This window comes from Notolepis coatsorum, assembly GCF_963971535.1.
Source record: "Notolepis coatsorum genome assembly, chromosome: 8".
Lineage (NCBI taxonomy): Eukaryota > Metazoa > Chordata > Actinopteri > Aulopiformes > Paralepididae > Notolepis > Notolepis coatsorum.
In genome coordinates, this window is record NC_140172.1 from 53,010,177 (window position 1) to 53,082,265 (window position 72,089).

At 43.8% G+C, this 72,089-nt stretch overlaps 1 protein-coding gene across 2 annotated transcripts; it reads left to right on the forward strand.

The window, feature by feature from the left end:
• The first annotated feature begins 3,399 nt into the window (after positions 1–3,399).
• Positions 3,400–40,925, forward strand: LOC311233724 (RAC-beta serine/threonine-protein kinase-like). Of its 2 annotated transcripts, none has more exons than XM_084320720.1 (14): positions 3,400–3,524; positions 4,989–5,145; positions 5,770–5,898; positions 9,183–9,294; positions 20,243–20,399; positions 20,984–21,115; positions 24,867–24,932; positions 25,839–25,907; positions 26,064–26,186; positions 27,559–27,687; positions 31,467–31,681; positions 33,297–33,384; positions 38,206–38,308; positions 38,485–40,925. In XM_084320720.1, the coding sequence occupies exons 2-14, from the start codon at positions 5,100–5,102 to the stop codon at positions 38,562–38,564; spliced, it is 1,449 nt and encodes a 482-aa protein (XP_084176846.1). In that variant the 5' UTR covers positions 3,400–3,524; positions 4,989–5,099; the 3' UTR covers positions 38,565–40,925. The 2 variants fall into 2 exon arrangements, with proteins under 2 accessions (XP_084176846.1, XP_084176847.1); XM_084320721.1 differs by lacking the exon at positions 3,400–3,524 and adding an exon at positions 3,787–3,804.
• Positions 40,926–72,089: the final 31,164 nt, after the last annotated feature.

Sequence of the window (72,089 nt, forward strand, 5' to 3'; positions counted from 1 at the left end):
CGAGAGGTAATTGATAATCGAACTAAAAGTGTGAGTTCGGCACCAGACCAATCAAACACATAATGACAGGTAGTACAAGGGTGTGGCCGCTGAGAGCAAACGAGAGTAACGAACAAGAGGGTGGGGGCTAGTGAGAGTGAGTGAGAAGGGAATTCCCTAACAGTAGGCCTAAAGGAACAGAGAGAGTAGGTGAGCAGCGGACAAAACCTCACAGTTTGTCCTTAAAACAAAGATGTATACAGTATTGTGCATTACAATGTTGAGGTTATACATGCATTATTACACAATTACTGTACACCAGGCAAACCAGAAATGGGGAATACATCTAAAATATTCAACCCAGAGGGATGAATGGACAATGTAGGTGTTATTTGCTTATGTGAATACATTGTCTCAACACTAATAATTGAAAATGTCCCAGATTTGTTCTTACAGTAAAAAAAATTAAACGTATATCATTATCACGTTATAGATGGCCGAAGGGGATATGAGATTGTAAAGGAATCATGCTTGTTGCAATGTTTGTAATGTAGAATTAAAAGAAACTCTGTATTTTGCACTTTAATTGTGAGAGCGTGAGTTAAGTGAATGATTGCCGTTTTTGGAATTCCACCCTCTGTATGAAATAAAGGCTCTCACCAAGTATGACTCGTCCCCCTAGGTTTTATTTGAACACAAGTACCAACTTACTGCTTATCTCTTACAGAATGACCTCCTAGACCCCAATCAGTCTGGCTTCCGGACTGGCCACTCCACAGAAATGGCCCTCATTGCGGTCACAGAGGCACTTCACTTAGCAAAAGCGAAAGGCCTCTCCTCTGTCCTGATTCTCCTAGATCTATCTGCAGCCTTCGACACAGTCAACCATCAGATCCTCCTCGCGGCCCTCGCAGGAATGGGAGTGGCTGGATCTGCGCTGACATGGCTGACATCATACCTCAATGACCGCTCCTACCAAGTGTCATGGAGAGGGACTCTGTCGGCCACCCGCCCCCTCCGGACGGGTGTCCCCCAGGGCTCGGTCCTAGGACCCCTTCTCTTCTCCCTCTACACTAAATCACTGGGTAACATTATCACATCTCATGGCTTCTCATATCATTGTTATGCCGATGATACTCAACTCTTCCTCTCCTTCCCTCCCTCAGATATCCACGTCTCTGAGCGGATCTCGGCCTGTCTGTCCGACATCTCCGCCTGGATGACGACCAACCACCTCAAACTGAACCTAAGCAAAACAGAATTGCTCCACCTGCCGGCCAAATCCTCCCCCCTGACCGACCTCTCCATCACAGTCGAGAATGCAGCTGTGACCGCGTCGCCGACCGCCAAGAACCTTGGTGTTGTCCTCGACGACCAGTTGAACTTCTCTGCTCACATCGCAGCGACAACCAGAACCTGCAGATTCCTCCTGAGCAACGTCAGAAGGATACGCCCCTTCCTGACAAAAGAAGCCACCCAACTCCTCGTCCAATCAACAGTCATCTCCCGCCTCGACTACTGCAACGCACTGCTAGCTGGCCTCCCGGCCACTGCCACCAAGCCTCTTCAACTCATTCAAAATGCAGCGGCCCGCCTGATCTCAAACCTACCGAAGTCAGCCCATGTCACCCCACTTCTTAGGGACCTGCACTGGCTCCCCATTGCTGCACGTATCCGCTTCAAGGCCCTCGACCTAGCATACCGTGCGGCAAAGGGAACCGCTCCCGCCTACCTCCGGTCAATGGTCTCTAACTACACACCCTCAAGACCCCTACGCTCTGCGTCTTCTGGCCGCCTCAGATCTACTCCTATCCAAGCTCCCGGAGGGTCATCAAAGAGAAGCCGCCTATTCTCAGTCCTTGCCCCACAATGGTGGAATGAACTACCCATCCCAGTTAGGACAGCCGAATCCCGTCCAATCTTTCGCCGTCGACTAAAGACTCACTTCTTCAACCATTATCTGAAATGATAAAAAAAATAAAAATAAAAAAAAATCTAACCCCGACTAACCTTAATGTCATGCACTTGTCCTAATAAACTAACCTACACTGTAACACGCAACACTTTGATGAACATTGTTACTCAGCTGATAGAGTTATACCCTTCTTGCTGTCTTGTCGCACAGAACTTGTAAGTCGCTTTGGATAAAAGCGTCAGCTAAATGACTAAATGTAAATGTAAATGTAAGTAGGGGTTGTCTGGGGCACTCTGGTGGACGGGCGGCAGTAAAACCCTATCCTGCCCTGGTGCTAAGCTAAATAGGTTACCGCTGGGTTAGTAAGCACTCTGGTAGTAGTGTAACGTTTAGTGTCAGCAACAAAAAAAATAAGGAGGTAGAACACACTGTGACACAGGAGAAGGCTAAATTATACTGTAATTTACTTATACCATAAAACCAACAAAGGTGATGGGGAAGGAAAGGCACAAACAATTAAGGCAACAAACTAAAGTGGGAAGGGAGAATTAACGGCAGTTCACACAACATCATGCTTTATTTTCATTTAGGGGTACCAGTACCAGGGTCCTCGTATTGTGCTGGCTGGGTGGCTCACATATGGCTCTGGCATCTTGAACAAACATGTTACACAGATTCAAGGAACATTTTTAATTGTTGAGAAAATGCAAACTATTGGACCTTTCATGGCTTATTCATGGGGAAGTTATATCAACAGCCTGTGACAATGCATAATCCAGGTAATTATTACACCGTTTATGTTCAGAGAGATTGATTGATTGATTGATTGAAAACTTTATTAACAGATTGCAGAATGGGTACAGTACAGTACAATACACACAATTGTTAAGGGGATGCAGACCAGAGAAAGACTTTCGTCTTGTTTACATCAGGGTCCACCATTTTCAATTCATCAGGACATATATGACATACATGACATACAGATAGTCAGTACTGCTACATCTATACATTTATGACATACCAGATTTGCAAATACAGTACTGTTTGTGATACAGAAGGAGTCAGGAAAAGGGAGTATATACATTTGACGTAGAAACTGAGAATAATGGCATATTGTCACCAGAACTATTTATTACAATTGATAATATACATGCATTACCAATTGAGCCCCTATAATAACTAGATTTAGTCCCACATTCCTATGCAGAGGAATAATTATTATTAATAATCCTGATGAATTGAAAATGGGGGACCCTGATGTAAACAAGACGAAAGTCTTTCTCTGGTCTGCATCCCCTTAACAATTGTGTGTATTGAGCTGTACTGTATTGTACCCATTCTGCAATATGTTAATAAAGTTTTCAATCAATCAATCAATCAATCAATCAATCAATCAATCAATCAATCAATCAGAAGTTGAACGAGTTCATGTTGCTCTGCGTAGGGAGTGTGGTTTAGCGCTGCCGCCTGCAGATGGCAGTGTTTCTCGTAAGGAGCAGTAGTGTGCTTGTCGCTGGAGTCCCCAGAAGAAGAAGTTCCGTGGTGTTTTCCTTCTCGGGTGGAGGAGGATGGCCTGCTCTGGATCTAGCCGCCTGTCAAACCTACTGCCCTAAGACAACAACAGCTTGTGGTAAAGACAAAGTGTGCCGTGTATTCAACTGTAAAGTTCGCATTATTTAATTGAACGTAATTACAAGTAACGTTATTAACGTATCATTGCAGAGAGAGAGAGTGTGTGTTTACTAAACGTTCACGTTAACTCGGACGAGTGTTTTCAGTAGCATGGTTCTCCACTAGCGACGAGCCACCAGCTCAACAAGCCATTTTGATCTGGAATGTAAAGCCAACATTTTCTAACGTGACGTTAACAGGTTAACTTTAGCTACAACAAACAGACTGGACCCCCAGAAGTACGTTCATGGATTTATCGCTACATTATTACTTTATTAACTAACGTTTTAATCTAACGTTACCTTGCAACCAGAATGGAAAGAAAGTGTGCAGCACGACGAACTGTGTTGTTGGCTTTAAAAGTGTGATGATCTGCAACACTTGTACCGATATTTGGTTTCGAATCAAAGCAGGTTTGCTTTAGGTAATGACGTGTAAGTTATACGTTGTTATTATTAACTGGGGCAGTACTTGTTGGCTAGATAACGTACTTTAGCTAAACAACATGACTTGATGTCAGTTAGAAGTGCAGCAGTATAGCATGTTAGGTAACGCTAGCTTAGCTAAGTTGGACAGATACCGTGCTTTATGTTCACTAGCTGTTGTTATTGAACGTTTAACCAGTTAGCTAGATCTAGCCCCCAGGCAGTTATTTATTTTTGGCCTTGTTCATTTGGCTTCATTGCATCGCAGTTCGCCCCTTTGTCAAAACATGCAGATCCAGACTTAAAATATTCAGTACAATGAAATACGTGTTTTTCAATTGCATTGCATTTTTTTTAGAGAAGGTGTGTTTATGTGAAATTACCCGGAATGTAATTGTTGTTGTAATAATTGTGACTAAAGCCCGGCTTTGGTGGATATCAACAGAATCAAACCATTTCAGATATCCAATCTGCTTCCCTGAAAACATCTACCTGGGTCAGTTGTCAGTAGTAGTTGTAAGGGAATATCAGCTAGCGACTCCACAACCCATCATTAATGAATCTAGTTGGCTACAATTGAGTCAATTGTAATGGTTAAGAAACATTCAAAGCAACTTTGCCAATTTATTTATAACTTGCTAGCACAGGTTAGTCATTGTTAATCTCCCATAGCACCCGATCACACTGGCCCCAGAATTCGTTTACATTGTTTACAAGCTGCATGTATTATGATATTAACTTTTCATCTCCTACAATGAATAGAGGGCCACTCCCCCTCAATATACTGCGAGTTGGCTGTGCTCAGAGAGGGTGGGTTGCCTAAAAACAGAACAACTAAATACTTGCTACGCGTAATGAATCCGGCTACACAATGATACTTTTCCAAATCCAACCTAATGCAACTTACATGAAGTGTGAAGTCCAGTCAATTCCACTTTTAATGAAAAGCACTTGATGACTAAATGTATCTTCTTTATGCCACATGTGCCATTCTGCAGGTGCTGCTTCACTGACTGAGACCTGAAAAGGCAAAGAAAGAAGCCCAGGGTCCCGCCCTGCCCCGAACCCTGACCTATTCCTGACCCTCTCTGAGACCAACCTCTTTCACCATGAACGAAGTCAGTGTAGTCAGAGAGGGCTGGCTCCACAAGAGAGGTAAGATCATCATCAGCAAGTGGTGCTCTGGATGTGGGTCCCATATGACCCACAGACATACTTACACATGATCTTGAGGAGCAGAACTAGCCCCGTCACACATGATCTTGAGGAACAGAACTAGCCCAGTCACACATGATCTTGAACAGAACTATCCCTGTCACACATGATCTTGAACAGAACTAGCCCCGTCACACACGATCTTGAACATAACTATCCCCGTCACACATGATCTTGAACAGAACTGGCCCGTCACACATTATCTTGAGGATCAGAACTAGCCCCGTCACACATGATCTTGAACAGAACTAGCCCCGTCTCACATGATCTTGAACAGAACTTTCCCTGTCACACATTATCTTGAGGAACAGAACTTGCCCCGTCACACATTCTCTTGAGGAACAGAACTTGCCCCGTCACACATTATCTTGAGGAGCAGAACTTGCCCCGTCACACATTACCTTGTTATCTTACCTTGAAGAGCTTCACTAGTAGCAACTGTTGAGTTTGAAATCTTGTCACTTTTTAGCCCAGTTTGACCACAATCTGTAGTTTATTAGCGAACATGTTAAGAATGTGCATAATTAAAATCAGTGGACTCAACAGATTAATCTTATTGTCCAGGTGAGTACATCAAGACTTGGAGGCCCAGGTATTTCGTACTGAAGAGTGATGGCTCCTTCGTCGGCTACAAGGAGAAGCCTGACCTCACGGACCAGAGCTTGCCTCCACTCAACAACTTCTCTGTGGCAGGTCAGTCACCCTCAATAAAGCTGAACCAATTGCAACCCCCCCCCCCCTCCCCCGCCCATATTTACTCTGATAATTTTGTTTGACTTCATCATCCATTCATCACTTAAATGTTTCCTACTATTCAATTAGAGATTCAGGCATTTATTCTCTGTGGCCTACACTGTATAAACCCAAGTCTAATGTTCAGACCCATGCAGTGATTCCTTTCTGAGCAAATGGTCATAGGGCTGGAATATGGGCCAAACTTCATGAGGGCAGGGTTCAATTGATTTTTTGCTTTGTAAATGCTGGTCGTCCTCTATGAGTGTAAGACAGGCCTCTGTGAAATCTAAACTCCTTGGAAAATATTTTTGGAATCGTCTGGAATGTGTCGCTTCATTGATTTTCTCAGAATTCTCTGCTGCCGTCTCTGGCACCTAACCGCTTAAACTCAACTGTTTAGCTGTTGACGTGGCAGGAAAGAAAAGACGGGCAGATAGACTCACGTTGGTGAGGGCGCCATGTCTTCTCTTTCCACTTCCAAGTTCAGTTATTTGGCTCTGAGGTATATTGAGTTCAGAACGCTGTCCTCTTGCCTCATCAAACTGCACAAAGGGGTTTCTCTCACCATGGCTTTTACATAGAGAAGACTACAGGGAAAAGTCCAAACTTCCAATAACAATGCATTTCATTTTCCAGAAAAACAGAATGGCATTGATCAAATACAAACTATATTTATAACCCCTCGAACAGGAAGGAGGGCTGCAGCGTCTTTGTGGTGTGAATCCAGTGTTTGTTTGAAGGTGCTCTTAGATAAGGGTAGCGAGTTGAAAAAAATAAGGAAGTTCCAGGCACTCTTCATGTGTATAAAAAGCTTTAATAAAACGCTTAGTTCATTATAGAACCATTAAAAAAACACCTAGGTGTTTTTTAAAACATTGAGTGCCACGGACACTTTTTGTCGTTAGTTCATGCCAACCTTTGAGTGCCCCCGACGCTATATAGCGTTTGTTTGTCGTTTTTTTTATTGGCGATTTGAATTCATATTTCATCAATCGAGCCTCGGGTTAGTGCTGCAGAGTCTCTCTGAGCTCAATTGGGAAGATACCGCCCCCTATCGTCTCTCTCTGTGGTACTGCACCCCATTACTTTACACTGATGCAGGGGGGGTGGCCAGTTTCCTCATTTAACTTTTCCGTCAAGGCCAACTGAAGGACCGATTGTGCTCACCAGCCCGGAAAACGCGTGGATTATGTATTTACAGTACTCAACACTGTAATCAATAAGCGTGATCGATATTTGGAATGGCGATCAGGAATTGGAATAATCTTTTTGGATAACATCTGATCTCGGGTAAGGAATTAATTTTACCAGTCTTAGGATAATCAGAGCTGTTTTCACAGAGATATAAGCGTTTGCCCTGTGCGTGTGTGTGCGCGGTGATCGCTGATGAGGAAATGAGAGAATCGATTTTTCAGCCCGCCTCTATAGCGTGCATAAGTACACATATACTATTGATAATCTAGCGTTTATTTGAAAGCGATTCATAAATAGGCCGAAAAATGACACAGTTTTTGTGTATGCTAGAATAAATGCCTTTTATCGCGGAATCTACCGTACTTTTCGCACTATAAGCCGCACCTGACTATAAGCCGCAGCAGCTAAATTGAATGATGTGTACATATATAAGCCGCACTGAACTATAAGCTGCAGGTGTTTTTAATGTTTAATTACCATATGTAATTAGTAGGGCTGTCAGTTTATCGCGTTAATTAGATTAATTAATTACACAGCAAATTATCGCGTTATGAAAATTAACTCAAAATTAATTACAAAAAAAAGGTTTTTTTTTTTTTTTTTTTTATATAATATTTTTTTTGTATCTCATTCATTCCATAAGAATGTAGAATACACATTTACAGATGTTTTTTAATATGGTCCATTTGCATGTTCTTGGTATCTGATTCTAGGGACATCTATGAATCTCAGGGAATGTATTCCCAGTGTCAGAAATACTGTGGGCTAGATCCACAAAGAATGAATTGCACAGTGCAAGTTGCACCCTTACTTACAATTCATTATGAATTGAAAATGGGGGACCCTGATGTAAACAAGACGAAAGTCTTTCTCTGATCTGCATCCCCTTAACAATTGTGTGTATTGAGCCGTACTGTATTGTACCCATTCTGCAATCTGTTAATAACATTTTCATTCAATCACTCAATCTGCGCTGTGACTGATTGAATGAAAATTTTATTTTGAGTAAATTGTAATGAACCAAATGAGAATATCAATATTTTTTTGTTATCTTTGACTGTGAATAACACCATGCTCAAATTGACCAGACCTGAAAAATCTAAGCAAATTAATAGATGGAAGATGATCAAACAGAAGGTTTTGTAGATACAGTACTGAATTCTGCCATCCGGACACATGCAATTTGAAATATGATTATAGAATATAGAATATCAGGCATAAAATGGTTATGCGATTAAAATGCGATTAATTAGATTAATTAATTACAAATCCTGTAATTAATTAGATTAATTTTTTTAATCGCCTGACAGCACTAGTAATTAGCATTGGGACACAATACTGTCGGACAAATAACAAGAATTAACTCATTTACAAGTTGTATTAAGTTTAGCAAATAAGGGAACAGATAAATAACATTTCAATGCAGTCAAAAAAGCTATATTTTGATTTTTACATTTTCGGGTTTGGTCATGTCGAGTCACATATAAGGCGCACCGTTATATAAGCCGCAGGGTCGAAAAATGGGGGGAAAAGCCGCGGCTTATAGTCCGAAAAGTACGGTATATACTTTCCTGAAAAACAAGGGATTTTCAAAATGCTATAAAACGAAAATTAACCGATTATTAAAAAAAAAAAAAAATAATAATAATAATAATAATAAATCCGTTTAGACAATGTTGACTGCAAACAAGTCATTGATAAGCGACAGGCAGATTAGACACATAGCCATAATGTAAAACAGAGATTATGCGTTCACAACGCTATCATTGAAGTGGGTGGTGGCATTTAACCATGTTTCCAATGTTAATGGCTGGCACTCAAACTGTTGATGGTTCTATAATGAACTAAGCGTTTTATTAAAGCTTTTTTATACACATGAAGAGTGCCTGGAACTTCCTTATTTTTTTAAATATTTATAACCCCATTGGTATATCAGTTGAATGTTTGGTTTTGTGCAAACCATTGTACGCCTCGGGACATTGGTAGGTATAGACACTGAATTGCTCTGTATTGTATTTGTGACACTGATGGCCCCTGCCTTTGCTCAGAATGCCAGCTGATGAAGACCGAAAGACCCAAACCAAACACATTTGTCATCCGATGCCTGCAGTGGACCACTGTTATTGAACGCACCTTCCATGTGGACAGCAATGACGATAGGTGAGAAAGGGGTGAAAGTTAGACCTGCGATTATAATGCTACATTTCATGCTACAACCCGGGAGGTTGGAAATTCCGACTTCCTACTAGGGAAAATCCAATAAAATGGCCTGTCAACTCGGGAGTTCCTAGTCACAAACTCTGGTATGATTTCTCAAGCCTCGGCATCATTTGTCGTCATTTCAAAATGGCCACTCACATCTTATACACGTTAATGTTATTAAGTATAGTACATTTGTAAGTATATTAGCTATATGATTGTAAACTGTCAAAAAGGTTTAGTGTGAGCATCCATGATTTTCAGACTTTGTAGCTGGAACGCATGTAGGTCAGAGACGACACGTTTCCAACTTCCCACCTCCGACCATAAACAAATGCAGCATAAGCAGGACGGTTGTCTGACCTCGCTAGACTTGTTTTGCCATTACCTATATGATCTTAAAGATGCTTGGTGCTGCAAGTGACTTTCCTCCTGGAAAGTATCAGACTCATTCTGCACAAAATAAAATATAAACTGATTCCAATAAATTATGATAATCAATTTGAAATCAATCCCTCTTCCCACCTCTGATCAAGCAAAGCTTTCCTCCCAAAGGCTGTTATCGGTCTTACTCTCTATTTATATTTCAATAAATAAGTCCCTCCCGGTAGGGCTACGATTAATCGGAGACCTATGCAATCTCATTTCTAAATGATGATGATTATGATGTATTTGCATTTGCATCAAAATGGAGATCAGTTGCATTAAAACACTTGCTTCTATTCCCCTATTTGTTCACGTCACGCTGCATTCACGTGTTGACTTATTTGCTTTGGAACAATCCCAGTTGCGATATCAATCACACTTACACGATGTAAAGCAAAACACGCTATTAATTCAACATTCAATATATTTTCTTACTTTTGTTTTGACTTGTCGCCAGATTCTTGTTTTTGGGTTCCAGATGAGAGGTAGGAGCTGGAAAACACAACGGTTCCATAGCCTGAAGTCTATAGTCATACAGTCCAAAGTTTATAAAAATCTCACGGAAAATGTGTTTTGTAGAAAGGTTTTTGTAATGTGTGTACCGGTAAAAACAGCGTGATTATCCAAAATGGCTGTCCACCACATAACATTCTGACGCTAGACTACAGTTGGGACAAAGGTCTTCTTCGTCAACCTTCCCCCACTCTCACCCGCCCAGGTGGGATCTCTTTCGGAATGGACGCTCGTTTGCTACAATGGTGATCAATAATTTTCGCCATCAGCAATGATTGGTCAGTTCAGGTCCGGTCAGAACCAGAAGTGGTCATTTGATGGAGCGCTTGTCAAATTAAGCTCTCGTCTTGTAACTCGAGACCCAAAGCATGCAATTGACCACTGCACCTCCGCGTTACATTGAGCTCATGGAGGGGAGAGCTGGGGGAGAAAATGAATGAATGAGGATGCAATTGGTTGAGTGTGCTGGCGATTGAAAGGCGGCAAATTCAACTTTCAAACGGTGTATTGGGTGATCAGCGAAAAATGCAGCCCTGAGCTGAGAGACGAGTGAAAAGTGCTGCTGCTCTCCCCCCCCGAGCCGGCAACCTCCACCCTCCTCTCGGCCATCTCAACTTCCTTTGACAAGCTCTGTCCCCTCGCTGAGAAACCTGCCCGCCGTTCCCCAGTATAGAAGTATAGAAAGTCACGCCTCACTGCTGACATCGCCACATATCACAACCTCTTGTTAGCCTTCTCCAAAACCTTTACTACTCTCAAAGCTTCTTTCACCATAGGATCGAGGCCTCTTTCAAGAACCTTCGCAAACTGCATTCTACCACCCGCTCCCTCCTCACTCCACCCCCACCCCCTCCGTTATCTCTCTCTGCCGAAGACTTTGCGATCTTCTTTGAGGAAAAAGTGGAGAACATCTGCACCTCCTCCCAACCCCCACCCATTCCAAATACTTAATTGAGAACCTCATCCTTCACTCTGTCATATTTCTCTCCCATTACAGACGCAGAGACCCTCACGCTGGTAACGTCGAACTGTCCCACTACATGCCAGCTGGACCAGATACCCTCCCCACTCCTCCAGACCATAGAACCAGACATTCTCCCATTCCTAACTGCAACCATCAACTCCTCCCTCAACTCGGGGGTGGTCTCTACCTCCCTAAAACAAGCCAGAGTCACACCGCCCATAAAATAAAAAAAAAAAAAAAAACATGAACCCCACCGTCATAGTCAACTATCGTCCTGTCTCTCTTCTTTCCTTCCTGTCTAAAACACTGAACGTGCTGTATCCAACCAACTTACTGATTATCTCTTACAGAATGACCTCCTAGACCCTAATCAGTCAGACTTCAGGACTGGTCACTCCACAGAGACGGCCCTCATTGTGGTCACAGAGGCACTTCACTTAGCAAAAGCAAGAGGCCTCTCCTCTCCTGATTTTCCTAGACCTGTCTGCAGCCTTCGACACAGTCAACCATCAGATTCTCCTCGCGTCCCTCGCAGGAATGGGAGTGACTGGCTCTGTGCTGACATGGCTGACATCATACCTCGAGGACCGCTCCTACCAAGTGTCATGGAGAGGGACCCTGTCGGCCTCCCGCCCCCTGCAGACGGGTGTCCCCCAGGGCTCAGTCCTTGGACCCCTACTCCTCTCCCTCTACACTAAATCTCTGGGTAACATTATCACGTCTCATGCCTTCTCGTACCATTGCTATGCCGATGATACTCGACTCTTCCTCTCCTCCCTCGGATATCCACGTCTCTGAGCGGATCTCGGCCTGTGTCCGACATCTCCGCCTGGATGACGACCAACCTCAAACTGAACCTAAGCAAAACAGAATTGCTTCACCTGCCGGCCAAATCCTCACCCTGGCCCTGACTGACCTTTCCATCACAGACGAGAATGCAGCCGTGACCACGTCCCCGACCGCCAAGAACCTTGGTGTTGTCCTTGACGACCAGTTGAACTTCTCCGCTCACATCGCCGCGACAACCGGAACCTGCAGATTCCTCCTGAGAAACGTCTGAAGGATCCGCCCCTTCCTGACAAAAGAAGCCACCCAACTCTTCGTCCAATCAACAGTCATCTCCCGCCTTGACTACTGCAACGCACTGCTTGCTGGCCTTCCCACCACTGCCACCAAGCCTCTTCAACTCATTCAGAACGCAGCAGCCCGCCTGATCTCAAACTAACCGAAATCAGCCCATGTCATCCCACTTCTTAGGGAGCTGCACTGGCTCCCCATTGTCGCACAAATCTGCTTCCAAGGCCCTCGACCTGGCATACCATGCGGCGAAGGGAACGGCTCCCGCCTACCTCAGATCAATGGTTTCTAACTACTCACACTCAAGACCCCTACGCTCTGCATCTTCCGGCCGCTTCAGACCTACTCCTATCCGAGCTCCGGGAGGGTCATCAAAGAGAAGCCGCCTATTCTCAGTCATTGCCCCACAATGGTGGAACGATTAGCACAGTTAGGACAGCCGAAACCCGTCCAATCTTTCGCCGTCGACTAAAGACACTTCTTCAATCAATATCTGAAATTAAATTAAAAAAAAAAGAATCCTAAATAACCTTACTGTCATGTACCTAATATACTAGGGCTGGGCGATATGGCCAAAAACGTTATCGCGATAAAATTATAAAATTATTTTCATATAACTCGATATCGATAATTATCGTCGATATAATGTCTGTCAAGTTTAATTAACTTCTTATGCCCGGCGCCGATGGACGGGCTATTAATAGACTTGTTTTGCTGCTGCGAATGTCTCGAGAGTCGAGTTGATGTCGTCATCAGTCCGCGCACGTTAGCAGTTAGCCAGAGCAAGCGGAGTATCTCATGACAATGTACTAAATATGACCCTAAAATACTCTGTTCCGCCCCAATACATTGCAACGACGTCCACCGTATACCCCACACTACTATAACAGTTACCCTCAGAATTCAAAACACACACCAACTCGGCAGGTAAACTGTAAAATAGCGCCGTGCAAGCTAATTATCCTAGCCAGCCTCGTTTCCAAGCGGTGTATTCCATGACGATGTACTAAATATGACTATAAAATACTCTGTTCCGCCCCAATACATTGCAACGACGTCCACCGTATACCCCACACTACTATAACAGTTACCCTCAGAATTAAAAACACACACCAACTCGGCAGGTAAACTGTAAAATAGCGCCGTGCAAGCTAATTATCCTAGCCAGCCTCGTTTCCAAGCGGTGTATTCCATGACAATGTACTAAATATGACCATAAAATACTCTGTTCCGCCCCAATACATTACAACGACGTCCACCGTATACCCCACACTACTATAACAGTTACCCTCAGAATTCAAAACACACACCAACTCGGCAGGTAAACTATAAAATAGCGCCGTGCAAGCTAATTATCCTAGCCAGCCTCGTTTACTACTCGAGTCATACCTCTCTACGTCTCCTTCCGCTGTCGGCCATCTCATTCACTGATTGGTTGTTAGTGCGTGTGCTCATATCCAAGCTTGGAAAATCGATATATCGAAACTTTGCGACCACGTTTCATGTTTATTTCGAGGAAATAATTTATCGCGATAGTTATCGTTATCGTTTTATCGCCCAGCCCTATAATATACTAACCTACACTGTAGCACTCAACACTTTGAGGAACATTGTTAACCAGCTTGTAAGTCGCTTTGGATAAAAGCGTCAGCTAAATGACAAAATGTAAATGTAAAATGATCGAAAGGTGGCAAATTCAACTTTCGAACAGTGTATTAGATGATCTGCGAAAAATGCAGCCCTGAGCTGACGGACGAGAGCCAAGTGCCGTGACGCACGCACACGGGCATAAGAGGAAAATAGACTTGAGTTATTTTGTATGTTACAAGAGACTTTTAAGTTTAAGTCAAACACTTTTATATACGTTATGTTGTCTGTTTAAGAAAAAATGCAATAAATGTTTTTATTGAAAAAATAAGAATCGTGTGAGAGAATCGTGATCTCAATTCTCAAATTGTGTTCACATTTTAGCAAGAATCGTGCAGCCCTACCTCCCAGTGTGAAGTCCTGCCCGAACTCAGTTTTTCATTCAGAACATGTCATGTCATGGAAGTGAAACAAAATCTTGAGGGACATGTCACCCATTAAAAAAAAATTATATGTTCTTCCTGTGCCAATCGGTGATGTAAAATCTGAGGCTAAACAATGAATGGGACTCAGAATTTATGAGGCCATAATATGTCTGAGTTCTTGTGAGTTCAAATGAGGTTTTAATTCTACCATAGTCCTCATCTGTTTTCATTTTAATCTCTCTACAAAATGATCTTGTCACTAATGTATAACGCAACACTATCACCTTGTCCATGATGGGGACAGGAAGGCAGGCAGACAGACAGGAAAATAAACTTTGGACCTTTGGCGTTCTCTCTTCCAAATAATCCACCCACGCAACCATCCATTCATGAAATGGAATCGCACACTTTAGGATCCTTCTTACCCCGGGAACATGCAGCAACTTTAATGGTTCATAAGAGTGGTATTTAACAATGTAACGGGATGTGTGACAGAAGTAGGTCTAGTATTCTTATCCTGGCCTGTTCAGCCAAGTGTCGCATTTTAAATAGAACATATTCTAAGGATGTAATCCTCTAAATCACACATTTCCAGATATTGTGTCTTGATACCAGGCAGACGGCTACTGCTAGCTTTTCAACTCAAATGAAAGACCGTAGGACGCACATCTTTAAACTTACTTTATTAACGTTACAACTAACACCAAGTTACTTATCGCCACCGGCTTGAGTTATTTTTATCTCTGTGGGCTTGAGAGCAGAGGTGTGAGGGACTAGTGGGGGAATGAGAGGGAGAGAGAGAATCTTTTAAAGCTGCAGTATCATTCCCCCATAAGTGCAACTTAAATCATTTAGATGTTAATAATATATTAAATATGGTAATATATAATGAACTATATTGTACCAATTTCACCAATAAAAAAACAATTGTCAAAAATGAATCGCCTGATTAATCGCCTATCGGCATTTTCCTGCTCCAAATTAGCTATATTATCGGTCAAACTCTTACTATAAACCAATACAAAGTTAAAAGGGCGTTTCCTGGCTCAATCTGGCAGTGCGCCTCAGTTTAACCCTTTAATGTTCACTCCAAGAAAACAACTATGTACAAATTATTCTTTTGTATTTTTTATGTTATTGGGGCACTAATAAGAATACATTTTTTTTATAGACCCCCCAGTTTTTTTAAATATAGGCCACTACCAAATTGTTGAGATGCTCCTTGATGGTAAATGTACCTAATACATAATGATGCATGTATACGGTAATAACACTTATATGATAATTTAATACCTACACATACAAGAAAAGTAAGCAAGTAAGTAGAAAAAGTTAAATGACTGGAAAACAAGTCATGTCAAGTACATTTTATTTTATTAAAAGAACTTCCAACACTTGAAATGACACAGTTGTATTGTCAAAAACTTACAGGGACTTTACTGTATGTATTTCCCCCTCTCAAAATCACAAAAACGTACCCATGGGAACTAGTACCTACAGTACTTCTCAACTGGTCTGTGTAAATTATCAAAAGAACTTCACTTCACTTGTACAATTCAATCACTTTGAATGATACATGTGTTTTCAAAAAGGTATGGGGCCTCTTATTTGTTTTCCCCCTCTCAAATTCACAGGGACATGTCCCAAACTATGGTTTTGCATAACGTCGTCACCACTTTGCTCCCTAGAGGTAGCTCCTGCTCTTCCTCACTTAGATCAACATTGAAGAATGTGGACAGCCCTTGATAGAGCAGTAGGTCATGGATGATGCCAGATGAACTGGCACGGCAGAACGCCTTGAAGCCCCACTTGTCAGGTTTATTGGCAATGTACTGGCGGAGAGTGCCAGCCCTTGTGCCTTCATATGACACCATGACTTCATCCACACTGTTTGTAAGTGGATAGGATGAGGAGACGCTGCTTACGAAGCATCTAAAAAAGGGGCCAGATTTAGTCAAATCGGTCAGGGCTGCCATTGATTGATTGATTGATTGAAAAGTTTATTAACAGATTGCAGAATGCGTACAGTACAGCTCAATACATACAATTGTTAAGGGGATGCAGACCAGAGAAAGACTTTCGTCTTGTTTACATCAGGGTAGGGCTGGGCGATATAGCCAAAAACGTTATCGCGATAAAATTATAAAATTATTTTCATATAACTCGATATCGATAATTATCATCGATATAATGTCTGTCAAGTTTAATTAACTTATTATGCCCGGCGCCGATGGACTTGTTTTTCTGCGAATGTCTCGAGTTGATGTCGTCATCAGTCCGCGCACGTTAGCAGTTAGCCAGAGCGAGACAATCCCATGACAATGTACTAGTAAATATCCCTAAAATACTCTGTTCCGCCCCAATAAATTGCAACGACGTCCACCGTATACCACACACTACTATAACCGTGGCATCAGAATTCACGCCACATACATACTCTGCACGTAAATATATAAAATCGCGCCGTGCAAGCTAATTATTCTAGCCACGCATGTATCCAAATGTCCTAAATATCCCTAAAATACTCTGTTCCGCCAGAATACATTGCAACGACGTCCACCGTATACCACACACTACTATAACCCTGGCATCAGAATTCACGTCACACGCATACACGGCACGTAAATATATAACATAGAGCTGTGCAAGCTAATTATCCTAGCGCCAGCCTTGAGTCCTAAACCAAAACAGTGGCGCATCTGGAGCTGTGGTGCGTAAGCACGTCACGTCATCACGTAACGTTGGTTGTTGTTAGTGAGTGTGTTGAGCCGAGGCTGAACTGAGCCAAATTTGGAAAATCGATATATCGAAACTTTGCGACCACGTTTCATGTTTATTTCGAGGAAATAATTTATCGCGATATTTATCGTTATCGTTTTATCGCCCAGCCCTACATCAGGGTCCCCCATTTTCAATTCATCATAACATATATGACATACATGACATACAGATAGACAGTACTGCTACATCTATACATTTATGACATATCAGATTTGCAAATACAGTACTGTTTGTGATACAAAAGTGTCCAGAAAAAGAGTGTATATACATTTGACGTAGAAACTGTACATTGGAGGAGGTTGGGTGGGGTAGGGTGGGTGGGGGCTGTACATTGGAGGTGGGGGGGGGGGGGTTGGGTAGGGGTGACACACACATTTTACACTGTACATTGGAATACTGACAAAGCCTTACTTGGTCATTTACTGTACAACTACGTTAGGACATTTGTAGGGGCCAGTTTCGAATTGCTGTCTCACGTAGGTGTTTTTTGAGAGTGTTTTTGAAAGTGGGTAGTGATTCACATTCCTTTACAGCTTTGGGTAGGGCGTTCCACATTGATGTGGCATAATTGCGAAACGTGTTTAGTCCCTTGTTTGAGCCGAATCTGGGTTTAACATGATTTGTGGAGCTCCCTCTGGTGTTGTGATCGTGGTATTCACTGACCTTTGGGAAGTATTTTGACATGTACATGGGTACCTTGGTCGCGTAGTGTATCTTGTAGACCAGGCCCATTGCAAGTTGCTGTACTCTGTCGTCTACTCTAAGCCATCCTAGGTTGTCAAAGTGGGCAGGGGTGAGGTGGGTTCTAGGAGTCAGGTCAAGCAGTAGTCTGACTAGCTTGTTTTGAGATGTTTGTAATTTGTTTTTTAGTGCCTTTGAGGTGCTTTGGTACCATGAGGTGCAAGCATAGTCGTAGTACCCTTGAATGAGTGCTCCTGCTAGAGTCTTCAGGGTATTCTTGTTTACCAGAGAGGAGATCCGGTACAAGAATCAAGTTCGTTGGTTGACTTTTTTTATTACATTGGATGTCATTTTGTCACAGGAAAGATTAGCCTCTAGGATGGAACCCAGGTAGGTAATTTCATCTTTCCTTGTGACAATATTGTCACCCACTGTAACCGAGAAGCCGTCGGTCTTGCTGAGTCTGTTATTTGAACCGAAGAGAATGGACTTTTTTTTTTTTCCCATGTGTAATGATAGTTTGTTGTCGGCGAGCCATATGCAGATTTTGCCTAGTTCCGAGCTGAGGGCTTTTTCAACCTGTAACTTGTTCTTGTCAGAGACCAGCAGGGCTGAGTCGTCCGCAAACAGGAACAAGTTGCAGTCACAAGCTGACGACATGTCATTTGCATAAATTAGGAATAGTAGCGGTCCTAGTATGCTTCCTTGTGGAACACCGCAGCTCACTGTGAGGGGGGGGGATAGGGTACCGTTTACCATCATACTGCTGATTATCATTGAAGTGAATGCAGCGGCGTAACGGCGTGAATCTGCTCTTTGGCATGATATCAGCCATCACGTTGATACGTGATTCGGCATGCCAGTAGTCCTCGATGGCCAAGAAGTGGAAAACGCCCATCAAAAGTAGCATAGCCAGGAAATCACCAGGGTTAGTCTTGACTGGATCCCCCAACTCCTGGGCAGAGTACAGATTGGTGTGGTGAGCAATATGATAAATAATCTCATCAGTGAAGAGTGTTTTTAAGTACTGGAAGGGTGTCTTGAGTCTTGACAGCATCTGGGGTGACAACTTGAGTCAGGAACCCGGAATTCCTCAATATCTACATGCTTCCAGATTCTCCTGGCCTCTTTCTTTCTTTTCTGTCATTTTCTTCTTCTTTGTGCCTGGGGGTGACCTTTTGTCAGGGGTGTCATTAGGCTCTTCCATGTTGACTGTGTTTAGGGTGTTTTTCCCTTTTTTCTTCTTCTTAGCAGATGTGCTTGTTGAGGGCATCTCCTCCTCCATAGATTCAAAGGAAAGATCCCCAATCACCTCTGCTTGTTTGGGCAAATAATCAGGATCCCTATTATGTCATCATAATCACTCAGATCAGCCTCAGAGTCTTGAGGATCCTCTGGTACAAGGGCCAGAAAACCCAGTGGCCTTGAACCATAAAATAATTTAACATCCATCTATTATTTGTAAAACACAGAAACAGAAGGGGGGAGAGAATGCACTATTATATATAAATGTTTGTTACAAAACTCATACATAATCAGTATAATAACACTATGAATGTAACATATTAACAATAATCCATCAACAGAAGTGTTTTTATTCAATAGATAATAGTCAATGAATGAGATTAGCATAACTTCACCAAACTGTTACCAAACGGTTGAGTTTTTTTCTCCATGCAAAATATTACCATAAATTGTCCACTAAATATTTGACCCTTATAAAACATTTTTGTGTTGCATCAAGTTACATAATTATGTTAAGTAATGTGTTAGATGATATAATATGTTGAAAAAACTAAGCTTACCTTTGAAAATCCAGCCAAAAATAGTTCACATGTCAGGAGACATTTTTCAGTTTCAAAAAGCAGAGTGCCATCTAGTGGATTCTTTTGACATAGCATACGTGAACCGAATGGTAGAGTTGGCTCAATAAGGATCAGTTAAGTTTAACACATTTTTCAATGAGAGATAGTGACTAAAAATGTGCTATTCCAAATGGTTGAGCAGACTATTAAAGGGCACCTTCAGTGGTCAACCACCACAGAATGGCGAAAGTATCACACTGGTGCCCCCAATAAGAACAGTGACAGCAGGCTGGGCTGTGATGGCGTTCTAAAAAAAATAAGCCACTTGCTAGCAGCTTGTAACGTAGCATTGTCTGAGCCTCGGCCATAACCTTACATTGAAAGATGGTATGGTGGATGCAAAGAAGAAACGGAGGCGAACTGTCCTAAATGAAGGCAACCACACAGTGAATGTCGGAGCTTCAGGCCAAGCTGCCAATAGCCTAACTTTTTGACATGCTAGCTAACAGCCTATCAGCCTTAATTTAGGAAGCATGCCGCCTCTTTTGACTCTGCTGATAATATTGATAATAATAATATGATAATATTTCAGATTTAGGTATATCTTATGCCACGGTCTCATGTTGGATTGTGGTATTTTGTCTTTATAGAGAGGAGTGGATGCGGGCGATCCAAGCAGTGGCCAACGGCTTAAAGATGCGTGACCCGGAGGACGAGGATTCGGAACCCATGGACGTGTTTGGCTCACCCACTGAGTGTAGTCTAGAGGAGATGGAGGTGGCCATGTCCAAGAGCCGCACCAAAGTGGTAAGATAATCTACTGTGCTGTGACCGTGCATGAGATCAGTAGCGCAAATGTCACCTAATGGAGAGAATAATGTTGTGCTATTTAAAATGTAATTACACTGCTAATTATGCTTCTTTTTGTCTATAGAAGTTCTGAGGAACTTTCATATTCTTAGCACAAAGTCCACCTTTACAAAAGGAATTGGTGCTGTGAATAGTTATATTTGGATTGAACTTTACTCTTATCGTGAATTAATGGTAAATGTACAGTGTTTATATTATTTATTTATTGAAATTGGTGTAAATTTGGAAGGCTGCTTCAAACGGATGGCAAACGTCACTTAGGCGTTAATGATTGAGGGCTCGGCATGAAGACTGGGTTTAAAATGTCAAGTCGTGCAACAGCGGCTATCCACATCAAAACACAAACATCAGATATATGTATTCAGATATTTCACCAAAGTCGATGCCAATTATTTATCTATTCTAAACATGTCAAGAAATGACGTGAAAATAAATGACTAATAGAATTAAATGTTCTGCTTTGTGTTGAAAACCCCTCAAAACTTAAAAAAAATACTAAAATAAAATGTTCTACCTTTCAGACAATGAATGACTTTGAGTACTTAAAGCTGCTGGGCAAGGGGACGTTTGGCAAGGTGATTCTGGTGAAGGAGAAGGCCACTGGTGTACATTATGCCATGAAGATACTGCGGAAGGAGGTCATCATAGCCAAGGTAAATGAGGTGTGGCTTCACGGCACACAGGTATATACATGTACGCACAATTAATGATATCCATAGCATATGGGTCCATGTGCATAAAGATGGAGGCTTCTTTTTTAAAGAACCAGTACAATTATGTTAATTCAAACAGAAAACTCTTATTGTGGAATTTCTTTCAGCGTCCGATTTGTTAACTGTTTTAGTGCACCCTCTCTGAGCACAGCCAACTCAGTATTTTCAGTGGGTGTGGCCCTCCCCTTTATAGATGCACGATCTGATACTCTCTATCTAGTAGGGGTGTAACGGTACACGTATCCGTACCTAACCGTTTCAGTACTGGACCACCGGTTCAGTATGCGCTGTCTACCGAACGAATGCAACGGTACGTAAACACACAGGCGGAACTCTTTTTTGTGTGCAGAATTTTATTCACGTGAAGTTAAATCTACTCTAGAAGTGAAACTGAAAAGCATACACCGGTGGGGGCTGGGGCGGTAAGGCAATTCATTTACTCAGTGGATGCCTGAACACAGAATGACACCGGTATCACTGACCACAGAGGCAAGTATAACTTAATAAAAGATAATTATATTTAATAATAGTTATTATTATAAATATTTGTTCCTGTTGTACCGATCTCGTACTGAACCGTGACCCCAAAACCGAGGTACGTACCGAACCGTGGCTTCTGTGTACGTGAATTGGGTATAGGCTACAGATTGTCCAATCCATTCTTCACTAACAGTACAGCAGTGCATGGTTGAGAAGAGGAAAATGTGAAATCTAGTCTGTCATTGGGGAGTGACTCATCTCTGGCCAGGCTTAAAGGCACCACAGATGTTATAAACCTGGTTACACAATAAGTATTGACTGTTACATTTATGTATAAATAGAAAATGTATGCATGTAGCATGCAGCTGTTTGATTAGTTAACACATTGTCTGCCACACAGTCTGCCACACAGTTTGCCTATCTTATACCACTCTGCCAGTGCTGTAACCCTATGGAGTCGCTCACCTTCTTTGCAGGGCTATAACATTTTAAATATTATAGCTATATCGACATTACTATGGCCCATTCAACATCGGGTATCTATCGTTCCGGATGTGGGAACGTTATATTTTTCCATCCATACATTGTCGTGTTAGTACCGTCGTGAATATAAGTATGTTTTTATAGTGTAGAGTAGAGCTGCCGCGGTATTGATATTTTCCTTACCGCACGAATTTGCGCAATATTTCCTACCGCCGCGGTAATTACCGCACAGTGCGCACAAAAAAAAAAATAAAGTTTGAATGCATTTTTTTTTTTTTTAGTAGTCTACTCTTATAGCCTGCCTCTAGTCTAATGGCGCTTTTCCACTGCATATTACCTACTCGACTCGACCCGCTTTAGGCACCTGGTACTTCGTTCCTTTTCCACTGCAGCCAGGTACTACTCCGTTTGGGGAATGGGGATGCAGGCGGGGCCGCTCGCTTGTGTACACTGAAAGCTCCGTGGGCATAGATGTCCGAGGGCTTGCAGCAAGCCAGAGTTTAACACAGTTTCAATCAATCAATCAATAACAACATTAACCAGACTCTCGTTGCGTCTATTCTGCCAAAGCTAACGTTACCTCTCATTGTGTATTCTACCAAGCAAACCCGGGTTTAACGTTGTTACCTCTCGTGTATATCGGCTGACTGTAGTATTAGGCTAATCACAACAACAAACTTAACACATCAGCGATCTTGTTGTGACACTAAACTCTCCGCTCGGTGGTAAATTGGGTTGATGTCGGTTTTGTTTCATCAATAAATAAGGCAGAATACACAGTGAATCCATTCTTTTTTGTTTATTGCACTTGGTTCTGTCGCAAACAAATCCTGAATGAAATGCATCCTTAGCGAGGCAGTAAAGATGGCGGCGCGGCGTTCTGTTTTCGTTCAGAGGCTACAAAGTGTGACGCGTCGAGTAGGGGGTATCTGCAGAGCCGCAGAGCCAGGCTGGACCAATAGGGTCGCTTGGAACCGAGTAGGGTATATCTGCAGAGCCGCAAGCCGCAAGCCAACTTTATTATTATGATAAAAAACAGTGGTGACGCGGTATTCAGCCTAACTCTGCGGTGAGCGTGATGCAACAGCGATACCGCGGTAATGCGGTTATCGCGGCAGCTCTAGTGTAGAGCAGTAATTCCTAGAACGCGAGTTATAGGCCCCGACGCATATTTTTTATAATCGATTTGCGTTTAGTTCCTATACACATTATATTAAAAAATTCAAATGCATATGATCGCTATACATTATGCTCCATCATGCGTGAAGGAAAGGGGGGGGGGTCGTTTATGATTCCTTGATTGTCAGTAACGGCTTTCTTTAGTACGACATCATACGTTGATCAGATAGATTGCAATGAACAATCGAGCTGGAATTAACGTTAGATTCCTCTTACCTGTGGCCGATGAGTCTGGAGAAAAGAAATTCCAATTATTTGATTTCGATCTGCTAGATCCATTTTCCGTTTGTACGACGCAATAAACGCCGAAAGCATATTGATTCTTGCGTCTCGAAAGCGATCCAATGCACTCGAGGTGTTTGTCTTGATCAACGTAACAAGATAGCTCTGCCGGAACTTTTTCCCCGATGCACAGAGCGCCACATCTGGTTTAGAGTGGAGTGCAACTCGCCTGAAATCCACCAGGCGGCGGTATTGAGGCGTTGCAATATCAGACAAGAGTCCAGCTGGCTCCCGGAGCCTTCCTGGATGAATTATGAATGCCAATAGCGAATAAAGGAAATAAGTAAACTCGTTGTTGGCGTTATTAGATTGGCGGGAAATAACGAGTAAACTCGTTTTTGGCGCAGGATGTGTTAAATGTCCTGTGTCTTATAAATGGCCTTTTCCAGTGTTTAGCATTGTTTCCTAGCAATGGGGGTTTGTATCAATGGGGTCTGTGGCGGATTGCTCCAATTCAGTTGAGACAATATCCTCCCCCAGTGAACTAAGCTATTCTGATTTGACTCGCTATCCTACGTAGCAAGGAGCTGATCTGCAGTAACGCCCCCTCTATGGTTGTAGCGCAACCACTCGCTCAACAACAGAGCGAGTGGAAATACCGACACTTCCTCAAGCGGGTGCCGACAGCAGAGAACGAGAGAGAGAGATAAGAGACTCTCTCGGGGAAAACACACATGCATTTACACACAACCATGCGCAGGGCTGGAGCTTCTCCACTCGCATATCACTGTCAAAATATCTTTGACTCCCACGCGCGCGCCCGTATTCCGATCCGTGCAATAATATTCACAGGGGTATATATTGTCATTTGAAACAAGTTACCAATGCATTGTCCCGTGGGATTATGCCCCCCCCCGCGGCGAAATTAATTAGTATCCCCCTCAATCTCTCTATATCTCTCTCTGTCTGCCTGTCTGACTGTGGGTGACTGTCACTCAAAGCGCTTATGGGTGGAGCCCAGCCCAAAACAACTTGAAATCTTGAAGTGGAAAAATGCTGCTTTAGAGTACTTTATTAGAAATACAAAACAATGAATTATTTTGAAAAAAACTTTACAGATGTGTTCCATAGACTCTCAGGAATTGTGTAAAGTTGCCCAAATAGTGAAAGGAATAGCGAGACATGTCCCCTTTAAAAAAAAATACAAATTTACGTGGCAGATACTCAAGGTTGTGGTATTGGTATTGGAACTGAACAAGTCAGATCAGTGCATCCATAGTAACTTTAAGTTGTCTAGTTTTGCTGACAGAATTTGTGTGTGTGTCAGGATGAGGTGGCCCACACGGTTACAGAAAGTCGAGTGCTACAGAACACACGGCACCCTTTCCTCACGGTGAGTACACCATCCTTTATTTACACCTTAAAGATCAAGTACAATGATGTTAATTGAGTTTGAGATAGCTTATTGTAGATTGTTAATATCAGGAGTGTGTAATTTATTCAGCTTCAGATGTATCATTTGATTCGTTATAACTGTTTTGAGTTTTTAGTGCACACACCCTCTCTCGCACAGCCACCTCTCATTATGCTGGGGGGGGGGGGGGGGGGCTCTGTTCATTGAAAGGATGTGAAGTTAGCATCATAATAAATTAAGCTTAAACAAATTAATGGGACCAGTGTGATTGGTTGCTATGGGAGAACATTGACTGCTAGCAGGTGATCATTAAATTGTCACAGTTGCTGTGGATGTTTTTGAACCACTAAAATTTGAAACTAGTTGAGCTTAAGTTTCTGACTCCTGATTCTGATCGTAGAAAACTAGTAGTTTCATTACTTGTTTGTTGACTGGCTAGCTGATATCCTTTACAACTACTGAGGGGAGGGGTTTCCATCAAATGAAGGTGTGTCTCAAGGTCATTTTCAGATTTGCAATTTAAATAAATTTAGGCTGCGATACAGGCTCCTGAGAAAAGATGGAATAGCCTCTGTCCGTCATTTCAAATTAACAGTCCTTTAGAGTTTCATACACGGTACATCCATATACTGACCTCATTTTGACAAGGCATAGCTCCCGAATGGAGTATTTTTATAAAAAAAAATCTTGCAACCAAATGACTAATGAAAACCAACATTTGTTAGACTATTTGTGGGCAGCCCAAGAAATATGATTGTGTATTATCAAAACTGTTATAATTTTTGTTCACGTCGACTTGATCAAGTGGTCAGTATTCAGTTTGTGTTAGGACCATATTTATTTTTATTTTTATTTATTTTTACCATTTGTACTTCTGTCTTCTAGACACTGAAATATGCCTTCCAAACCCACGATCGGCTGTGCTTTGTAATGGAATATGCCAATGGAGGCGAGGTGGGTACGCATACACATCACATGCACAAACACCAGTCACATTGCACATAATACAGATCTCACATGGCGTTATTTACCGCTATGCATGCACACCACTCCACTTCCAACCTGCTTCCTCTCAAGTTCCCTTTCCTCTGTCCTCTCTACTTAATTAAGCTCTTCTTCCACTTGTCTCGGGAGCGTGTGTTCACGGAAGACCGGGCGCGGTTCTACGGTGCTGAGATTGTGTCTGCACTGGAGTATCTCCATTCGCGTGATGTAGTTTACAGGGATCTGAAGGTAAGCAGAACAGCCGGTTTCCACCAAGGGTTTACAGTAAACCAGTATAATTTTTATTTTATTTATTATTATATATATTTTTTTACATGACTTTTGTCAATTTACACAAGGTAATTGAAATGTGTGTTGCCGCATATTCTACCTACAGTAGATACCGGTACACATAACACATAATCCTCTACACATGCATGTTTCAGGGAGGGCAGAGCACAAGCACATGTACAACTCTTGGTCTGTAGATGATTGAACTGTTTTTTCTTTTCAGGAGTTAATCTAAATGTTAGGGTTAGATAAGTTACTGTATAAGGTTAAATGTCTAAACCATTTTCTTGTTTTTGTTGTTGTGAAAGTGCGCTTGGCACCTGAAGATCAGTTATAAAATATGACTTTGCCATTTAGCTTGAAGAATATGGCTTTTATTGTGGTAGAATGTAATTATACCCCCGAACGAGTGTCTGGGTTATTATGGAATCAAATTGTGGTTTACATTCATGACCCCTAGAAGAAACCTTTGTGACCTCATGACTTTTCCTATAGCGCCACCATCAGGCTAAACTTTCAATTTTGAAATGAGTGTATCTCCTGATCTAACACATTTGCCACAGGATCTATGAAGTCCACTATATTGGAAGATAATTGATAGGCCAAATCATATGACTGCCAGAGCCAGTAAAATTCCAGAAAAACACATAGTAAACGGGAAGTAAACAAAGAGGCCTGTGAAGTTCTCAGTCTGGTCAAAACATGAACTACTCCTCAGCGGCTCGGATTAGTGGCATCATGGTCGAAAGGTGGATTGAGGATTCGGGCTATTCGGAGATGTACCCGCTGTCAGCCATTGTCGGAATATGTTGACAATGTTTTTTTTTATCCACTTTTTCTCCCCATTTTAAATTTTTCTCCCATCCCAATTTCGTGTATCCAATTCTTCCCTCCCCTGTCTTGATCGTTGCTAGACTATGCCTCCCACAGGTCGGTTGTAGTGAGGACAGAAGCCTTGCATCACGTGTCCCCTCCGGTACACGAGGAGGCAGCCTGTCTCATCTTTTCACCGCAGCAGCTCGAACTCTCAATGGCGAGGAGGAGGAGTAACGCGTGGGAGGCTCACGTTGCCCCCGCTATTTCCTGCTTCCGTCGCACCGGTGTCACCAAACCGACCTGTAGGAGTCGCTGTCCACAACGTCAAATCCCCACCCACCGGCTTTCCCACCCTCTAACACTTGCCAATTGTGTTAGTATGAACGACCGGCCAGCCGGTAGCAACGCCGAGAGCTGGGCTCGAACCCAGCGTCTCCTGCGTTAGAGGCGAGCGCCTTGCCCACTGCGCCAATCAGCCGCCCATATGTTGACAATGTTGTTTGTGTTCTTGCAGCTGGAGAATCTGATGCTGGACAAGGATGGCCACATCAAAATCACTGATTTTGGTCTCTGTAAAGAGGGCATCACTCCTGACGCGACCATGAAGACTTTCTGTGGAACCCCTGAATACCTGGCACCCGAGGTAAGGCATTGACTCGGGTAAAGTCTTCAGTGCCACAGATTGAAGAGTCTTACTTTCTTCTCACCAACCTTCCCGGTATTACGTTTCACACCAGTGGCTAATAATAAACGTTGAAAGTGAATACATCCCCCCGCATATTTATCAATAATTGTATTTTGTTATCACATTGGAGCAGTGTGCAAATGTAGGGTATTTCTCTGGCAGCAATCTTGTTCCCAGAGGTCAGCCAGCTCCACTTTACAAGAACTCTGAAAACACAGATGCGTAACACATTCAGAGCCGGCTGGATATGACCAAATTAGGGCTTGTAGGCCAGCGCTTTAATCAATGGGAGGACGGGGATATTTGCGTAGGCTTAAACTGTATCTTAAATTATGGATGTGGGTATAATACACCTGTCGCTTATCAATGACTTGCTTGCAGTCAACATGTACGAAACGGATTGTTTTTTCATCGGTACATTCCTGTTTTATACCGTTTTGAATACGAGTATAGTTTTGGAGATTTCTAGTAATTCCAGAGAAAGACACGATAATAGCCCTTTAGTGGAATACACAAAACACGTTGTCATTTTTCAGCTGATTTATTAATCGTTTTCAAATAAACGCTAGATTATCGATAGTATGTGTCCTTATGCACGATACAAAAGCGGGCTGAAAAATCACTTATCCGTGCCTTGCTCAGCGCCAACGGCACACACACAGACACGTTGTGATTGCTATGAAAAAAACATCTGATTAACCCTTTCTCCGCCGATGACGTGTTTACACGTCATTCCTCGCCATGCGTAATCTGCCAATGACGGGTTACGGCGTCTTTGAGATCAATATTTCATATTTTCGTCATGGTATTCACATTTCACCCACGGAGTCTTTGCTGGTGTTGTAGGACTCCGCTCAACTCTGCAACGCTTCAATACCGCCACCTGGTGGCCGATCGGCGAGTTGCCAAAACCGGAAGTGGCCGGAAGTGCTTAGTCCGTCCCCTATTCCGTCCGGCCACTCGCTATCGCTCGCGGGACTCTATCCAGACACCGTGCATATCGATCCGTTGCCATAACTCAATAAACAACATGATTGGACGTATATTATTATTATTCAAACCGGAACTGGATCACCTAGATCAACATCACATAACTGGGATCTGTTTGCGCCAGTGTGATCGCCCAATGGTAAGAGGAAGCTGCCGTGAGTGTCAGCGTTTTTGATTATTATTATCCATACAAACTGCTCTGATCTATATATCACCCATACTACATGAATCATTTAACGTCGGTCATTGCATTATAAACGACCCCCCCCCCCCCCCCCGGTCACCAGCAGATGACCAGTCATGACGTTTAGGATCATGTACAGTTGACATTTTTAGTATAACGTTGATCGGTATCAAACTGCATTTGATCATCTAATATATACATTTATGGCTATATCTCACGTTCTATGAAATACAGCCGAAAACGATAAAAACATATTTATACTCTGGACGGTATTTTAGTATGAATGTGTGAATGAAAAAGTAAAACGTTCCTACATCCTGAACGATAGATAATTGATGTTGAATGGGCCATAGTAATGTCAATTTAGCAATACAATTTAAAAAGTTATAGCCCTGCAAAGAAGGTGAACATCTCCATAGACAAATAGTGCTGGCAGAGAGGTTACAAGGATGGATATAAGCTCCGGCAGAGAATGGGTTAACCCAAAACTGGTAACAGAGTCCTTACCTCACATCAGATGTTCTGCAAAAAGATTAATGCAATTCCTGATCGCCATTCCAAATATCGATCGCGTCCATTGATCCAACGTTATAGTCCAAAACACATAATCCATTCCACGCTGCTCCCAGTCCCCCCAGTCAATGTGGTACAACGATACTGCATGCCTGAGAAGCAAAACCCGGACAGACTTTTTTTCTTGATGCACATCCCCAGCCAATCCAATCCAATGATGTACAATACCATCCGGGAGACGATAGGCGGCGGTATTTGCCCTTTTGCGAGCTCAGACCCATTCCCAACGATAACATCAGGTTGGATGGATGAAAATGAATGGATATCGCTAATAAAAGAAATAACGATTAAAACCTGACTATCGTCGTGATTAGACTACATTTTCAAATAAATGTGCATGTTAATTAGAAATTTTGTGAAATCTGGGTTGGGGGGATGTCATTACATGATATTAAAATGTAATTTTTCCCAATTTATTTTCTGTTTACATTTATTTCAGTTTTTCATATTCATCCATTTCCCTATTTATTCATTCTCCTATTTATTTATTTATTTGTTTTTATTTATTCCTGTATTTCTTCACCCATATGTTAACACTTTCTGTGCCCAAAACGTAAAAAGTCGTTATTGGGCGACAACCGTTGAGTGCCAAAAAAACGTAACATCGATTATTTTTTGCAATTTTCTTTTTATTCATTATTCATCCAGGGACCTTGGTGTTACCATAGGGAATGAGTCTGAGATCGCCAAAGTGCAATACCGGCCGCATCCAGCTAGACGGCGGTATCGAGCACCCTTTGAAACCTTGTATCTTGGCCTGTGTAACGGCCAAATGTCTCCGGGCACAATTTTCTTTTTTGGGCGAGTGGAGTGGTTATAACGATCGGATTGAGAAGCATCAAATGCTCCCGATGCATGATGTGTGGTGGATTATGTTGGCGACACGATGGACACCAATACTTCGAATCGCGATCAGATAATCATTTATTTTTAAAAGAATATTCTTTTTGGGGTACATCCTAGTGAAGGTAAGGACTATATGATATCAATCCTGCGTTGTCCAACCATGTCTTCACCTCGATCGTGTGTGTGTTACTCCACAATGTATGCCGTTGGTGACGATCAAAGCATCAAAGTATACCAAATAAAAGAGTGACGTCTATAGCAGCGGAATACGTTTATTTTGTGCATTATCTAACGTTAACATGAACCTAAACTAACGTTACAACTAACCTAAAGTTAGTTTAGGTTCGTGTTAACGTTAGATAATGTACAAAATAAACATATTCCGCTGCTATAGACGTCGCTCTTTTATTTTGAAACCCCCCAGAAAGGAAGTCATTACTCTCGTTATTTTCTTTAGTGTCCGCCCGGTTCTGTGTTTGTTGGTTAGCTCCGTTAGCTAGCAGCCTATCAAGACCAGCCATTGGAATACTGTTTTCTAAATTGGGGAGGCTTTTAATCGTCAAGGTAAGAGGATTTTAAGTCATGGTATCCATAAACTTCAATCGGTTCGGATCCTTTGAATGAATGAGAATGTCAACAAACACAGCTTCACGTTGAAATCACTGACTGCGCCCAGAGAGGAGTGGTTAGGCAAAAAATTGTTCAGAGTATATTTGCTTAGAAAACGTAATTGTCGAATTCAATTATTTTTAATTTCTCCACGTAGTAAATACACGGGTCACAACATGTTTACAGGAACGTTTTGGAGTTGTATTTGGAGTGTATTTCATGACTGTAGGGCACTGTAGGGAACGTCAGGGTACAAATCTGCTACGCTAACGGAGCGGCTGTTCCCTAAGCCTAATGCATGCACAGAGACAAAAAAGGTATGCATCTTCTTGTCTAACTCCAGGGAAGATGTTAAATAAGCTCATTTCACAAAATGTTGGAGTTTTCCTTTAAGAGTATGTGAGAAAGTGCTATACAAATAAAATGTTTTATTATTGTTGTCTGTAGAAAAGTAGAGTTTCTGTTCATGACTGTGGCCCTTTACCGAAATATGTCCATAAAGATAACATGTAAATGTCCTCCCATCATCTTCCAGGTCCTAGAAGACAATGACTACGGCCGGGCGGTGGACTGGTGGGGGCTGGGCGTGGTGATGTATGAGATGATGTGTGGACGGCTGCCCTTCTACAACCAGGACCACGAGCGCCTGTTTGAGCTCATTCTCATGGGGGAGATACGCTTCCCCAGGAACCTTGCCCCTGATGCCAAGGCCCTACTGGCAGGCCTACTCAAGAAGGACCCCAAACAGAGGTACTTTTGGACAATTGACCGATCCCAAGCTCCACCTACGCTTGGCTTGGTCACTGTTGCTACATCAGTCAATCTTCACTGGATTTTAAAATAAATAGATAATAATAATTATCAAATAGATTTTCAAGAATCTTCATATTGTGCGGGTAAATTCATACATATGTAGAACTAAATTGATCCTGGCTATGTTGCACGTTGTCGTCAATTTCTGGTACAAACTGTTTCTTACTGGAGTCTCTCCAAAAATGGTCTAGCAACCTCTTTGGTTTCTCCTAACGGTATAATATTTTGGTTGGGGACTAGCCATATAGGCTACATGGTTAGAGACTAGCCATATACAGTAACAGGAATGGTCTAATGGCTACTGGCTTACTAGGTCCGAGTGGGCCTTGCTTTTTGATTGATTGATTGAAAATGTTATTAACAGATTGCAGAATGGGTACAATACAGTACGGCTCAATACACACAATTGTTTGGGGATATAGACCAGAGAAAGACTTTCGTCTTGTTTACATCAGGGTCCCCCATTTTCAATTCATGCTACCTAGTTAATGTTACCTAAGATACTGCAAGCTACCCACATGGGAAAAATAGCATATGTTAACGTTAACATTAAGCTTTGCTGAACATCGGTTTTGCAGTGTTATTTTGGATAGCAAAAATGGTCTGTGGGTATTTCAGCAAAAGCAAATTTTCTAAAGCTAGCATTTCCATGCCAGTTGGTAGTAACTAGCAGTTATTAGAACCCTGGGTAGCCAGCAAGTAGTGTTAGCCAAGTAGCTAAACGTACAGTTGTGTTATTGTCTGCTGCACATTGCCAATAGTATTCTAGCTAATAGGGGTGTAACGGTATACAAAAACCACGGTTCGGTACGTACCTCGGTTTTGAAGTCTCTGTTCAGTGCAGGTTTTCGGTACAGTGGGGGAAAGTTTGGCTTTCCATGTTCCACTCAGGGGTGATGTAGTGTGCAGTAACTAATTGTACTTGTAGGGCTGTCAACGAATATTCGATATTGAAATTAATAATCGACTTGTACATTTATTTTTATTATTATTATATTAGATTGTGAAAAAAACAGCCCCCAGTGGGCGGTCTTTAGTGGTTAACATACCGTTGTATTCGTTCGGTGCACAGACTTTCGGTACGGATACGTGTACCTTTACACCCCTACTAGCTAATATTAATGCTAACAGTCAATTAAAAGACAGTCACTGACCTTTGAGCAGTCATAACATTTGGTCCCTTGGTGATGATGTTAGTGTCAACATTACATGACCTTATGTTTAGGTCTTCTGATAGACCAGTCTTCCACATAAATCCAATACTAACATTTGAGCAAATTCGTTTTTGGGTTTAGGGAAAAGATAAAAACAACCCACTCTTCGTGGTGTCACTTACATACTTTCCTCAGGCACATCTTTTAAACATCCCCTGCAGCAGAAATAATGGCTTGATGTTCGAGACATATCCGACCGCAGCCAAGCTAAGCTGGATAACAATGGTTCCCATGGTGTTATTGAAAGGTCAAGAAGAGAAGGTGGCACTTGGAATCGGTCAATCTATTTTGTATCTTTTACACCTTACTAGTTCTGACAGATATTTCCTGATTGACAGGTTAGGGGGAGGTCTTAATGATGCCAAAGATGTAATGACCCACAAATTCTTCGGCTCCATCAACTGGCAGGATGTAATAGAAAGGAAGGTAAGAAATAGTGAGGTTGAAATTAAGAATGCAATGGTTTTGATGGTATGAATATCATGATTTCACAGTATTTAGATTATTAACCATGAATTTATGTTTATAGAGGGGAAAAAGACACATTTTATAATTAAATGTTTTTTTGTATTTTATATTTTTTATATTTCTTTTGGTCCTGCAAAGAAAGTAGTCTCAACCTAAAAGTAAATACATAAAAAATGCAATAGTTCCCTAAAACAGGTTAAAAGAATCACATAAACATAGATACTGTAGCTTATAAAATGCTTAATGGTTAAGAAACTAACATTTTTAACCACAGTTAATTACATTACATCGCTGCATCCCTAGAATGGTTTTACGCATCTGTATCGGCTATGTTAAGCCCGATCAAATTCAGATCTTTTTTTGTAAAAAAATAAATAAAAAAAAAACTATTCACTGCTATTATCCTCATCCTGTAGAAAATGCGCCATGCTTTAAAATATAGGCATTTTCACTGTGCGTTGCAGTGTTTGCAGGGCTATATCTATATTCTATATTATAGCTATGGAGACAATACTATGGCTCATTTGACGGTAACTATCCCTCGTTCAACATGTAAAAAAGAATGAATTTGTTCATGTATACGTTCGCGTGTTATCCCATGGTGAATATTGTATAGTTTCATAGTGATCCTGGCTAATTCCTGGAAACTGCCTCATGGAGCGATATGTGAATTTAGCTAAAGGCGTTCGCGTTGCTCGCCTGTACACGTTACTATTTCCAAATCAAAGGTATATACCGGTAATAGGTATTATGTTTCATCATGAATGCATCAAAGGGGGGGGGGGGGTCGTTTTTTTGATGCTCTGATCATCAGCAATGGCATTTTTTTTTAATACCACACGTTGATCGTTGCGATCGATGTGAAATCATTGTTGGATCAATGTAGGGTTGATGTCGTATAGTCCTTACCTTTACTACCTTTACATGGAGTGTGCTGAACGCGTTTCTAAGAGCTCAGATGAAGCGATTTACTTGGCTTGGTCTAAATTCTCCGCCCGGACCATATACGATGTAACACACAGTGTGAAATAAGGTTTCAAAGGGTAGGCCATACTGCCACCTAGCAGGATTCGGCCGGTATTGCACTCTCGGCGTCTCTGAATGAGTCCCAATGATACACCGAGGTCCGTGAGACAGCATAGAATATTAAAATAGAAAAAAATAAAAAATTATGTTCTGGCGCTCAACCGCTGGCAAGATAACCCGAGAAATATATGGGTTGGCGCAGAAAGTGTAAGGGAAAGCTGTGATGCAGGCTAGACATATTATGCCTGCATCCTCTATTTAGTCAGTGTGAGGAGAGGTTACACTATGCACATACACACACAGTCGAAGGGGAGAAACAGAGTAGAGAAGCACTGAATCACAGAGCGAGATGCATATTGCTTCGCTCTAGGCAGCAGGAACAGGCCCAGGCGTGTTGACGTAGTTGTAGCTGCTATCCTCAGATTCAGATTACTTTATTCACCATATTGCAGTACAAATGGAACGTGATTTGACGATTACAGTGCATGCGTTTCACAATTTAGAACAATACAACAGTAAATAAATAATTATAAGTAAAGTGCAAGACAGGACAGAACAGTGAGACAACAATAAGACTGTAAAAACTGCAGTGGTTAGGAACGGTTATTCCATCAGCAAATAGCATGACTGGACTCAGAGATTCAGGCTATGTCTACCTACAGTGAACACATTAACTCATTGACCGCCACGCCTATATGACCAAATTAGGGCTAGCACGCCACCACTTTAATCAATGGGAGGACGGGAACATTTCCGAGTGCTTAAAATATATCTTAAATTATGGCTATGGGTCTAATACACCTATCGCTTATCAATGACTTGCTTGCAGTCAACATGTATGAAACGGATTGTTTTTTCATCTGTACATTTCCGCTTTATACCATTTTGAATATGAGCATAGTTTTGGAGATTTCTAGTAATTCCAGAGAAAGACGCGATAATAGCCCTTTAGTGGAATACACAAAACACGGTGTAATTTTTCGGCTGATTTATGAATCTGTTTCAAATAAATGCTAGATTATCTATAGTATATGTGTCCTTATGCACGATACAAAAGCGGGCTGAAAAATCGCTTATCCGTGCGTTGCTCAGCGCCAACGGCACGCACACACACACAGACACGTTGTGATCGCTATGAAAAAAAACATCTGATTAACCCAAAACTGGTAACATAGCGTCCTTACCTCACATCAGATGTTCTGCAAAAAGATTAATCCAATTCCTGATCGTCATTCCAAATATCGATCGCGTCCATTGATCCAACGTTATAGTCCAAAACACATAATCCACGCTGCTCCCAGTCCCCCCAGTCAACGTGGTACAACGATACTGCATGCCCGAGAAGCAAAACCCGGACCGGACTTTTTTTCTTGATGCACATCCCCAGCCAATCCAATCCAATGATGTGCAATACCATCCGGGAGACGATAGGCGGCGGTATTTGCCCTTTTGCGAGCTCAGACCCATTCCCAACGATAACATCAGGTTGGATGGATGAAAATGAATGGATATCGCTAATAAAAGAAATAACGATTAAAACCTGACTATCGCCGTGATTGGCGCTCAAGCGTCTGCGAGTTAACCCGACTATCATCGTGACTGGCGTCCAATGAGTTAAGGCTAAATAATCATTTAAAAATAATTATAAATCCAGAAGAAATGACACAGGGGAAATTACATTTTTGAAAAACAGAGTTTATGAGGCCCTACCTACATTGGATTGGCCTTACTAACTTAAATGGATTTGAAGTGTGTGCTGTGCAACTTTATAAAACGGGTAGCTCAAATCATGCAATCTGATTGGTTCATAGCCATGGTATAATGAGCGTATATCCACAGCTATGATTCTAATTCCTTTTCACAAAATCATGGTTTAATCAGTATCACTTTACATCTGAGGAAAAAAACTTTAGCATTGTTAAATGAGACAGTCTGGTCTATGGAAGAATCACTCGCATCACGGCACGCACATGTCCATATATGGACCCAGAGCGGTTCAAAATGTCCGTTAGCATCATCTGAATCGGATGGATGAAGCGATGGTTTTATCCAGATTATTGATACTTCCACTAAATGTATTAACACTTTGATCGCCAGGGTTAAATTCATAATTTACCATCCTTCGCCAGCCCTATTTAACATGGAGAAGTTCCCCTTCTTTGCAGGGCTATAACTTTTTAAATTGTATTGCTAAATTGACATTACTATGGCCCATTCAATGTCCTATATCTATTGTTCAGGGTGTAGCAACGTTATACTTTTTCATTCACATATTCATACTAAAATACGGTCTAAAGTATAAGTATGTTTTTATCGTTTTCTGCAGCTTTCTCCAGAAAGTGATTTATAGCCCCAAATGCATTATATTGATGATGAAATACAGTTTGATAGGAATCTGCGCGAGATAAAAAATTTCAAATGGACGTGCTTCTAGCAGTTACTAAGTATGATCTGATGATGACCTGATGGGGGGGGGGGGGGTCTCCGGGGGAGAAATATGATTTCGATCACAGATTTTTGAAATATTGATATCAAAGACATGGTCCAGCGTCTTTGGCAGAATGAGCATGGCGGGGAAAGACGTGTTCCAGCGTTTTTGGCGATTAAAGTGTTAATCTAGCTGCTAACTGGGGAGACTAATAAATTACAGATAAAGGAATATAGACGGTCGGTTACGGTAGTTAACCTCACGTTGAATGGGGGATTCCCAGTTTAACTGGGCGCCAACCCCAGTCCTGTCGCAGTCGCTCAATCTCCGCAAACGTTGGAGCAAATTTCCAAACAAGCGTTATTTGGACGAACTGACTACAGTACATATTTGGAATCTAAATGGGTACATTCTCGCCTGAAGAAATATTAAATCTGTATAATGATGGTCCTAGGTCATAGGTTAAAACAGCGGTCGGCCTTGGTAAATAGTCGGCATATCTGCCCGACTATGAAAAATAGAATGCCAGTTACCGGTAGTTGTTAGTGTGTATGTTGCATAGCAACTGCCTTGCACTGCAGGCAGCCAGGAGGGACTTTTATTTTGTACATTATTATTTACTAATAATATCATGAATGAATGAATGAATGAATTATTTTATTTCGAATGTTTACAAATAAATAAACAAAAAAAAATCGAACATTTTCACAAATAAACAAACAAGAAGGAAAAACAAAAATGCATCTGCAATACCAGAGTTGCATGGTAGAAAAAAATAAATAAATAAAAAATAAACAGATTGTAGGTTAAATTTTACTAATATTCTAGAACCCTGTTTTTAAACATCTTTTTAAACTTAAAAATACTCCTGCTGTTTTTTATTTCATCCGGTATAACATTTAAATTGAAGTGTGTCTTACTTTCATATTGACATAGCCTACTTGGTAACTGTTTTATAAAAGCAATAGCTCACTTCAGGCCATGGCATATTGTTATTATATCATAGCTATATACTTTGTATACGTTGTATACTTGTGTGCAATGACAATTAAAAGTCTATTCTATTCTAAGGGGCAGTCAGCCCTCCGCTTCTGGTCGGGACAAACTACGCCCCATAGCTGTGATATAATAACCATATATACCATGGCCTGAAGGGAGCTATTGCATAAGTATCATCTAGGATAAAACAAATATTACTCAATAGTAAATTACTCTGGCAAAAAAGCTTGATCGGGACATCCCTACCTGATTGGTTAGATCTGCAAGGAACCATCATTGTGTCGCGCTGGAGCTCAATAACCAATCACTGCTTCCCCCCTCCTCAGCTCACCCCGCTCTTCAAGCCACAGGTGACATCAGAGACGGACACCCGCTACTTTGACGACGAGTTCACAGCACAGACCATTACGCTCACGCCTCCGGACAAGTGTAAGTATCGCTATACTATTAGGGAGGGAGTGAAGCGTACTTGAGGGAAAATACGTCATGCTAGTTCACCAGATCATCTGTGGGCGAACTTGGTCTCACCAATTTATTATTTGGTTGGACAACCTGGTTTGTTGTTAAGAAGAACATGCATCCTGACAGTCTTCTTTATCTTACAGATAAAAATCTGGATTGTGACGACCCCAACCAGCAATCACATTTCCCCCAGTTCTCTTACTCTGCTAGCATAAGAGAGTGACACCGTCTCCACCACACACACACACACACACACACACACACTCACACGTAAATAAATAAGACATAAACACAATTTAACTCACACACCCACACCCAAACATATATCAAAGATCAGAATATCCAGACACCATGATGGAATTTTGATCCCGGCAGGATCTAAGTGCCTAAACTGGTGGCCATAATTGTTCTGCATATACCCCCTCGTCCAATGCAATGGACCAACCCCCGGCCACGCTGGCTGTACTGTATGAAACAAGACGTCAGTACCTCACAATGTCATCAGCACTAATGGAAATCAGTCAGGACTCCATCCATGACCTTTGGATTGACTATACACAACTTGCTGCTGCTTCTTTGAACTATAAAATGCCTGTTCATTTCTAAAGCTCCTTTTTCACACTTTCTTATTGTTATGGTCTCATAAGAAACCATACAATTTCTCTTTTGAATTTTCCAAGTGCTCTTCTCTGGAACTAGCTGTTACCAGTGGCGAAGGACTGGTCCTTTTTTAATGAGAGAGAAAGACGTGTGGTAATTTATAAGCAACGATTTTCTGCTGGGTGCATCTTTCTTGAGAAACCAGGTGCATAGAATCCAAACTGAATGTCATAATTTTAATTGGAGTGAAAGTGTGTGAGAGAATGGTGTTGCATGTGCGTTACGTTCACATATTCAGGTCATGCTTGCCTGATGTGCGTTGGCAACAATGGATGAATTAGTGACATCACAAAAGTATGTCGTGGAAATCCTATTACATAATACAAAAGGTGAGGTGTGGGAGAGAAAGGAATGTCCTTTGTAAACTACCATATATGCAATGAAAGATTTTACTTGTATTATTGTTTTGGTCTTGTCTCAAAATGTGACCTTTTGTTAATAGATCTATCTCAAGTGCTACATAGCAAAGAATGGTAATTGGGAATCTCTAAAGGCACAAGGTGTATGTTATTTTTTTAAACCAGGTTTTTAATCTAACAATTTTGATCGTTGATCAGTGAAACAAGATACCAGCATTGTGATTTGAGGGTCAAAAAGCATGTAGTTGCTTCAGAAGAAAGCCGACCCCGTTTTACCAAATGGACCATGTGCATATAGTTGACTCCTCCTAGGTTCGATGTCATTACCGTCATACATTTTTCATACCTGTCCCTTGGTGCAAAATGCCCAAACATTTGGGGAAAATGTGTAAATTGGCTGTTCAACCACAAGAGTTTATTCTGGAACCAAACTGGATCATTGGTTAATCCGGAGAGCTGTCGGAATGCCCTTTTTTGTAAATGTCGCCACAGCGTTTAATTGGCTTGTTAAGAGGTTTTATTAGCGTAAACATAACTTGACAGTTTGAGAATTTTTCGCCTTCCTTATATCTTCCATCTAAGATGAGATATTCCTTTATTGATTGTGGAAATTCGGGCATCATAGCAGCATGGGGGAGGGGAGGTATAATAATAATAACTTTATTTGTATAGCACCTTTCATACAGGGGATTGCAGTTCAAAGTGCTTTACATCAGTAAGAAATAAGACATAAAATCTGTGTAAAACAAGCAGCAAAGCATAAAGTGGGATAAAATAATGCAGATATATTAATCAAATCATATCGGAACCTCACGTTCCAATAGGCTTCTGTAATCTGTTACAAAACTTGATAAAGGTTATAGTATGCACCCAGTGGATAATATTTTAAACTTCTAGTGCTAAAAGCAAGCTAAGCTAACCAGCGCTGTCAGGAACACCTCTTTCCCATTGAAATGAACAAGAAAAAGAATCCTGTTGTGGGAAGGTGCAGTACTTAATGACACCATCTAGGAGCTGACGCATGATAAACCATGGTCCATTGTGAGATTTGTTTTTCAGTCCAATTGCAACTTGCAATTATATGTTTTATCTTTTCAATGATTTTTGTTTGTCCGCTGTACTATCAAAAAAAAATGCCGCACAAGTGGGTAGTCATCAATTGATAACTGGGGGGCACCGTTTTAGTTGCAACGCCGGGTCTGATACACAGAAAATAAAACTGGGCCTGCTGTTGTGTTTGGTGCTAAGCTGCTGAGTGAGGGGACGGGTCCAGATGATCTGTTTTAACTTCCTGTCACTTATCAAGCCCTCTGACCCGTGTGCTGTTAAGAATTATGTAATTTCTGCTATTTTTTTTCTGTTTTATCTTTGTCTGGTTTTCTTTCCTCAACTCGCTGTTCCCTTCACCCTGAAACACCTGAAGACATAACTTGTTTAAGGAAATTCATAAATGGTTGATGGAAAATGTTTTTCAATTTCATTTTTCTATTCAAACAACCTATTTCTATGTCAATGAATGTAATTTACAAAAGACAATGATTTGAATACAGACATTTTTATCTCTGTATCAGTCTTCATATGTGTGAGTTGCTGTTTGTTCTGTTTTCTGCATATCGACAGTGCAAAAGCATGCCCCTGTAATCAATGCATGTCTGTAGCACCATCTATAGGCCACATGTCAAACATAAGTTCACCAGATACTGTTGCCTAGATCTAGAGTTTCTATATAATTGTATTTGTGTGTGTGCCTTGCCTGCCCCAGCCTCCACTAATGAATGCACATACATGTACACACAGACAAGACATGGATAACAAGGATGTTATTTGTGCTTTGGAGTTTTGACACAACTCTCATTCAGTTCATTTCTTTCTAGAAAAGCCTTTTCATCTTTTCCCTGAACACGAGCATCACTGATTATGTTTATGTATGATCTTGGGCTATAGATAAGTCTCCCTAAGCTGGAAGTCTGAACATCCAGACTTTAGATTGTGTTATGAATTAACACTTTTTGGAGTTGGTACATTGACACTGAATTAGTGACAGGCTTTGTGGGCTCATACAATGTTTGTTTGAGGTATTGCATCCAAATGAGTTATATTTAAATGTAGGGCTTACAGCTCTGAATCAGAAAATGTACCCATATTCCAGTAAAATCACCATGGGTAATGTCAGTGTCCTATGAGCTGTGCCATTATACTGCACACTGTCTAGGGTGCAGCTCTATGATTTTTCTCTTTAGAATTTCAGCATCACTTTATTTGCCAATGTTGGTATAAATCAATCTGACTGCTAGCACGTACAGCAGTTCTGCAGAAAAGTACACTGGGTACGCAACATAATGCAAAGACACCACACTGGCACTAGACGACGAACGTGACGTATACAACATATAAGCTACGTAGGCCTACACCAAAAATGGCAACATGACAATTGCACTTAAAAATTACTTTCTTTTTACATTACAAGTATGAATACAAATATCATTGTGTCCTTGTGGGGCATAGTTCATTATGTTCAGTCAGACTCCTATGGATGGCCTCTGGGAAGAAGCTGTCCATTATAACTCCAAGGAGAGAGTTGCTCCACCTATTGGACTGCTCCTTCACCTATATTCTGAAAACTCCCCCACAGATCTCTCATTCAGGACACACCCCAGTCTCCCACCAAGTCAAGCTTCTCCTTGACAATGATGACCCTAAAGCACTGAATCTTTCGTTCAAGGCAGACACTGCTTCTGGGTCACAGATCGATGTAGAGATGGAGTTCACCCCTTCCCTGGTGAGCACCGGAATGGAAATGGAACACTCCCGGTGCCTCTGCTTCCTTCGTTGACAAAGACAGTTCAACAGAGAGCAGTATCGTTACTGTGTTCCCTAAACTCATCAAGTTTGCTGCCGCATTCAGGGGAATTCCACTCCCCACCCTCAACTGGATGGAATGGTGGGAGAGTATCTGCTACCAGATAGAAAGCAGAGACTGAAGCAGCCTCTCCACTGTCAGCTCTTTGGCCTGGCAGATGAGGCTTTCTCCTCTACAGCACAGAGCACCTTACTGTCCTCTGTGGCAGCAGGAAAATAACAGCTTAACCCTGAGGAGATTGAGATCCTGGCTCAATCCACGAGCGCTATCATAGGCGGCGGGTGAGCTGGACATTAGGGTAGGCTATTATGGAATGGGACTCGCGCGGAGCGTGAAATTTTTTTCCTTTTTCTGTTTTGCTTGCACGCAAACGGTGCTGTCCAGGTTCTGATGTCATACAATACACACACTACTAGGCTACTACAGCGAGCCCCACTCATTTCATATAGTGCAAATTAATTGTTCAAATGAAGGCATCCAATATGATTAACCATTGTCTTACCTTAATGCAACAAAAAAAATGTGACGTTTCGCGCATCAATGATCTTCTCTGCTTTAAGTTTGTCTGTGAGATCACTTTCAATGTGTAGTGTATACATGCATTTATGCAAAAAACCCAAATTAAGAGATTTGTGTTTTTAAAGTTGAATAGGACATGGCCTTAATAAAAGTCATTTGGGGCGACCGTAATTTATCTCAAAATGAATATATTTCCTTAACGTTACTAATATTTTAACAGGTATCAGTAATTAAATATACATCTTAAGAAAGACAGGCTTGTGTGCCCTTTAATTTTTTGTAAACCATGATTTCACAAGTTTATTCTATAATGGCAGTGTCTCCCTCGTAATGCAGTTACAATACCCATATATGCTCTAAAACCCATAAAACTGATTTAAAATGTGTACAGATAGTATCCACTTAAGCATAGTATACCAGTGATTAATATTTGAGCCAAAACTGATGGATATTCTATTTTGAATTTAGTACAGTTATTGACAAGCATTGGTTACCCCACATGACAAATGGTCACCCCAAATGATGAGAGTAGTTAAAAGTCTATTTAAAATGTTACACAATGCAGTTCAGACAAAAGAAAACTGAACAATGTTTTTATTACAATCTTTTCAAGTGGTCAACAAAAATATTCTTCAATTCATTCAAATATCACAAAAGTAAAACATGTTAACATGCGAGGGCCCACATGTGGGCCCTCTTGAGGAAGATTTTCCCACCTGCACTTTGGCAACCTCTACCGGCTCGGGTGTGCATATATTTTAATACAATATATATATCGAATTAAAGCCCTATTTGTTGCCTGTCGATAGCCATTTCAGGTGACACAATCCGTTCAGCGGTTCTCGAGTTACATGCCGATATGTGAGGTGTGCGCCGAAGTACACAGTGTTGTACAAATACAACACCGACTCCCGGGGCTCTAGCTCCGTCAATCATTTGGCACGGTAGGTTACAAGCTTCGTCAGGAACATTCAAATATCACAAATGTTAAAAACATTAAACATTCAAAAAGTTAAAGTGCAATACACATTACATGCTTCAGGAATTTTCATGTCCTCATATCATCATTGGTTTTGTCAATGTATGAGAGCGAGAAGGTGGGTTAAGTAGCATCACTTGTGATGGTAGTCACATTGGACAGGAATTAACAATTTAAGTCAATAATAAAAGGTAAACAGAGTTGTATGTATGGAATAAAAATTCAACCACAACACAGTTCTATAGTCAATAAACAATAACCACCAACATAATTGCATGCATGAAATCAACGCTAAACAACTACAACACAGTTGTATCAATTCCTTTTAGGGATGGCACGATACCACTTATTCATGTCCGATACTGATATCACAGCCTTGAGTATCTGCCAATACCGATTCGATACTCCCTTAAAAAACAAAAACCTGTGTTTAACCTAGCCATCTATAAAACATCAAAAACTCCCCTAAAGGAAGAAATACATACCACACATGACTCAGTTATGCAATAGTGCTGCTGCTTTTTATTTTGTTCAAATTATTTAGTTAATACGTTAATAAGACTACAGCGATTTCATGACGGCTTCCTGTCCTCGCGTCTAGTGCTGAAAATATACACTTTGACTGCTGTTTTGATAGGGTTAGGGTCTTTACTCTTGGCTACATTTGAAAAAGAAACACAACATTGTACTTATTTGAGATAGCCGTGTCAGAGATAATGACGGTTTGGCAACATGAAGTGAGGCTAAGCGTCGGAAACCTACATTTTCAACAACAGAAAGGGGCTGGTCCAGCACAATTAGGGTGACCAGATGCAAAAAGTCCAAAAGCAGGACAACAGTAAGATTTTGGTGGGACAAAGTGGGACAGATAGATAATGTAAATTTTTTTATTAGAATAACTGGTCTTCACCGAATAGATAAAGGTTAAATCAAAATAAATACAAATTAAATACAGAATTATATCTCTCCACATTCATCTTGGCACTGGCAGCCGGCTTGTTACCACCTAACATCCGTTTTAAATATTCAAACTTTATCACTTGACAGGAATGTCTTGTGTTCGATATTCCCTGTTAACACAGAACTAGGGAACACTAGGGAACAAATAACTATGGATGTAGCTTTTGTACGACCACACGATATTTTTTTTGCAATATCCGAGTCTGGCCAAATGACAGGAGCTAGCTTGCTACCACAGTCGGCTGACCTGTATGAATGGGAGTGTTGTACAGTGTGATAGACGCTTGTTATCTCCGCTGCAGTGACCTTGTTCGTCTGGCTATAATTTTTTGGTTTAAGAAGAAACATATCCATAGATCTGGATGTTTCTTTTTGGTGAGCCACTTTCATGTGAGACTCACGTCCACTGTGGCGCTTCAAGTCGTATTCTCCTCCATGAGCAATTGAAAACGAACTATGACACAAAACACAGAAAGCTCCCTGAGGATTGCCTGACATCGGCCTCACCCAGGCATGTGTCATTTGCCAGTCTTGGTTGTAACTGCAGGTCCGTTTCTTTTGACTGCTTTCCATCTTGATTCATAGTTCGCTTGTAATGTTGTGTTTTCTTTTTTGACAGTGCGCTACATTTTGACAGCGCGCTAAATTACTACCTAACCAATCAGATCTGCGATATGAGGTAGCGTCACGAGCAGGGGCGGAGCTAGGGGGTGGCTACCTGGGCTCAAGCCCCGGATGTATTCTGAAAAGCCCTGAATCTATTTAAAAAAAAAAAAAATGATTTTTTTTTTTAAATTCATCATTGTTACATGAAAATATGTTTGCACCAGATTTAGCAGAAGCTAATTTCCATCTGTGGTCTATCCAGCTGCTAACTGTATTTGAGTGAGTTAAGTCTTGGTGTTATGGTAGACTCAGACCTAAGCTTTAAATCACAATCAACAAGTTGACAAAAACTTAATTCTTCCACCTTAGAAACATAGCTAAAGTACGGCCATTTATAAATCAAAAGGACGCTGAAAACCAGATCCATGCCTTTATCTCAAGCCAACTCGACTACTGTAATGCACTCCTTACCGGCCTCCCGAAAAAATACGATGATAACTATTTTATTGCAATGCACTATTGCATTATTTTATTCTATTTTACTAACTATTTTATTGCACTGCACTATTTTACTTTGTATCAGTGAATCATAGACGCCTGGCCATAAGAGCATTCGGAGCATCTCTGCTCTCCCACTATTGAACTTGGGGGAGCAAAGGTATGATCTTGCTCCACCACTTTTTGATTATATGAAAAATATGATATATCCCCCCCCAATATATAAATCTAACCATAACTACGTTATGGTTAACTGAGTTTTATAGTGAAAAGAGCAGCTTTATTGGTCAAGATTGAAGGCTCTATATTGCAGGAAATTGCACGTACAGGTTCATTAAAAAGAAAAAAAAGAAACGTCGTGGAGGGGGTCGTGCCTCACCCCCTCCAAACCACCCCTTGCCTGCCCCCAAAAAAAAAAAAAGGGGGGGCCCATCTGGGCTAAGCCCCGGATCTCCTACAATCCTAAATCCGCCCCTGGTCACGAGCAGAGCAAATGTGTGTGGAAAAGAGGCGGGTTGCTACGTTTACTGTAGGGAGGGGCTTTTAGACCAATGTTTTTTTTTTGCTTTGAAAAGAGGGACATCCTCTCAATATGTGGGACGCGGGACATTCGGTCAAATGGTGGGACAGTACAACCAAAAGTGGGACACCTGGTCACCCTAAGCACAGTAAATGTGGTTATTGTCTCGGTTTTCTTCAGCTTTGCTTTGTTACTGTCTGCAGGGAGTTTCTCTCGCTTCTGAATGGTTTCCAGCTATGTTAGCTGCTGCGACAAAACTTTTCCTCTTGGCATTCGTTGCACATATGAACTCGGCATACTCCCTTTCCATGATTAATCTGCAAGTGTTGTGTGGTGTTGAAGTTTCCAGTGTTGCTGCCACCCCTAGAAATACTTGCGTCGCAGATATTACACTTGGCTGTGTCGTGTTATTCCACAAGTATACATGCGAGTCCTCTGTATTTGTTTGTGCGTGTCTTCATTCTGTTAGCTCCACCATACAGGTCCGTTATTATCCGCTCTTAGTCTACTCTGCCCTGTGTACCTGTCTGTGACCCCAGTACGGTGGCCTGTACTCTGTGTCGTATTAATGCACACACATTAGCATAACACCACAGGCTGTTTTGCTATAGATATCTATGGTTTTGCCTTTCTCTTCTTTGAGCTTAAAATAACACCACACAGCTGACATGATCGCGGCGCGCTGCTAACAAGTTGACTTACGTTTAGCTAATGCTAACGTTGTTGTCACGCTACTACTGTTCACGTGATGGCATGCTTTATGGCCTGTATCGGATCGGAAAACAAATCCTGTGAATTTGGCCAGTATCGGACCAATACTGGTGCCATCCCTAGTTCCTTTTATATTATCTCATCATGGTAAACTGCAGGCATTTCAAATTGAGGTACATGTGCATGTTTTAACAAATCAGGCAACCTGAACACCTAGAATAAGAAGCACACCAAAAAACAAAACACTGATATTTTTTACATTTAGGCCCTGTCCACACGAGGGTTTGGATTTAATATGACCGAAGTTTGAAAAAATAAAACTCCGTCCACACGGTGAACACAGGCGAACAACCGTGTATAACTGCGTACTCACGGCAGAGCTGGGAACCCAGTAACCGATACATTTAGTACAATGCCAAAACAGTAGGCGGCGATGTTGTTCAGACATGAAGGCCATTTCAACCAATCAGAAAAGGCTGTACGCTCACTAAACTTCCTGTTGGGTCGCGATCTGCCATTAATTCACTGAAGAAGAAGAAGTAAACTTCCTGTTTAGAAGCACAGCTGGACTGGATCATTTTGCCAACGGAACATATTATTTTCAGCAAAGAAAGAAACTGCAATAAACAAACGGATACATTCACTGTGTTCTGCCTCTCATTTTGTTGATGAAACAAAACCATCAGCAACACAATTTACCACCAAGAGCGGATAGTTTAGTCTCACAAAAGACCGCCGGTGTTGTTAGCTACATGCTAATGTGAATGGCTATATCTAATGTGAATGGCTATATCCATGTATAGTATATAGCTTAAATGCTAACGTAATGTGGTAACGTTACCGATATGAAATGGATGTAAACGTTATTTAACACATTGCAGAATGGGTACAATACAATACGGCTCAATACAAACAATTGTTAAGGGGATGCAGTCTGGACTGGGTTCCTTATAACAATAACTTGACAACACATGAGTTTAGTTTAGCTGCAGCTACATGTTTACTCTCAGCGTCAGGTCAGGAATGCGACAAGACATCAGTCGATCACAACACTCTTCAACACAGACGATACGTTTCGAACAAAAGTTTGTTACAATCATTTTCATATAACGCTACTTGGGACTGCTGTAAACACTGGTGTAGTTGGCTCTGCTATAATCTCTCTACCCCGCGGTCTGCCGTGAACATGGGAAATAATTGCGACAGCTCTGCTGTAAACACTGGGAATAACCTCGGTTGCTATGCCCACATGCACAGGCGGGGGGCACACTGTATAAACAAGTAACACTGTACATTGAGGGGGGGGGGGGAGGAGACACTGTACAAACAAACACAATTGTACATTGAACTATTGACAAAACCATACTAGGTAAATGACTGTACATTGGAGGGGGTTGGGTTAGGATATTTACAGGGGCCAGTGTTGAATTGCAGTCTCCCGTAGGTGTCCCTTGAGAGAGGTTTTGAAAGTGGACATGCTGTCGCATCTATTGGACTAGTCTATAGCACTCACAAACGTAATCAGTTGCCGGCAGCGTAATGAGAGAGATACTATTATGAGCACGGGCCGGCGCTAGTCGACTAGAGAGGAGAGGAGAGGAGAGGAGAGGAGAGGAGAGGAGAGGAGAGGAGAGGAGAGGAGAGGAGAGGAGAGGAGAGGAGAGGAGAGGAGAGGAGAGGAGAGAGGGAGGGAGGGAGAGAGAGGGAGAGAGAGAGAGAGAGAGAGAGGGAGAGAGAGAGAGAGACCTTTCCTTCCTGCGTAAGCTTTTTTTTTTCTTTATCTGAGAGAATGTCCGCGAATGTCCTCCGGAGAAAGTTTGGGGGTCCGCGCGCGGCGCGAGTCTAGAGTAGAGAGAGAGAGAGGAAGAGAGAGACTGCGTCTAGAGAGGAGAGGGAGGAAGAGAGAGACTGTCCGCGTGCGGCGCCAATCTAGAGAGGAGTAGGCTACTGTACTTCCTGGATTAGGTACTATAGTTCGATTGAAACGAACCGAGTCCCAACTTTTCAAGAGGACCATGGTTCGGTTGTTTGGTCCTCATTATAGTTCGGTTTGCGTTCATACCTGTACAAACCAAACGGACTATCGATCTAAAGGGACCATGGTCCACTTAAAGGGACCATGGTCCACTTAAAGTGGACCAAACAGAGTAGGTGTGAACGCGCCCTCAATGACTTTATCTAAATCCAATCAATATTCCTAATGCCGTGTCAATGTAAGGTTATAAAAGTAAACATATAAACATTCATACAATACAATATAGCTTCGGCTCCTACAGTCAACATTCCCCAAAGATATATCAAACACGAAACAAACTTTGATCAGATTATAATGGAGATGTTGCACAGTGCAATCCACTGAACATTTATTGTTGAAACATGTCACTGTTGATCATGAGCTGGATATATAACCTATGGTTACTTTCAAGGGATGTTAAACCTACTGCAGAATCAAAGTAAATGTTAGTGATTTAAATCCTCATTTAGAGGTAGGGGATCCACCACAGCTTGCCCTGCTGCTCTTCTCTACTTCTACACCAGCCAGAACTGGTGGAGTGTTCTCCATGGATGGTGGTGTCAGGTCCAGCATCGCCTTTTCCATCTTTTTCCTTCTCCCTGTAACCTCTGGATGCAGCCTTCTCCCTCTCCGATAGCTCATCTGACTTCACATATGGAATCTTGCCCTGTTGTTTTCTTCTCTGGTAGCTGAACAATGGTGTATAATGTGATACTGATTCTGGTGGGCTAAATTACATACAAACTTAAGTTCAAGATATTACAGAAAAGGTCATTCCTAATCCTACTAACATGACAGTTTGAAATACACCAGAGAAAAATATACTGCATGTTACCTACCTATAGTTTTTTTACCTTCTCTTTTCCTGGCAAGATAGTCAGCTCTTGCTGTAGGGTCTGCATTGACCCACTGTCTGTAGTGAGCAGTCTTCTGTTTGCTTGTTTGTGCCATCTAGAAAATAGGTTAAACTAGTTAAACATGACTAATATGTACAATGACCTAAATGGAATGTCATGCTATACCGTTTAAAAAAAAATCTCGTAAGATTGTACAATACTAAAAAATAAACATTAATTCCTAAATAGGAATGAAAAATTACAGAAATGTTGAAAAATATATGTTAAAGTATACAAAGAGTTATGCTAAAACAAAGAACGTTATGTATATAAATCATGAATAAAATATAAATATACAGAAACTACAAATACAGGACATATATCTATCATCTAAAACACTCAGCAGTGGTCGCCCCACATGATACTCGGTCGCCCAGATGATGTTTTTAAGGTCAGTCAAATATTACAGGCTAACCATTAGCTACAGAAACCAAACTAGCTAGCTCTTACCACATGTCACTATCAAATTCATCATCAAAATATAGATTTTCAGATCAAACGTATTATTCACAGTTTTGGGGCGGTCGTCCCACAAAACATCCAAAAGTGGCAACTACATTACAGCAGTTAAAAAAGAGATTTATTTGCCAATATGAAAGAGACTTACTAACCTGCTAGTTGTTTCTCTGGGTCCCTCACATGTGACTGGCTGATGCAACATCCTGTCCTTGAGGTGGTTTCAAAATAAAAGTCCCACAATTGTGTTTTCTTGATGGTCGCCCCAGATGATATTTCATAAAATTAACATATGCGGACAACATTCGTTTGTATATTATGATGGAAGTATATGTGCAAATGCTTCATAATTTTGTCAATGAATGCAAAACATGTTTGAAATTATGCCAAATAGGGCAAGGGAAATATTTAAATAGATTTAAAGTGATTTTAAGCCGGTTGTCCAAATAGAAGTCAATGCTGGACGGTCGCCCCACATGGACATTTGACACTTCAGATAGCAGAAAAATTACCAATAACTCAAATGTTTGGAGGAGTTAGAGTGGGTCTGTATATGGGGAAGGTATTAGAGATACATGTAATCTTTTTATGAATTTTAATGTTTTTTTTAAGGTAAGAAATTCAGTGGGACAGAAAAAATAGGCGTCACGTCATTGACCCACTATAGTAGCTCTAAAAATTTTCCACGGTTTGATTAACTCTGACTCAGTCTCATCATGCCCTCGGCCTCAGGTGATCCGTGTTATGCCCAGGCGGCATGTAACTTGGAATGGAGTTCCAGGTCTTGGCAGCTCTCACGGAGAGGGCTGCTTTACTAAATGTACTTGTCCTTAATGGAACAGCCAAGTCACCCGGTACAACAGTTCTGAACCCGAACGCGGAACTGCAAGTTTGTTGGTAAAAGACTACACGCGAACCTGGAGGTGAAAAATCGGAAAGTGGGGGTGGGGCTAGACCATGGAGGATTTTGAAGACCAGACTGGCATCGGTTAGTTTGGTGATGTGGCGTGATTGGTTACTGCCTGCAGTCTGGAATGTTAACGGCCACCACACCTACTGCCATTGACACCTTGGTTGGCCGACCCTTGCGTATTGTCACCACCGGGCTGCAGCAGCCCACACACACAATATCATAGCCTAGGCTGCCTATAATAATGCGCAGACTGGGTCGGCATTGCCTCCCCGTGCCTTATATACCCGCCGCCTATGAGCGCTATCCTTCACCTTACTCAGTTGCAACTTGCAAGCTCTAGCTGCTGGCAATGTGATGTCCATCTCTACCCTTATACAGAGATATATTTGGCTATCCCAATCAAAACCAAATGAATGAGCAGCCATGAAGAGGCCCATCCTCTACGGCCCCTCTCCGAAGACTCCCAACACTTTCTCCACTCGTCCCAAAAGCCTGCAGACCAAAGGACTACTCTGGTCATTGCCGGCTGCCAATCAAGTCCTACCACTGGCCTGCCTTCAGGGGAAGACACGGCTCCTACCGCCACTGTGTCCATCTCGTTAGAACGCTAGCAGGACTGACCACTACACGGGTCGTAGCGGAGTACTGTCTTGTTTTGACTCTGGCGTCCTTGGCTCTCTTCCCTTGGGGTGGTCATGCAGTTTACCCTACACCGTTCTCATGCGGACCACACCCTCAGTGTCTCTCTTGACAGAACTCATGTTGATGGAGATGGACCTCTGAGCCTCAGCGGTTCAGCTGCTGTCATGTTCACCCTAAATGGTCCACACAGTTTTTTGGTGAGGCAATACTGCCCAAAATAACTGCATTCTACTGTAATGTGGCCAATCCTAGTGACTCAGTCAGCGGGCTTTCCCTCCGGATCCCCCTCCCTTTCCATTGTGGCCCCCCATGGGTGGTGACAGTGACACTGCTTCACCACCAGCACATGGAAGCCAAAGTCTCTAGAGAGGCTTGTCTGCTATCAGACTTTTACACAATTTGGCAGGAGAGACGCTATGAGTTTCAAGTTTCTTTAATAGTTGTCATACAGAAGTACAGAATACTTTTGTACAAAATGCTTCTTACTGTTGCGCTCCAGAGACTGTGCATGACAAGATAAGTATGAAATAAAAACATAGTAAAAATAGTAAAAATTAGAAGTAAAAAAAAGAGGTCACAGTGTTCAGTTTAGACATATGTACAATGTTCGTAGACGTAGTTACCATACAATATACAATACTGTGCAGTGTACTAATATACAATACTATATAGTGCAAGGCATAAATGGACGAGGTGCAGTTTAGGTACAATTCACAGTAGGTGTACGAGTTGTAGTGCAAATCCTTTATCAATAAATATAAAGTGTAAGTGTGTTTGTGTGATCTAAAGTGTGGAGAGTGGGTGCTGCAGTGTGTTGTTTGTTTGAGTGAGTGTGTGCGTGTGGGTGTGTGTGCTGTGTGCATTTGATGGTTGTTGCATAGTGATTATTGTTCGTTTAGCGATTATTGTTCGTTTAGCAGCCTGATGGCCTGGGGATAGAAGCTCCTTCTGAGTCTTTCTGTGCTCGCCATAAGACTCCGGTATCGCTTGCCTGACGGCAGCAGTTCAAAGAGGCAGTTGTTCGGGTGGCTCGAGTCCTTAATAATTCTCTTAGCCTTCCCCTTGCACCGCTTGTTGTAAATGTTCTGGAGGGTGGGAAGCCCCCCTCTAATTGTGCGTTCGGCTGAACGTGTCACTCTTTGTAGTCTGCTACGGTCTTTTGCAGTGCTATTCCCAAACCAGGAGGTGATGTTGCCGGTCAGGATGCTCTCTATTGTACATGAGTAGAAGTTCCTAAGGATCTTCTGACTGACTTGGAACTTCCTTAGGCGCCTGAGGAAGTAGAGGCGTTGTCGTGCCTTCTTCACAACACTGTCAATGTGTGTGGTCCATGTCAAGTCCTCGGATATGTGGGCTCCGAGGTACTTGAAACTGTTCACTCTCTCAACTGGTGCCCCGTCGATGCTGAGGGGGCTGTAGTCCTTGACCCCCGACCTCCTGAAGTCCACAATCATCTCTTTTGTTTTGCTGACGTTCAGGGAGAGGCAGTTCTCCTGACACCACTGTGACAGGTTCTCTACCTCTTCCAGGTAGGCCCTTTCGTCGTTGGCAGAGATCAGGCCCACCACTACTGTGTCATCAGCAAATTTGATGATGGTGTTGTTGTTCCGCTGTGCTACACAGTCATGTGTGTACAGGGAGTAGAGGAGGGGGCTCAGAACACAGCCCTGGGGGGCCCCTATGTTGAGCGTGATGGATGAGGAGGTGCAGTTGCCGGCTCTTACCACCTGGGGTCTGCCCGTCAGGAAGTCCAGGACCCACTGGCACAGGTCATAGTTCAAGCCCAGGTCCCTGAGCTTGGCTATGAGTTTGGAGGGGACTATGGTATTGAATGCTGAGCTGTAGTCGATGAACAGCATTCTCACATAGTTCCCCTGCCTCTTGTCCAGATGTGATGCTGCTGTGTGCAGCACATGGGCTATGGCGTCCTCCGTGGACCTGTTGGGGCGATATGCAAATTGCAGAGGGTCCAGGTTGATGGGGAGGGAGGAACAGATGTAGCCCTTCACTAGCTTCTCAAAGCACTTCATGGCTATGGAGGTGAGGGCTACAGGGCGGTAGTCGTTGAGGCAAGCGGGCGTAGATTTTTTGGGTACAGGGATGATGGTGGACTTCTTCAGACAGGTGGGGATGACGGCCTGTTCCAAGGACAGGTTGAAGATGTCAGTGAATACCGGGGCCAGTTGGTCGGCACAGACTTTTAGGACGCGGCCGGGGATGCCGTCCGGTCCTGCTGCCTTCCTGATATCCACTTTTTTAAAGATCCGTCTCACCTCATGCTCTGTTACCCTGAACACTGAGTCTCCATCAGCAGACCCCCCCCCCCCCCATTGCCGTGGTTTGTAGGCTGGTGTTGTTGTTCACAGCCTCAAACCTCGCATAGAAGGAGTTGAGATCATTTGCTAAGGAGATGTCACTGTTCAGTTTGAGGGGGGTTCCTTTGTAGTCTGTCATTGTTCTGAGGCCCTGCCACATGCCTCTAGAGTCAGCCTGTTCAAACTGAAGTTCAACTTTATCCCTGTAACGCCGTTTTGCCTCTATTACTGCTCTCCTGACGTTGTATCTTGCCATCTTGTGTTCTTCCATGTTGCCTGTCACCAGCCCGGTGTTGTATGCTGATGTGCGCACTTTCAGAGCCTCACGGACGGATTTGTCTACCCAGGGCTTTTGATTTGGGTAGATATTAATTTTGGTGGTGGGGATTATTACTTCTACCTGAGTACAGACATAGTCAATCACCGTTTCGGTGTATTCGTTAATATTGGCTGTGTTATCACGGAATACACTCCATTCTGTGCTTCCCAGCACTGCTTGGAGTGACTCCACTGACGTCACGGCCCAACGCTTAACCTCTCGCGAGACCACCGGCGTTCGCTTGAGACTCTGTTTGTACTTAGGCAAAAGGAAAATGGCGCCGTGATCGCTTTTACCGAATGGACTAAGAGCCTGTGACTTGTACCCATTCTTAAATTGCGAGTATACATGGTCTAATATGTTCTCGCCTCTGGTGGGACAGGTCACATGCTGATAGAAATTCGGCAGCACCTTTTTAAGACGCGCGCTGTTGAAATCCCCCAAGACCAAAATGGCAGCGTCAACATTAGCTGCTTGGAGTTTGTTTACCTCGTCGTGAAGTTTTGAAAGTGCGACCTCAGTGTTCGCGTGTGGTGGAATGTACACTCCGATGAGGATGATGGACGTTAACTCTCTTGGGAGGAAGAAGGGTCGACATTTTATCGTGATAAACTCCAGGTCTGGGGAGCAGTGGTTAGACATTTCCTTTGTGTTGCCTACATCGCACCACTCCTTGTTTATCATGAAGGCAATGCCGCCTCCTTTCTTCTTTAATGACTCTAATGCCGTCCGGTCTTTGCGTAAAACGAAGAAGTGGTCTGCCGGTTCTATTGCATGATTCGGGACATCTGGACTCAGCCAAGTTTCTGTGAAACAGAGGACGTTACAATCCCGAATGTCCCTCTGGAATTGGATCCTTGCTCTGATGTCGTCCAATTTGTTTCCTATCGATTGCACATTGGCCAACAATATGCTGGGCAATGTGGTTCTGTGTCATTTGGACCTCAGTCTGTTCCGGACCCCGGCTCTCTTTCCTCGTCTTCGCGGCGGCTTCTTGGCGTCTTGGCCATGGCCGGCATAACAAAGGATCTCGGCGGGCCATTTCTGCTGTTCAGCGATCCGATCCAGAGAGCAATCCAAACGGTAAGTTTTTCTTAATCCAATGTCAATGATTGACTGACGGTCATACACATATAATGCACCAACAGTTGGTGCAAATAAAACTCCTAATACTATAAAAATTAACAAAATAAAGCACAGTCTCGTCGGAGCGATCAGAAAGGCAGCCATCAGAGCGGCGCCAGTGTTCAAGTCACGGCCCCTCTCTGAACCAGAATGGATAGACAACAAGCTGAGACGTGGGAATGCAATGCCCCACTCTCCATTTTCAGGGGTGAATCCTACTGTCCTATCAAAAATTAAGGCATCATCTGCTCTTTCTGAGGAGATCCAGACCCTGCTGTCCAAACACGTGATTTTTATCATCCCTCCAGAGGAGTCTATGAAGGGGGTCTATTCCCAGCATTTCCTGGTTCCCAAGAAAACTGGTGGTGACGGACCTATTCTAGACATTTTCTTGTGTGGAGATGGCTCTTGAACCTGTGGAAATAAGGATTTTATTCTACCTGGATGACACCCTGGTTCTCTGTGAGTTGGAGGAGGCAGCTATGATTCACACCAGACTCTTGGTGGAATACCTGTCAATGTTGGGGTTCACCATCAACTGGAAAAAGAGCACTCCTTTTTCCCAGCCAGAAGATGGCGGTCTTGGGCATCGTTCTGATCTCAGCCTGATCTCTGCCTCAATGATGGCTTCTCTCTCCTCCCAGCATCAGGAAGATATCCTGATCCTGAGAGACTTTCATCCCCACAGAAGGTCTCTGCTCCGTCAATGATGCACTTGCTGGGCAGGGTGGCTGCATCCCACCCTGTAGTCCACCTAGGTCTACTTCACATGTGCAAACTACAGAGGTGGTTTTCTCTGAAAGAAATCAGACGTGACGGTCTTCACGGACACCTCCCTGGCAGAGGCGGGGGATGGACATGTCGCTCACATGCAATAGAGGGCAGGTGGTCAGACCCTTCTACCCCTCAAATCCATGTGATAGAACTCAGAGTAGTGCTGCTGATGCTCCAACACAAACACAACAAAAAAGTCAAGACTTATTTCCATTGTGGTCCTTGGTCTCAGACAGACAAGCAATACAAAACATGATCACAAATACAATTTGACAAACTACATAGAGCGGCAGTGGATCTGTGGCTATACAGGCGAGGACAATATGGGAGCAGACCTCGTGTCTTTGAGTGGACCCCCTCGGGACGAGTGGTGGTTGTTACATCCAGACATTGTCAAACAATAAACCAGTTCAGGGAAGTTGGAGTGGACCTCTTTGCAACCAGAGATACCACTCCTTGTCCCCTGTGGTTCTCCAACCACTTAAAGGACAACCCTCCTCTGGGCCTGGATGCGTTCTCCCTGTTTTCATGGCTGCACAGGCTCCTCTATATACTGTATGTAAACTAGAGCGCCGGTCTCTTATTCTGATGGCACCGGACCGAGGCTCAGCATGCTGGTCCCCCAACCTGATGCAGCTTCTGGCGCGGCTCCACCATGGCACGTTCCACAGTCTCGGGAAGCTCTGTGTGCCGTCCTCCTGTCCTAGAACAGCGACTGATGGCTTGCTTTCTGAAAGGTTGAACCTTGAGAACAGATGTATCAATCCTGACATCATCGAAACCATTCAGAGCACTCCACTCACTACCTCTGTTCCTTTGAGCCTTTGAGCCTTTGGAACAGGCCTCCTTGAGTCAACTGTCTTTTTAACTCAAATCTGCGCCAAAAACGTTTATGTACGTGTTTGCTCGACAACCGTTGAATGCCAACCACGTTATTTGGTCTGTTTTCCTTTTTTTCGATTTTAATATTCTATTCAATGTCACGGACCTGTATGTTGCTGTTAAAAGGCATACTGGGACCCCGAGGGTGCAGTACCGGCCAGATCCGGCTAGGTTCCAGTATCGAGAGTGCAGTAAACCCTGTTCCAGACCGTGTGTTACATTCAAATCCCACCACGCGGAGAATGTTAGTACAGGGAAGCCTAGAGGTTCACTCAATCACATTGAAAATTGTCCGGGACACTCGATGCATGTGTTGTGCCGGATTATGTCGTGGATCAGATGGACATCATATGGACCAGATGGCGATCAAACAATTGGAATATTCTTTTTGGAATAGCCCTGGTCAAAGGTAAGGACTATCTGACGTCAATTCCAGCTTGATCCTGCAATGTTTTCATACCGATCCAGCTGATCAGTGTGTGTAGTGTTCAACGCGAATGCCGTTACTGGCAATCAAAGCATCAGAAACGACCCCCCCCCCCCCTTTCATCAACCTTTATTTATTCTCGAAATTACAATTGAGTTCACCCTCATTTTCAATGTAGTCGAGGCTTTACAGACATTTCAATACATACATTTCTACAATATAACAATAATAAATATGAATAACTTTCTACATAGTACTCTCAGTCCAGAGTGCACCACAGCAATTAGTATAAAAATGAAGATAGGCATAAAATCAGCACACAAATTGACAAAATAAAATTTCAGACATAAGAATAGGTATAAAAGACAATAAAAGTAGTGCAATGTAAACATGCAGATTTAAGAATAGGCATAAAATAAGTACAATAGTACAATGTCGCTCGAAGGCATGTGAACCCCCCCGGAACAGTCAGTCCCCTGAACACCTCACACATCAATCCCCACCACATCCCCATCCAAGACACACTCCGATAAAGCACGCCATTGTTACGATACCTCCACCAGGCCAGGAGAGGGCGCTCTCCACCTGAGAGAGGCGAGTCATATGTAGAGACTGTAGAAGGAGACTGAATGATATGCATCGTATGCTAGTAGCTGGACTTGATGCGAGTGTTCAATAAAGTACACAACTGAATACCATCAGTGTCATACTTGATAGCGAACACCAAACATGGTGTCAGAAGCCAGAACCATGCCAAGAGGACAAGTAAGACAAGGATAAAGATGAAAAAAAGAAATTAAAAATACGTCGAACGATAACCTAACCAGTAGCCGCACGAACAGCTAACTTGCTAAGGTAACGACACGGACAGCTAAGTGGCTAACATGACGACGTACAACATCCCAGTTCCAGAACCAATGGACATGAAAGGAGACGTCTACAATAACTGGACGTTTTTTCGCGCACAATGGGAAAACTATGAAATAGCCACGGGACGAGATAAAAAGGAAATGAAGATACGAGTGGCTACTCTACTGACTATTATGGGTAAAGAATGCCATCAGCTACAACGACACCTACACATGCAAGATGAAGACAGGGATGACGTAGTGAAAATACTACAGGCATTACAGGCACATTTTGAACCAAACAGGAATGTAATATATGAACGATTTCTGTTTAATGACTGTAAACAAAGCCAATGTGAAACGTCAGACCAATATGTAGCCAAATTGAGGAAGCTAGCAGACACATGTGAATTTAATGCACTAAAAGAAGAGCTCATTCGAGACAGGATAGTCATGGGCACCAAAGATTCCAGTGCACAAGCACGAATGCTGAGAGAACCAAAACTCACACTAATGAAAGCAATAGACGCGTGTAGATCCAGTGAACAGACACAAATCCAAATTAAGAAAATAGGAGGAGAACAGGAAGCTGTACATTACGCTTCCCGGGGACGCAGCTTTGAATCAAGCTATACCTCACGAGGACGTCAGTCAGAACCACGTACCCAGAAGACGTATAGGCAACCCAATACTTACAGTGACACCAAACACAGACCACAAAAAGACTCTCTCTGCCACTACTGTGGATCAATGCATGAGAAGGCCAAATGCCCAGCATATGGGGTCACCTGTAAAGCATGTGGCAAACGGAATCACTTTGCCCGAGTGTGTAAGAAGGACCAACACAAACCTCAACTACACATGATGGACAAAGAGGGAGACTCGGATGAACAATCAGAGGAAATGTGGTATATCTCTCAAGTGAACTCACTTGAAAACGCTACAAACAAATGGTTCATTAATCTCAAACTAACAGCACAGACGGATAAACCATTGAGTTATGATACCAGCGAGACTCTGAAGTGTCAGCTTGACACAGGATCTACAGTCAATGTAATGGGCTTCACTGACCTACAACGCATCCTACAGGACGGGAACCCGAACCTACTACACAGCGAAGCCACACTGAAGCTATATGATGGCACACTGATAAAGCCCAGAGGAGAATATGAACTCAAAGCGGATCACGAAGGGACGATATACAACCTCAGATTTCAGATAATGGATACAGAGCAGACCCCACTGCTCTCAGCGGAAACCTGCATGAGACTGAACCTGATCAATGTGAATCATAAACATGTAATTCACAGTGTTGACATCCAGAGCCAGCCGAACACAGATAATCCCCAGACAGCAGAAGAGATTATTTCTAAATATGAAGATGTCTTTGAGGGGCTTGGCTGTCTACCAGGAGAGTTACACCTGGAAATAGACCCCAAAGTGCAGCCAGTACAACAACTGCCACGACGGACGCCTATTCCAATAAGAGAGAGGGTAATCAAAGCCATAAGAGCAATGGAACAGGGAGCCATCATAACCAAGGTCACAGAGCCGACGCCATGGATCAGCAACATGGTGGTCACAGAGAAGAAGGACAAACTGCGCATATGCCTTGACCCAGGTGCACTAAACAAGGCTTTGTTGAGGTCACATTACCAGATGCCCACGGTAGAAGAAGTGTTACCAGACATAGCAAATGCAAAAATATTTTCGGTGCTGGACGCCAAAGATGGATACTGGCAGGTGAAGCTAGATGAAGCGAGCAGTCATCTAACCACATTCTGGACTCCCGAAGGACGATACAGATGGCTGAGGATGCCTTTTGGTATAAAACCAGCAGCAGAAGAATATCAAAGGAGGCAGCATGAAATATTGGTGGGCCTAAAGGGGGTGAGTGTGATAGCAGATGACATTTTGGTGTACGGATGTGGAAACACCAATGAAGAAGCGATGGCTGACCACGACGGAAATCTCAGAGCCCTGCTGCAGAGAGCCAGAGAGTCCAACTTGAAACTCAACAAGAAGAAACTCAGGCTGAAGCTTCCCAGCGTGACATACATGGGTCATCGTCTCACGGCAGAAGGTTTGTGTCCAGATCCGGAGAAAATCACTGCCATCCAGAACATGCAGACGCCGACAGATGTCAAGTCACTCCAACGGCTGTTGGGGTTTGTTAACTATCTGTCAAGGTTCCTACCTAGTCTATCAGACGTATGCGAACCACTGCGACGACTGACCGATAAAGACATAGAATGGACATGGTTACCGAAACATGACGCAGCACTAGAGAACATAAAACACTTGGTCACACACCACCCAGTACTCAAATACTACGATCTCAAGGAAGAGGTCACCCTCCAGTGTGACGCCAGCGAGACAGGCCTAGGAGCAGTCCTCCTACAACATGGACAACCTGTAGCATTCACCTCCAGGACGCTGACGCCCACAGAACAAAGGTATGCACAGATAGAGAAGGAATGCCTAGCCATTGTGTTCACGTGCGACAAGTTCGACCAGTACATACATGGCAGAGACTATATCACAATACACACTGATCACAAACCACTGGAAATCATCTTTAAAAAGTCTTTACTTTCAGCACCCAAGAGGCTACAGAGGATGCTGCTCAGACTACAGAGATACCAACTACAGGTGATATACAAACAAGGCAAAGACCTACATGTGGCCGACTTCCTATCCAGGGCGCCACTACCCAACACGGTGCACACAGAGATGCAGACACCAACCACGATCTACGCCATGGGCCTCACTACGAAGGAAATAGAACACGTAGAGCACGCAAGTAACATCAACATCTCCACACAGACGCTGAAAACCATCAAAACTCAGTCAGCACAAGACCCAGTGTTTCAAACACTACAAGCGAGAGTCATCAAGGGATGGCCAGAGTACAAACAGGACGTAGGCCACTTACTACATCCATTCTGGACCTACAAAGAGGAACTCACGGTCGAAAATGGACTTATTTTTAAAGGGGACAGAGTACTCATTCCTACAGTGTTACACCCCATGTTCTTATCAAAGATTCACACAGGCCACTCAGGCGTAGAAGCCAGCCTCAGGAAAGCCAGAGAGACAGTCTTCTGGCCAGGCATAACGAACGACGTAAAGAACTTTGTCAATGACTGCTCCACATGCAACGCAGTCCAACGAAGACAACAAAGGGAAACACTGATTCCCCAACCAATCCCTCACATCCCATGGTCAAAGGTGGGAATGGACTTGCTCACAGTCAACAAGTCCACATACCTCATCATGGTGGATTACTACTCAGATTACTGGGAACTAGACGAGCTGGCAGACTACACATCATCTACCGTTATGGAATGCTGCAAAAAGCACTTCAGCAGACATGGAATCCCTCACATTGTGTTCACGGACAATGGGCCTCCGTTTTCAGGAATAGACTTTCAATGTTTTGCGCAGGAATGGGATTTCAGCCACAAGACATCATCACCCTACCACAGTCAGAGCAACGGCAAAGCAGAGGCGGCAGTGAAAATAGCAAAGACTCTGCTGAAGAAGACCATCCTGGATGGAGAAGACCCATGGAAAGCCATCCTGGCATGGAGGAACACTCCAACAGAGGGTCTAGGGAGCTCTCCAGTGCAGAGACTCATGTCCAGGAGGACACGGACACTCCTGCCCACCAGGGACACGCAGATGAAGCCCACCGTGGTGAGGAATGTCATTGAACGGAAGCAAGCCAAAACAGTGACAATGAAACGCCAATATGACACACAAGCACGGGACATGCCTGTGATCATCCAAGGACAAACTGTGAGAGTCCTGCTTCACCCCAAAGACCCAGACAGTAGATGGTCACTCGGAACATGCATCGATCAACACAGTGACCGCTCTTACATCGTTCTGGTAAAGGGAAGGAAATACCGCCGGAACCGAAAGGACATCCGGCCAGTGACAGAAAATATCCATATATCCCCTGGGGAAGAACTAATCGACTGGGATACAGAGACTGATACAGACACACCAGAGAATAGAGAACCACAGGTCGCAAGGGGGGAGTCAGAATATCACCAAGACACCCAAACCCCAAAACACACTAGAACCAGATCCAACATTCAGAGACCTGTGAGATACTCAAAAGACTATGTAACATAAAGAGAGAACAAAGACAAGGGGCGAGAGCGTTGAACAATGTTATTACAATGTTAAGAGTTTTCATCAAAATGTTAGTGATGTATAAGTTTAAGGTTAAGGGCATATGAAGTTATCATAACCCAGTATGCTTTCAATTTGTTATGTAAAGAGAGATGTTACGATACCTCCACCAGGCCAGGAGAGGGCGCTCTCCACCTGAGAGAGGCGAGTCATATGTAGAGACTGTAGAAGGAGACTGAATGATATGCATCGTATGCTAGTAGCTGGACTTGATGCAAGTGTTCAATAAAGTACACAACTGAATACCATCAGTGTCATACTTGATAGCGAACACCAAACAGCCATGACCGAAGGAAAACACAAACAGCCCGCACGCCACTCACACCGCCATGCACGACGATGGGAATGCCAACCCCGCGGGCCGCTCAATCTACCCCGGCCCCGGTGCCCCCGCCACCACGAGGAAAACCAGCGAACACCACGCCCCCACCCCCAAACTCCACAGATGAATGACAGGCCACGCACCCGAGGACCCGCATCCACACCAAAGGAGACACGACTCCACACACTCAAGCAGACAGACACAACAGCGGCCAAACGAGAAGACATGCAGGATCGGGACGGTCCGAGACAACACCGGGACACCCCGGAACACAGCAGAAGCCACAGCGAGCCCCCCACGCAAGGAACCCCAAAACCAGCCAGCGAACCGAGGGACCCCAACGATGAAGACCAACCAAAAATCCACCAAAGCACACGCAAGAGACCAATACCCAACTCCAGGGAAGGTCCAGGAAAGGTCCAGTCGAAGCCATAGGCTCCAACCAAACCCCCCCCAGACCTCCCTCAGAGTTGAACACCAGCCCCCTACATGCGCCCCGAAGGACCCCAGCCAGCCCCCATCCCTAAACTCCCCCAATCCAACGACACCCCAGGGATACCCCGCACGAAGAACCCACCATAACCCCCACAGTATCCCAAAGTGTCCCAATGGTCCTGCATTCATGATGAAACATAATACCTATTATATACATTTGATTTGGAAATAGTAGCGTGTCCAGGGATGAAACGCCAATGCTTTTAGTAGAATTCACGTAGTGCCCTATAACTCAGCTTTCCAGGAATTAGCCCGGATCACTCCGAAACTATACTTATATTCACCACGGGATAACGCGCAATAAAAATTAATTCTTTACATGCTCTACAAAAAAGGTGACGCACCCCTATATTTAAAGCGTGGCCTAGCTAGAACAGGATGAGGAAAATCCCCGGCGCTGAATGAGTTAAGACAGCCTTTCTTTTGGCCATCACACTACGCATCGCATTACCATCAGTCCACCCGAAATGCCTGACCATCAACGAAGATAGTAGCAGCGCTATTCTGAGGACAAACCCTGCCTAAGAACTTGGGTGGCTCTTTCAGCTCCAGAGGCCGGACTCTGTCAAAGACATGGCTGTCGCAATGGATGTGCAAGGGCATCGCCCTCTGGTAAATGGTGCATTTATATAGCGCTTTGATCCAAAGTCCTTTACACTTAGGCAGGGCACTCTGGCACACTTCATGCCCTTCTGCCCTTCTCAGCAGTTTCAGTGGAAGACATCTGCCCAGCCGCCTCTTGGGCATCCCCTTGTCCTTTTATCAGGTTTTACCTGTTGGACATGTCTGGGAGTTCTCTCTCCCATTCTGCCCTTAGCTCTGGAGCCCTCCCTCATTTATCTAGACTGGAGAACTCTAGAGTGTATAAGGTGGAAGCAAGTCAAAGATGTATTTTGGCCCTAAACCAGTGAGGGATTTTTATATGAACAGCAGTATTTTGAAGTCAATTCTATGACACAGTGGTAGCCAATGCAGAGACCTGAGAATTGGTGTAATGTGTTCAGCTTTCGTCTTTGTTAGAACTCCAGCATCACTGTAGCAGCCCAAGGTGTTTTTTTGGGGGAGACCTGAGAAAAGGCTGAAGATGAAGGTGTGAATTAGTTTATCTAAGAGTCTTGTTATGCAACATACTGTAAACATGCACGCCAGCACACATGTAGGCTAACTAAACATTCACATAACATGCATCCATCAGCAATATGCTGACATTCCTTTTTTTCCTACAAAAAAATAAAGCTGAGATGGCCACAATTTTTATTGGAAGATGTTGTAACATCTCTTGGCAAAGTAATGTGGAATGACTCAATAGTTGACACACACACTCACTGTAGCCTAAGCAATGTGCTGATTGCTTTTTTTCCCTCTAAAAAAATAAAAAGCTGAGGTGACCACATTCTTTATTGGAAGATGTAACATCTCAAATAAATGTAATTAATCAATAATTGACACACACACAATGCTGGGTCAGTTAACACACACTCTGTGTACCCTACTCTGTTAAGAGCGGTTTTGAATGTGGGTAGGGATTCACATCTTTTTACGGCTGTGGGTAGGGCATTCCACATTGTTGAGGCATAATTTGCAAAATGTGTTTAGTCCCTTGTTTGAGCCGAATCTGGGTTGCACATGATTTGTGGAACTCCCTCTGGTGTTGTGGGCGTGGTATTCACTGACCTTTGGGAAGTATTTTGACATGTACATGGGTACCTGTGTGGTGTACTGTATCTTGTAGACCAGGCCCATTGCAAGTTGCTGTACTCTGTCGTCTACTCTAAGCCATCCTAGGTTGTCAAAATGGGCAGGGGTGAGGTGGGTTTTAGGAGTAAGGTCAAGCAGTAGTCTGACCAGTTTGTTTTGTGATGTTTGTAATCTTGTTTTTAGTGCCTTTGAGGTGCTTTCGTACCATGAGGTGCAACTTTGCTATTGGGGTTGTTGACAAACCATAACATTACGACCCGACCATGTCAACCCCAGCCGACACAGACAGAGTTAGGGCAGCGTTGGCGGTCCAGATCGAGTTGACCAACGACCACACCCAACAGTTAGGTGCGGCTGCTGTGCAGGACCTCCGGGCCCAGGTCCAGCCTATTCAGGAGTCTCTTAACACTCTGGCCACCCAGCAGACAACCCAGGGTAATCAGCAGGCTGATATTCTGCACCAGCTACAGGCTCTCAGTGCAGCATTTAACACCCTGCTTTTAACCCCACCTGTCCCAGGAGTCCCAGCCAGATCACCACCCGCAGCCGCGACAGACCCCGCACCTCCCGACCTCGCACCTCGGGAGCCCCGTCTCTCCGAACCACGTTTGTTCGACGGTAACTTCGAGGATTGTGCCACATTCATCATGCAATGTGAGTTGGTTTTCCTTCATCAACCCAGCCGATTTACGTCAGAGGGAGCCCGAGTAGCTTACATGACTAACCTGCTCACAGGCCGAGCAGCACAGTGGGTTACTGCTTCCTGGTCTATGAGGGCTGATTTTTGTTTCTCCTACCCAGACTTTGTGGCAGAGCTCCGAAGGGTTTTCCACCACCCAGCTCGTGGCCAGGACCCAGGAGCTCGGTTGGGCCCCTTCCGGCAGGGCAGTGGCAGTGTCACCGACTACGCGCTGGAGTTCAGACTGGCCGCAACCGAGAGCGGTTGGAACGATCGGGCGCTTCATCTCACCTTCCTGAGGGGGCTCAACGACGCTGTAAGGGACCAGCTCGCGACCCGAGAGGAGCGCGATTCTCTCGAGGGCCTAATCAGCCTCGCTATTCGCATCGACGGACGCCTCCGGGAGAGAAGGCGTGAGAGAGCCCGACTGGGACCCCCAGACGTTCCCCAGACCCACCGTACTTGTGACAGTACTGCTGTCCGTCCTGCCCCCTCCGCGACTGGTGGTCCTTTCCCCTCCCGGTCTGTGACCGAGGAGGAACCCATGCAGCTGGGACGCACACACCTTAGCCAGGCTGAACGGGAGTCCAGGCTCAGGTCCGGCCTTTGCCTCTACTGCGGCCGGTATGGACACTGTATCTCCCATTGCCCTAACCGGCCAAAAGACCAGGCTCGCCGGGACCCCGGGAGATCCTGGTGAGCCGTTTTTCCTGTTCCCACACCCGTGCACCACCTAACCGTCTGACGAGCGTCACCCTAGCCTCGGCGGACCAACGGGCGACGGTGGAGGCACTCATTGACTCGGGTGCTGATGAGAGTTTCCTGGACGTTGAGTTTGCCACCCAGGCCAACATTCCACTTGAGGACCTCGAGAGGCCCTTGGAGGTTTTCGAGCTGGATCAGCACCGCCTGGCTGACATCACTCAACGCACCTGTCCTGTCCTCCTCACCATTGCTGGTAACCACGTTGAGAGAATCCAGTTTTTTATTACCAGATCCCCTCTTGTCCCAGTAGTCCTGGGTCGGCCCTGGCTCGCGCTGCATGAGCCCCACATCGTCTGGTCCTCCGGTACCATCAGGGGGTGGAGCTCCTCCTGTCATGCCCAGTGTCTTCAGGCGGCGTCCAGTCCTTCGCCCCGGAGTTCCCCTTGTGTGCCGCCCCCGGACCTCTCAACTATTCCCCCTGAGTACCACGACCTCGGGGAGGTTTTCAGCAAGTCCCGGGGCCCTTCCGCCTCACCGGCCTTACGACTGTGCCATCGACCTCCGCTCAGGGGCCCCCCTTCCCGGCAGCCGCCTCTACAGTCTGACCGTCCCTGAGAAGGCAGCGATGGAGAAGTACATCTCTGAGTCCTTGGCAGCAGGCCTCATTCGGCCCTCTTCCTCCCCGGTGGCGGCCGGTTTCTTTTTTGTTGGGAAGAAGGATGGAGACCTTCGACCCTGCATTGATTATCGCCAACTCAACGAGATCACCATTAAGACCAAGTATCCTCTTCCTCTCATGAACTCCACCTTCGAGCCCCTCACCCAGGCTACCGTCTTCACCAAACTGGACCTCCGGAGTGCCTACCATCTGGTCCGTATCCGAGAGGGCGATGAATGGAAGACCGCCTTCAAGACTCCCAGGGGTCATTACGAGTACCTGGTGATGCCATTCGGCCTCACCAACGCTCCGGCGGTATTCCAGGCGCTCATGAACGACGTCCTCCGTGACATGCTCGAGGAGTTTGTGGTGGTATACCTGGACGACATCCTCATCTTCTCCAAGACCCTCGAGGAACACGTCCAGCATGTCCGCCGTGTGCTGGAGCGCCTCATCCACAATCGGCCCTTCGTTAAGGCAGAGAAGTGCCGTTTCCACTCCGACTCCGTCGATTACCTAGGCTTCATCGTGGAGAGCGGCCTGACCCGAGCTGACCCTCGCAAGATCCGGGCCGTGGAGGAGTGGCCGGAACCCACCTCTCGGAAGGAGCTACAGAGCTTCCTCGGGTTCGCAAACTTCTACCGGAGATTCATCCGGAACTACAGCCAGGTGGCGGAACCACTTACCAGGCTGACCTCTCCCTCCCTGCCGTTTGACTGGTCTCCAGCGGCCTGCGCTGCGTTCCGTTCCCTCAAGAAGAGGTTCACCACCGCCCTGGTCTTGCTCCACCCTGACCCCAAGAGGCAGTTCATTGTGGAGGTGGACGCCTCGGATACTGGACTAGGGGCTATCTTGTCTCAGCGGTCGGCGACAGACCAGAAGGTCCATCCGTGCGCTTTCTACTCACGTCGTTTCCTTCCTGCCGAGAGGAACTATGACATTGGCAACCGGGAGCTGCTGGCGGTAGTGGCTGCCTTGGAGGAGTGGCGTCATTGGCTGGAGGGGGCCGAGGAACCGTTCACCATTTGGACGGACCATAAGAACTTGACGTACATCCGTGCATCCAAGCGCCTCAGCGGCCGGCAGGCAAGGTGGGCCAGCTTCCTCAGTCGGTTCGACTTCTCGCTGACCTTTCGCCCTGGGTCCCGCAACACGAAGGCCGACTCTCTGTCCCGGTTATACTCCAAGGAGGCTCCAACCACTGAGGATCCGACTCCCATCCTCCCAGAGGCCAGGGTGGTGGGAGTGGTCACCTTGGGCATCGAAACCGTGGTCAGGCGTGCCCTACATTTCCATCCCGCTCCCAGCAATGTACCCGTTCATCGCCTTTTCGTCCCCGACTCAGTCCGGTCCCGGGTTCTCCAATGGGGCCATACCAGCCGGTTTGCCTGTCACCCCGGCGTTCATCGCACGTTCTCCTTCCTGGCTCGTCGATTCTGGTGGCCCACCATGAGGAACGACGTCAAGGAGTTTGTTCTGGCCTGCACGGTCTGCGCCCGCAGCAAGGCCTCCCACCAGGCACCCTCCGGGCTTTTACAGCCACTTCCCATTCCGAGCCGCCCTTGGTCCCATGTGGCGTTGGACTTCGTCACGGGTCTTCCATCGTCCCAGGGAAACACGTGCCTTCTGACTGTGGTGGATCGGTTCAGCAAGGGGGTTCACCTCGTGGCCCTTCCCAAGCTTCCCTCAGCTTCCAAGACAGCGGACCTCCTGACAAGCCACGTGTTCCGCCTCCATGGTTTCCCCCAGGACGTCGTCTCGGACCGGGGTCCCCAGTTCACTTCCCAGGTATAGCGGGCCTTTTGCAAGGGATTGGGGGCAACTGTCAGTCTTTCGTCTGGTTATCATCCCCAGACCAATGGACAAACAGAGAGGATGAACCAGAGCGTGGAGTCTGCTCTCCGTTGTGTTGACGCCGAGAGACCCGCTTCCTGGAGCCGGTTCCTTTCCTGGGTCGAGTACGCCATCAACTCCCTGGTCAGTTCCGCCACCGGCCTCTCGCCATTCGAGGTATCCCTGGGCTACCAACCCCCTCTTTTCCCTGCACAGGAGTCGGAAGTGGCAGTTCCCTCCGTGCAGGATCATCTCGACCGGTGTCGTCAGGTCTGGGAGATCACCAGGACTGCGCTGCTCCGGTCATCGGAGCGCGCCAGTCGTGGAGCTGACCGACGCCGGATCCCTGCGCCGACGTACCACCCTGGGCAGAGGGTATGGTTGTCCGCCAAGGATCTTCCGCTTCGATCCTCGGCCAAGAAGCTTAACCCCCGGTTCGTCTGCCCTTTTGAGATCCAGAAGGTGCTCAGTCCCGCGGCGGTGAGTCTTAAGCTTCCTGCGTCCATGCGCATTCACCCCGTTTTCCATGTGTCCCGGGTTAAACCTGTCTCTCTCAGTCCCCTGATGCCTCCTGCTCCAGATCCGCCTCCTCCCGAGATGGTGGATGGACACCCCCAGTGGAAGGTCCGTCAGCTCATGGACGTCCGACGGCGGGGACGGGGGTTCCAGTACCTGGTGGACTGGGAGGGATACGGTCCGGAGGAACGGAGCTGGGTCTCCCGCCAGCTCATCATGGACCCCGCCCTGGTCACCGACTTCCATCGGTCCCATCCGGTGGAGGGGGGGGTACTGTGAGGATTGGTCCGATTCCGCACGCTTCAAGGTACCAATTACCTTCGCGCACCTGAAGTCAGCTCGGTGGAGCCCTTATATACTCTGGTGTTCCTAACGTTCTGTGTCAGGTCGTTTTGGATTACCACTGGCTGCTGCTTGTTTCCTCCCGTGTTGTACCTTGTCTGTTTCTCTCCAGGACGTCTATGGAAGTCGCCGCTGTTGCTTTGCTCTGCCATCTGTTGGATCTCTGCCTCGTAGACCGCTTTGCGCAATTGCTCCTTGGTGAGTTTTGGAACGTACTTTTTTTGGATACTCTGTTTTTCTCGCATTTTCCTGGACTCGGGACCTTTCTGTTTTTTGTGTGTTTGGGTAACACTGAAGAGGAGCCGCTTGTTGTTGTTACTGACTCAGCTAAACAATTCTGGACTGCATTGTATTCCGTTCGCTCGTCTTGTTGACATTATCTCTCTCTCTGTTTCCCGAGTGGATCGTCAAGTAGCTGCAGAGCCGCAGAGTCAGAGGCACAACACCACAGTGCCGTCTCTGCTCTGAAGACGAGCTGCAGAGCCGCAGACAACTCTGCCAAGAACATTCTCCCTTTGTGCTTTAGTTGTTTTTCCGCTCATTTCTGTTTTGTAAAGAAATACGCCCTGGTTTTTGGCTAACTCTGAACTACCTGTCTGTGCCGTGCTATTGGGGTTGTTGACAAACCATAACAATCACCATAAAATAATAATACTGTGAGTGTAATTGCAGCATAACTATAAGTGCGTAAATCACAGCAGTGCAAAACATGGTGCTTGATGCCAGAGTGCACTTAGCTGAAGTAGTCAGCAACATTGTTGCAACATTGCAAATCTTGCCCCAGAGACATTATACCAGAGGTAGTCTAAATTTACTATTGTAACACTTTAGACAGACTTTGTGCAAGGTTTTTTCTCTCCATTTATGGAAAGTGTGGATAGGCCATCATGGAAATAATGACATTGTGTGAATTAAAATGTCAAGGTTGTATATTACATGGTAGTCTATCATTAATTAATTAATTAATTAATATATAAATTAAATTAAAAAAAAATATATATATATAAATAAATAGAAAAAACAAACAATGACGTATTTTTTACTTAACTTTTTTAGGGATACAAATAAATAACAAACCATATTCCACATTTTTGATTTTCCATTCATTTTCCAGTTATTTCTCTCAAAGCCATTGCGGGCGGTATTGGCGGGTTCAATGACGACCACTCCTATCACTGAATTTCTGAACGAATGGTGATGTATTAATTGCGAGGTGGTCTGTAAACGTCATGTTTGTGTCCTGCGTGTTCCCGTGTATTTTGGTTCTCCCGGTTCCATTGAAGCACGTCAAATATCCCCGATCCATATGTTGTGGTGGGTTATGCCATGGACCAAATGGACATTGGATGTACTAGATGGCAATCAAACAATTGGAATATTATTTTTGGAATACTCCCGATCACAGGTAAGGACTATCTGAGATAAATTTTAGCTTGATCCTGCAATGCTTTTATACCGATCGGGCTGATAAGCGTTTTTAGCGTTTTTTCAATACGAATGCCGTTACTGAAATCAAATAATCAGAAATTACCCCCCCCCCCCTTTCATGCATTCATGATGGAACATGATACCTATGATATAGATTTGATTTGCGAATAATAGCGTGTACAGGCAAGAAACGGCATCGCTTAGAGTAGGATTGTATAGGACATATGAGGCTATAACACAGCCTTTCGGGAATTACCCCAGACCACGCTATAATGATACTTATAGGTAACACTTTATAATAACACTCAGTTATAAGACATTTATAAGGTATTTGTAGATAATGAACTAATCATGAACACACCATTTATATACATTCGTAAATGATTATTATATCATTTATAATTATATTTGTTTAACATTTACAAATTAGTTATACATTATTTATAACTCATTATCAACATTGTTTGTACTTGATTTGTTCATCATTAAATAATGTTATTTAATGTGTAGTAACACATTGTTGATGCTGGAAAAATGGATATGAAAAAATGACTATACCTCCATTTATTTGTTCATGTTTAACAAA

Excerpts from the sequence above, each read along its gene's own strand:
- LOC311233724 (XM_084320720.1), top strand. The coding sequence starts at position 5,100 with ATGAACGAAGTCAGTGTAGTCAGAGAGGGCTGGCTCCACAAGAGAG. Across the intron at positions 20,400-20,983 it reads CCAAGAGCCGCACCAAAGTG|ACAATGAATGACTTTGAGTA; the intron begins GTAAGATAATCT and ends TCTACCTTTCAG. Across the intron at positions 38,309-38,484 it reads GCTCACGCCTCCGGACAAGT|ATAAAAATCTGGATTGTGAC; the intron begins GTAAGTATCGCT and ends TTTATCTTACAG.